General features: G+C 34.0%; 2 protein-coding genes across 2 annotated transcripts; both read right to left on the minus strand.

The window, feature by feature from the left end:
- Positions 1 to 42,066: 42,066 nt before the first annotated feature.
- On the minus strand, positions 42,067 to 43,940 carry LOC139842708 (uncharacterized). Its single transcript, XM_071832822.1, has 4 exons — positions 43,745 to 43,940; positions 43,061 to 43,702; positions 42,543 to 42,848; positions 42,067 to 42,212 (listed from the first exon to the last, which is right to left on the minus strand). The coding sequence occupies exons 1-4, from the start codon at positions 43,938 to 43,940 to the stop codon at positions 42,067 to 42,069; spliced, it is 1,290 nt and encodes a 429-aa protein (XP_071688923.1).
- A 1,328-nt stretch (positions 43,941 to 45,268) lies between these two features.
- LOC139842709 (uncharacterized) lies at positions 45,269 to 45,997 on the minus strand. The gene is made up of 2 exons (XM_071832823.1): positions 45,512 to 45,997; positions 45,269 to 45,421 (listed from the first exon to the last, which is right to left on the minus strand). Exons 1-2 carry the CDS (start codon positions 45,995 to 45,997, stop codon positions 45,269 to 45,271), a joined length of 639 nt encoding a protein of 212 aa, XP_071688924.1.
- Positions 45,998 to 72,089: the final 26,092 nt, after the last annotated feature.

Here is a 72,089-nt window from a genome sequence, read left to right on the forward strand (position 1 = left end):
ATATATATATATATATATATATATATATATATATATATATATATATATATATATATATATATATATATATATATATAATATACATATAATTTTTTCAGAGGGAGTGAGTTAATACTTCATAACTCGTTGATACAATATACGCGTTATTGATTCGTAATGATGTCCACAGTGATTCTTGAACTGACGGAGTTTGTGATGTTATAGGTGCTGCTGATTCTGATGACACTGACGGCACTGACTGTGATGGTGATGCTACGGTACTGTTGATGTTGTTGGTAAAACAAGTCTAGCTTATAAATCACGCATCATTCTTGTCAGGGTTTCTACTCTTCCTTCTATCATTTCGATTCACTCATCTAATTTATGGTTAGGGTTAGAATAGATAATCTCTAAGACTTTAGAGATTACATAATCGCCGCGAAGTGTTTCTCCAATGAAGTTATGAATCAACACATCATCTTTTGTTGTTGTTGGTATTCCTTGGTATCTACAGGGCGTATGACATTGGTGCTCGTGGGATAGATTGTAAAGTTGAGGTTTACGACGCGGTTGTGGTTGGGGGTGGTAATGGTACTGTTGGAGTTGATGATGGTAGTACTGGTTATGCTGCTGGTGCTGCTGCTGGTGTTTGTAACATTTGCACCATATTCTCCAAAGCCACTACCCGAGCGCGAAGCTCGTTGACTTCTTCTATTACACCGGGGTGATTGTCGGTTCGGACGAGCGGATAAATAAAATCTAGAATTTGATGTAGTATATAATCGTGACGAGATATTCTGGAAATGAGAGAGAAAATGGTGTTTCGGACAGGTTCGCCGGTAAGTGCTTCAGGTTCTTTGCCAAGAGGGTAATGTGGTAGATGAAAATGATCGCCTTCTTCTTATCTCCAATGATTGAGGAGGATACGAACCCATCCCCAATTCATCCAAAATAGATGATGGCTGATTGGTTGATCCATTCCAGTCACACTGCTTTCGGAGCTTGAGTGGGATTCCATATCGGAATTCGAGGGACGTGAACTAATGACGAATTTCATTTCGTTCGATTGAATAAAGGATTTTTCGATATGAAATGATTTTCCTGCTATCGGGTGGTATTCTAATTACATAGAATATCTATATATATAGCGCAAAAGATTTCGTAGATTACGGAGGAATTTACGGGATATGTTAGGCAAAATTTACAGTAACATATACGCTAAGATATGAATTTTGTCTATACACTATTCATGCAATCAATGCAATAGGACGTGTCTAGACTAAGAATGATAAGCAGACAATTTCTGACAAAAATGATAGGCAAAACTTTTGAAATGTAGACACGGTCGAAGTCCAGACTCACTAATGTATCCTAACGACTATCAGTTAGACACACTAATGCAGACCTGGTTCGCTAAGACCACCGCTCTGATACCAACTGAAAGGACCCGTTCATATACATTATAAATGATTCACAATAGTTGATTACATCGCGAGGTATTTGACCTCTATATGATACATTTTACAAACATTGCATTCGTTTTTAAAAGACAAACTTTCTTTACATCTAAAGTTGACAGCATGCATACCATTTCATAATACATCCAACTATAATTGACTTAATAATAATCTTGATGAACTCAATGACTCGAATGCAACGTCTTTCGAAATATGCCATGAATGACTCCAAGTAATATCCTTAAAATGAGCTAATGAACAACAGAAGATTTCTTTAATACCTGAGAATAAACATGCTTTAAAGTATCAACCAAAAGGTTGGTGAGTTCATTAGTTTATCATAATCCATCAATTCCATAATTTTAATAGACCACAAGATTTAAATTCCATCTTTCATAAACATAATCTCGTATCAGGCATTTCGCACGGCTTAGAGATAAAAGTCATTCATACGAACTACAAACACCTGGTAATCGACCTTAACAAAATGCATCTAGAATATCCCCCGCATACCGGCATTTCGCACGGTCATGCAAAAAGCATACAATCAGGCCACTCTTTTAAATATGATGGTTGTGTACACCTCACAAACAGATCATATCTTTTAAAGCTGGCGGTTGTATACCTATTTCGAAGTACAAAAGTTGTTCAAATTCTCTGACTGGGGCTTGTTAGTGCCCATAGATCTATCTTTAGGATTCGCGTCAATTTGGGGCTCGGTTCCCAAATTCTCAGATTACCAGACTAAAAGGGGTGATATCCGGTGTACTCATAACTCATTCGTAGAAAGTTTTTAAGTACTTGTGTCTATTTTGTCAAACATTTATAAAAGCAATTCATGTATTCACAGTTCAAAATATATTTCAAAAGCATTTAATAAAGCAGTTATAAAAACAGCGCATGTATTCTCAGTCCTGAAAATGTAAAGAGTAAAAGAGAGCAAATGAAACTCACAATACTGTATTTTGTAGTAAAAATACATATGACGTCATTGAACAAGTGCAAGGTTGGCCTTGGATTCACGAACCTATATTAATTATATATATTTATATGTTTGATCAATATCTGTCTAACAATTTAGGTCAAGTCGTAGTGTATCACAATCCTAATGCTCGAGACTAAATATGCAAAAGTCAACAAAAGTCATATTGACCAAAATGTCTTTCAAAATTTATACATGATTATTATATAGTTTAAATATAGTAATTTTATATATTTAAATATTTTTAACAGATTTTATTAAAGTAAATAATATAGTTCTTTTATTAATAAATAAAATTTTATATTAAAATTTATATAATAAAAATATACTTTTATGTATCTTAAGTAATAAAATTTATAAAGTTCATTTAATATCATAAAAATAATATGATAGGTATTATTAATGTAATTATATTATACGTAGTAAAATATCTTTGTACTGTGATGACCCGAAAATTTCTGACCAAATTTAAACTTAATCTTAATATGAATTCGACACGATAAGCAATGTCTGTAATGTTGAGTCTCAAAATTTTTAGACTGTTTCATATATATTCAATTGACCTTCGACTGCTCTCGACGATTCACGAATAATTAATTGTAAATAGATATGTGTGTATGTATATATAAATAATAATTTGAAATATAAAATTGAAGTATTATATGTTATTGTTATTAAAAAAATTAATAAAATAAAAATAGGATATTATAATAATTATTATTTAAAATATATCTCTATATATAAATAAAGTATATTAAAATTAAATATTAAATGATTGTATTACTCATTTGATGTCCTGATTGATATTAAGTAAGTTAAATTCAAACTTATATTATTTTAAAATAAACGGTGATTCGAAAATGAGATCTATAAATTTTAGGCTTACTAAAAATGTATTTAGGACCTATTTGTTAAGTTTTAACACTTTTTATATTTTACCCATAAATGAGAGGGACAGTTGATATAATTTTTTATTTAATAAATTAATGATCGAATTTTATATCATAATGACCAAAATAAATAAATATAATTAATTTAAAAATATGGAATTTTTTCAAAGACTTTTTATCCGCCACTGATTCACAACGGGCACAATATACTCTTCGTGTTAAAACCGTCGGTAGAAGGAGACAAGTTAAATGGCTGCTTACTGTTGTTTCACACGTTTTCTGAAATCATAGATATTATTAAAGTTTTGCATGGTCCACTTCAAATATTATAACTTTGTCTTTGTTGTTCACTGCATTCATTTAGATACAAAATATATAGATATGTATCTTCTTCAATTACAAACCCACAACCTTATAACACCACATTCCATCGCCAACACTCTTTCTTGTTTTCTTTTCCTTCTTGGTGACAACCTCCGGCACCACCTTATAACCCACCACCTTGATCCACCACTCATCACCACAACTTCACTTTGATCATCATCACCTCCTACAACCATCGATCACACACTACCTCCAATTACCATCGAACAATCATGATCACCATCTACCACTACACCCTTCCTGCTACTAGTTTCTAGTTCCCTCATCATTTTGAAAACAATCATCAAAACCCATTTACTACTGTCCAATTCTGTTTGAGATCGAAAATCAAGCAAGTCACCACCACCAACACATCATCATCAACACCCATTTAATTTTTTTTTGTCCTTTCTATTTTCCTGCCATATGTGTTACTATTTTTTTTACTTTATACATTGATGAACCCATTTACACACATACATCTTTGAAGTTTGATGGTGCATTGAACGTAGACGTGACCGAATTCCAAACCAATCAGTTTCATTTTTCCTGTTTACCCACTATCCATTATTCTTGTTCAGCTTTCTCCTTAATATCTATTTTCTTCTTCTCTTTGTACCATCGATCACCAACCGAGCTACTTGTGCTACTCACTTCTGGATTTTGTTCAAACAAGGTCAAGTGAAACCCATTTGTGTTTACTAATACAGTTTCTACTCGTCACCACTTTCGTTGAAACACCACCACTTCCATCACAACCGAGAATCACCATTCACCGTCTCGTTATTTTTCTATCTATTTCCTGTTTTCCTCTATTTTCTTATTCTTGATTTTTACTCAACTAAATCGATTATATCCATCTATCTAATGCAACATATCTTGAGATACATATACATACTTATACATAAACACAAACCAAAAACACGACACCAAAATCTTACAACTTTCTGTAACTATTTTTCTGTCTTTTCGAGATCATCACCAACTTAAAGTCGGATGTTACAACTTCCTTCTTGCTCAAACAGTACCCAAAACCAAAACCCTACTTCACGACTCCCTTTTGTAGTGACCCGAACTTTTCCATGTTTATATATATATTAAATGAAATTATTATTTACATGATTAAGTGTTTCCAACATGTTAAGCAATCAAACTTGTTAAGACTTGATTAATTGAAATAGGTTTCATATAGACAATTGACCACCCAAGTTGATCGGTGATTCACGAATGTTAAAACTTGTAAAAACTATATGATGACATATATATGGATTTATATATAGTTAACATGATATTATGATAAGTAAACATATCATTAAGTATATTAACAATGAACTACATATGTAAAAACAAGACTGCTAACTTAATGATTTTGAAACGAGACATATATGTAACGATTATCGTTGTAACGACATTTAATGTATATATATCATATTAAGAGATATTCATACATCATAATATCATGATAATATAATAATTTAAAATCTCATTTGATATTATAAACATTGGGTTAACAACATTTAACAAGATCGTTAACCTAAAGGTTTCAAAACAACACTTACATGTAACGACTAACGATGACTTAACGACTCAGTTAAAATGTATATACATGTAGTGTTTTAATATGTATTCATACACTTTTTAAAGACTTCATGACACTTATCAAAATACTTCTACTTAACAAAAATGCTTACAATTACATCGTCATTCAGTTTCATCAACAATTCTACTCGTATGCACCCGTATTCGTACTCGTACAATACACAGCTTTTAGATGTATGTACTATTGGTATATACACTCTAATGATCAGCAGCCCATGTGAGTCACCTAACACATGTGGGAACCATCATTTGGCAACTAGCATGAAATATCTCATAAAATTACAAAAATATGAGTAATCATTCATGACTTATTTACATGAAAACAAAATTACATATCCTTTATATCTAATCCATACACCAAAGACCAAACACACCTACAAACACTTTCATTCTTCAATTTTCTTCATCTAATTAATCTCTCTCAAGTTCTATCTTCAAGTTCTAAGTGTTCTTCATAAATTCTACAAGTTCTAGTTTCATAAAATCAAGAATACTTCCAAGTTTGCTAGCTTACTTCCAATCTTGTAGAGTGATCATCCACCCTCAATAAATCTTTCTTATTTACAGTAAGATATCTTTCTAATACAAGGTAATACTCATATTCAAACTTTGATTCAATTTCTATAACTATAACAATCTTATTTCGAGTGGAAATCTTACTTGAACTTGTTTTCGTGTCATGATTCTGCTTCAATAACTTTCAAGCCATCCAAGGATCCTTTGAAGCTAGATCCATTTTTCTCATTTCCAGTAGCTTTATCCAGAAAACTTGAGGTAGTAATGATGTTCATAACATCATTCGATTCATACATATAAAGCTATCTTATTCGAAGGTTTAAACTTGTAATCACTAGAACATAGTTTAGTTAATTCTAAACTTGTTCGCAAACAAAAGTTAATCCTTCTAACTTGAATTTTAAAATTAACTAAACACATGTTCTATATCTATATGATATGCTAACTTAATGATTTAAAATCTGGAAACATGAAGAACACTGTAAAACCGGACATACGTCGTCGTAGTAACACCGCGGGCTGTTTTGGGTTAGTTAATTAAAAACTATGATAAACTTTGATTTAAAAGTTGTTCTTCTGGGAAAATGATTTTTCTTATGAACATGAAACTATATCCAAAAATCATGATTAAACTCAAAGTGGAAGTATGTTTTCTAAAATGGTCATCTAGACGTCGTTCTTTCGACTGAAATGACTACCTTTACAAAAATGACTTGTAACTTATATTTCCGACAATAAACCTATACTTTTTCTGTTTAGATTCATAAAATAGAGTTCAATATGAAACCATAGCAATTTGATTAACTTAAAACGGATTTAAAATGAAGAAGTTATGGGTAAAACAAGATTGGATAATTTTTCTTGTTGTAGCAACGTGAAAATTGGTAACAAATCTATATTAATCATATCCTAGCTAACTTATATTGTATTATACATGTATTCTAATATATTATGTAATCTTGGGATACCATAGACACGTATGCAAATGTTTTGACATATCATATCGACCCATGTGTATATATTATTTGGAACAACCATAGACACTCTATATGCAGTAATGTGGGAGTTAGCTATACAGAGTTGAGGTTGATTTCAAAAATATATATACTTTGAGTTGTGATCTAGCCTGAGACGTGTATACACTGGGTCGTGGATTGATTCAATATAATATATATCAATTTTTTTCTGTACATCTAACGTTGGACAACTAGTTGTAGGTTACTAACGAGGACAGCTGACTTAATAAACTTAAAACATCAAAATGTATTAAAAGTGTTGTAAATATATTTTGAATATACTTTGATATATATGTACATATTTGTTATAGGTTCGTGAATCGATCAGTGGTCAAGTCTTACTTCCCGACGAAGTAAAAATATGTGAAAGTGAGTTATAGTCCCACTTTTAAAATCTAATATTTTTGGGATGAGAATACATGCAGGTTTTATAAATGATTTACAAAATAGACACAAGTACGTGAAACTACATTCTATGGTTGAATTATCGAAATCGAATATGCCCCTTTTTATTAAGTCTGGTAATCTAAGAATTAGGGAACAGACACCCTAATTGACGCAAATCCTAAAGATAGATCTATTGGGCCTAACAAACCCCATCCAAAGTACCGGATGCTTTAGTACTTCGAAATTTATATCATATCCGAAGGGTGTCCCGGAATGATGGGGATATTCTTATATATGCATCTTGTTAATGTCGGTTACCAGGTGTTCACCATATGAATGATTTTTATCTCTATGTATGGGATGTGTATTGAAATATGAAATCTTATGGTTTATTGTTACGATTTGATATATATATATATAGGTTAAACCTATAACTCACCAACATTTTTGTTGACGTTTAAAGCATGTTTATTATCAGGTGAATACTAAGAGTTTCCGCTGTTGCATACTAAAATAAGGACAAGATTTGGAGTCCATGTTTGTATGATATTGTGTAAAAACTGCATTTAAGAAACATATGTCGATGTAATATATTTCTATTGTAAACCATTATGTAATGGTCGTGTGTAAACATTATATTTTAGATCATCATTATTTGATAATCTACATAATGCTTTTGAAACCTTTATTGATAAAATAAAGGTTATGGTTGTTTTAAAAATGAATGCAGTCTTTGAAAAACGTCTCATATAGAGGTCAAAACCTCGCAACAAAATCAATTAATATGGAACGTTTATAATCAATATGAACGGGACATTTTAGTTGGTATCCGAGTGTTGGTCTTAGAGAACCAGAATTTTGCATTAGTGTGTCTTATCGAGTTTGTTAGGATGCATTAGTGAGTCTGGACTTCAACCGTGTTTATTTGAAAAATGATTGCTTAACAAATTTTGTTGGAAACTATATATTTTTAACATGTGAATATTATGTGATATATTAATCTCTTAACGCGTTTGATATTATGTGATAGATGTCTACCTCTAGAACAGGTCCCATTGACTCACCTAATAATAATGAAGAGTTAAATGTAAATTGGAATGATTCGTGGACTGATTCACAAGTTCCCGAAGAGGAACCGGAAGAAGAGTCGGAATCGGAAGAAGAATCGGAACCGGAAGAAGAATCGGAACCGGAAGAAGAAATAGAACCAGTGGGGGAAATAATAAAACGGTTAAGTAGAAGAAAATCCTCAACCAACCGACCAAAGTTAATTATGGTCAATGGTGTTTCCGCCAAGGAAGCAAAGTATTGGGAGGATTACCAATTCTCCGATGAATCGGAACCCAACAAGGATTCCGATGATGTTATAGAAATTACCCCAACACAATTTAATAAGGCAAAAGAGAACAATAAGGGAAAGGGCATAAAAATAGAGAAATTTGATTCCAAACCCGATGAACTTTATATGTATCGTCAACACCCGTATTTCTTAAGTTGTGACAATAACCCGGGAACCTCTAAACCACCAGGTTTTTCTAAACCAATGTGGAAAACGACGACTCGTATTAGGAGAACATCATATATCCCTAGAAACTTGGCAAAACGAACCAAAACCGAAGAAGAAGAAACGAGCGAGTCGGAATAAGATAGTTGTATTCGTGTGGTGTAATATATGTAATATAGTGTGCTTATGCTTTATGATATATGTAAAAATTGCTTGTATTAATAAGTATTTTTTTATGAATCTAACTCTTGTCTATTTTACAGTTTAAAAACACAAAATGGATAGACAACCCAATATTTTAAGAGACCTACCCGGAGACATGATTGATGAAATCTTGTCTAGAGTCGGTCAGAATTCCTCGGCACAACTATTTAAGGCGAGATCAGTTTGTAAGACATTCGAAGAACGTTCCAAGAATGCCTTGGTTTATAAAAGGCTTTCGTTCGAAAGATGGGGGATATCACATTGGGAAATCCATAAGTTACGATATGTTTACTTTGACGCATATATTGCGGGGAACCCAAATGCTATTTTACGCAACGGGTTAAGAAATTATTTTGAATCAATATATCCGAATATAGGACTTCGTGATTTAGAAAAAGCGGCTAACATGCAACATAAAGAAGCATGTTATGCTTACGGGTTAGTAATGTTCGCTTCTCACCAAAGTGAGAACAAGAACATCGGGCTACAACTATTAAACAAAACGTTCCCACAAGTGACTGAGTCGGTAATTGGGGTAAGAAATGAGGTTTTTAGATTGTTACGGGACTGTTGGACATTACGTAACCCTCATCCCTTTGACGACGTTACAACACGCTGTCTTATCAACGGCCATAATGGTTATGTTCCACAAGACCAAGGATGGGAAGTAGTCCTAGTAAAACCAGAATGCATGACTTATTTCTGGACGTATGAATTACGTGTCTTTATTGCCTTTACTGAACGACTTGTGTACTAGCTAGAATTATCTTCACAACTATCTTGTATCAAAGTTATTGTGTGCTATATTTCATGCTATATGTAAAATAAGCGGTATTGTAAGTTTGTGAAATATTGTGTAAAAGTTTGAACGCGAAATATTATTATAATCAGTTTTTCATATAGAATTGTAGTAGTTGAATTGTATATTAGCTACTAAGTATGAACTTAACGGGTAGGTACTACCCGAATTTAAACTTATAAAACGCTAATATGAAGAAAAAGGTTTTATAAATGAGTTCATATTATGCTACGAGATACTATTGACTACTCTTAATATTCTGTATGATTAACTTGTTTCATTTGACTATTTGAAGGAAATGGCACCGACTACTTGACAAACCATGAATATGAGCAAAGAGGAATTTCGTACCTTTCTTGCTGCAAACATAGCCGCAGTACAGGCTGCGCTACATACCAACAATAACCTTGGATCTAGCAGTACAGGAAATCGTGTAGGATGCACCTACAAAGAATTCACTGCCTGCAAACCTTTGGAATTTGATGGAACCGAAGGACCAATCGGATTGAAACGGTGGACCGAGAAGGTCGAATCGGTGTTTGCCATAAGTAAGTGTATTGAAGAGGACAAAGTGAAGTAGGCTACGCATACCTTCACATATTCTGCGTTAACATGGTGGAATACCTATCTAGAGCAAGTGGGACAAGATGATGCTTACGCACTACCGTGGTCAGCATTCAAACACTTGATGAATGAGAAGTACCGTCCCAGAACCAAGGTCAATAAGCTCAAGACAGAACTTAGAGGGTTACGAACCCAAGGATTTGATATTACCACATACGAAAGACGATTCACAGAATTATGCCTATTGTGTCCGGGAGCGTTCGAAGATGAGGAAGAGAAGATCGACGCGTTTATGAAAGGATTACCGGAAAGAATCCAAGAAGATATAAGTTCACACGAGCCCGCTTCCATACAACATGCATGTAGAATGGCTCACAAACTAGTGAACCAAATTGAAGAAAGAATTAAAGAACAGACTGCTGAAGAGGCCAATGTGAAGCAAGTCAAAAGAAAGTGGGAGGAAAACGGTGATAAGAATCACCAATACAACAACAACAACAATTACAACAATAATCGCAACAACTATCCCAACGATCGCAACATAAATCGCAACTACAACAAACGGCCCAACAACAACAACAATAATAACAACAACAGCAACTACAACAATCATTCCAACAACAATAATAATCGCAACAACAACAATAATCAGAAGCAGCTATGCCAAAGGTGTGAAAAGTATCACTCGGGGTTCTGCACCAAATTTTGCAACAAGTGTAAAAGAAATGGTCATAGCGCGGCGAAGTGTGAGGTCTACGGACCAGGGGTTAACAGAACGAAAGGAACAAATGGTGTCGGAACGAGTAATGGCGGAGCAAGTAGTGTCGGAGAAAGTTATGCCAATGTAGTTTGTTATAAATGTGGAAAACCTTGCCACATTATTAGAAATTGCCCGAACCAGGAGAACACGAATGGATAAGGCCGCGGAAGAGTTTTCAATATTAATGCGGCAGAGGCACATGAAGACCCGGAGCTTGTTACGGGTACGTTTCTTATTGATAATAAATCTGCTTACGTTTTATTTGATTCGGGTGCGGATAGAAGCTATATGAGTAGAGATTTTTGTGCTAAATTAAGTTGTCCATTGACGCCGTTGGATAGTAAATTTTTACTGAAATTAGCAAATGGTAAATTAATTTCAGCAAATAATATATGTCGGAATCGAGAAATTAAACTGGTTAGCGAAACATTTAAGATTGACTTGATACCAGTAGAGTTAGGAAGTTTTGATGTGATAATCGGTATGGACTGGTTGAAAGAAGTGAAAGCAGAGATCGTTTGTTACAAAAATGCAATTCACATTATACGAGAAAAAGAAAAACCCTTAATGGTGTACGGAGAAAAGGGCAACACGAAGCTACATCTTATTAGTAATTTGAAGGCACAAAAACTAATAAGAAAAGGTTGCTATGCTGTTCTAGCACACGTCGAGAAAGTTCAAACTGAAGAAAAGAGCATCAATGATGTTCCCGTCGCAAAAGAATTTCCCGATGTATTTCCGAAAGAATTACCGGGATTACCCCCACATCGATCCGTTGAATTTCAAATAGATCTTGTACCAGGAGCTGCACCAATAGCTCGTGCTCCTTACAGACTCGCACCCAGCGAGATGAAAGAACTGCAAAGCCAATTACAAGAACTTTTAGAGCGTGGTTTCATTCGACCAAGCACATCACCGTGGGGAGCTCCTGTTTTGTTTGTCAAGAAGAAAGATGGTACATTCAGGTTGTGTATCGACTACCGAGAGTTGAACAAACTTACCATCAAGAACCGCTACCCACTACCGAGAATCGATGACTTATTTGATCAACTACAAGGCTCGTCTGTTTATTCAAAGATTGACTTACATTCCGGTTATCATCAAATGCGGGTGAAAGAAGATGATATTCCAAAGACTGCTTCAGAACATGTTACGGTCATTATGAGTTTATGGTCATGCCGTTTGGTTTAACTAATGCACCAGCTGTGTTCATGGACCTTATGAACCGAGTGTGTGGACCATACCTTGACAAGTTTGTCATTGTTTTCATTGATGACATACTTATTTACTCAAAGAATGACCAAGAACACGGTGAACATTTGAGAAAGGTGTTAGAAGTATTGAGGAAGGAAGAATTGTACGCTAAGTTTTCAAAGTGTGCATTTTGGTTGGAAGAAGTTCAATTCCTCGGTCACATAGTGAACAAAGAAGGTATTAAGGTGGATCCGGCAAAGATAGAAACTGTTGAAAAGTGGGAAACCCTGAAAACTCCGAAACACATATACCAATTTTTAGGACTAGCTGGTTACTACAGAAGGTTCATCCAAGACTTTTCCAGAATAGAAAAACCCTTGACTGCATTAACGCATAAAGGGAAGAAATTTGAATGGAAGGATGAACAAGAGAAAGCGTTTCAGTTATTGAAGAAAAAGATAACTACGGCACCTATATTGTCATTGCCTGAAGGGAATGATGATTTTGTGATTTATTGTGATGCATCAAAGCAAGGTCTCAGTTGTGTATTAATGCAACGAACGAAGGTGATTGCTTATGCGTCTATACAATTGAAGATTCACGATCAAAATTATACGACGCATGATTTGGAATTAGGTGCGGTTGTTTTTGCATTAAAGACTTGGAGGCACTACTTATATGGGGTCAAAAGTATTATATATACCGATCACAAAAGTCTTCAACACATATTTAATCAGAAACAACTGAATATGAGGCAGCGTAGGTGGATTGAATTGTTGAATGATTACGACTTTGAGATTCGTTACCACCCGGGGAAGGCAAATGTGGTAGCCGACGCCTTGAGCAGGAAGGACAGAGAACCCATTCGAGTAAAATCTATGAATATAATGATTCACAATAACCTTACTACTCAAATAAAGGAGGCGCAACAAGGAGTTTTAAAAGAGGGAAATTTAAAAGATGAAATACCCAAAGGATCGGAGAAGCATCTTAATATTCGGGAAGACGGAACCCGGTATAGGGCTGAAAGGATTTGGGTACCAAAATTTGGAGATATGAGAGAAATGGTACTTAGAGAAGCTCATAAAACCAGATACTCAATACATCCTGGAACGGGGAAGATGTACAAGGATCTCAAGAAACATTTTTGGTGGCCGGGTATGAAAGCCAATGTTGCTAAATACGTAGGAGAATATTTGACGTGTTCTAAGGTCAAAGCTGAGCATCAGAAACCATCAGGTCTACTTCAATAACCCGAAATCCCGGAATGGAAATGGGAAAACATTACCATGGATTTCATCACTAAATTGCCAAGGACTGCAAGTGGTTTTGATACTATTTGGGTAATAGTTGATCGTCTCACCAAATTAGCACACTTCCTGCCAATAAGAGAAGATGACAAGATGGAGAAGTTAGCACGAATGTATTTGAAAGAAGTCGTCTCCAGACATGAAATACCAATCTCTATTATCTCTGATAGGGATGGCAGATTTATTTCAAGATTCTGGCAGACATTACAGCAAGCATTAGGAACTCGTCTAGACATGAGTACTGCCTATCATCCACAAACTGATGGGCAGAGCGAAAGGACGATACAAACGCTTGAAGACATGCTACGAGCATGTGTTATTGATTTCGAAAACAGTTGGGATCGACATTTACCGTTAGCAGAATTTTCCTACAACAACAGCTACCATTCAAGCATTGAGATGGCGCCGTTTGAAGAACTTTATGGTAGAAAGTGCAGGTCTCCGATTTGTTGGAGTGAAGTGGGGGATAGACAGATTACGTGTCCGGAGATAATACAAGAAACTACCGAGAAGATCATCCAAATTCAACAACGGTTGAAAACCGCCCAAAGTCGACAAAAGAGCTACGCTGACATTAAAAGAAAAGATATAGAATTTGAAATTAGAGAGATGGTTATGCTTAAAGTTGCACCTTGGAAATGCGTTGTTCGATTTGGTAAACAAGGAAAATTAAATCCAAGGTATATCGGACCATTTAAGATTATTGATCGTGTCGGACCAGTAGCTTATCGACTTGAGTTACCTCAACAACTCGCGGCTGTACATAACACTTTCCACGTATCGAATTTGAAGAAATGTTTTGCTAAAGAAGATCTCACTATTCCGTTAGATGAAATCCAAATCAACGAAAAACTTCAATTCATCGAAGAACCCGTTGAAATAATGGATCGTGAGGTTAAAAGACTTAAGCAAAACAAGATACCAATTGTTAAGGTTCGATGGAATGCTCGTAGAGGACCCGAGTTCACCTGGGAACGAGAAGATCATATGAAGAAGAAATACCCGCATTTATTTCCAGAAGAAACGTCAACACCTCCAACTGCTTAAAATTTCGGGACGAAATTTATTTAACGGGTAGGTACTGTAGTGACCCGAACTTTTCCATGTTACATATATATTAAATGAAATTATTATTTACATGATTAAGTGTTTCCAACATGTTATGCAATCAAACTTGTTAAGACTTGATTAATTGAAATAGGTTTCATATAGACAATTGACCACCCAAGTTGACCGGTGATTCACGAATGTTAAAACTTGTAAAAACTATATGATGACATATATATGGATATATATATAGTTAACATGATATTATGATAAGTAAATATATCATTAAGTATATTAACAATGAACTACATATGTAAAAACAAGACTACTAACTTAATGATTTTGAAACGAGACATATATGTAACGATTATCGTTGTAACGACATTTAATGTATATATATCATATTAAGAGATATTCATACATCATAATATCATGATAATATAATAATTTAAAATCTCATTTGATATTATAAACATTGGGTTAACAACATTTAACAAGATCGTTAACCTAAAGGTTTCAAAACAACACTTACATGTAACGACTAACGATGACTTAACGACTCAGTTAAAATGTATATACATGTAGTGTTTTAATATGTATTCATACACTTTTGAAAGAATTCATGACACTTATCAAAATACTTCTACTTAACAAAAATGCTTACTATTACATCCTCGTTCAGTTTCATCAACAATTCTACTCGTATGCACCCGTATTCGTACTCGTACAATACACAACCTTTAGATGTATGTACTATTGGTATATACACCACAATGATCAGCTCTTAGCAGCCCATGTGAGTCACCTAACACATGTGGGAACCATCATTTGGCAACTAGCATGAAATATCTCATAAAATTACAAAAATATGAGTAATCATTCATGACTTATTTACATGAAAACAAAATTACATATCCTTTATATCTAATCCATACACCAACGACCAAAAACACCTACAAACACTTTTATTCTTCAATTTTATTCATCTAATTGATCTCCCTCAAGTTCTATCTTCAAGTTCTAAGTGTTCTTCATAAATTCTACAAGTTCTAGTTTCATAAAATCAAGAATACTTCCAAGTTTGCTAGCTTACTTCCAATCTTGTAGAGTGATCATCCACCCTCATGAAATCTTTCTTATTTACAGTAAGATATCTTTCTAATACAAGGTAATACTCATATTCAAACTTTGATTCAATTTCTATAACTATAACAATCTTATTTCGAGTGGAAATCTTACTTGAACTTATTTTCGTGTCATGATTCTGCTTCAATAACTTTCAAGCCATCCAAGGAACCTTTGAAGCTAGATCCATTTTTCTCATTTCCAGTAGCTTTATCCAGAAAACTTGAGGTAGTAATGATGTTCATAACATCATTCGATTCATACATATAAAGCTATCTTATTCGAAGGTTTAAACTTGTAATCACTAGAACATAGTTTAGTTAATTCTAAACTTGTTCGCAAATAAAAGCTAATCCTTCTAACTTGACTTTTAAAATCAACTAAACACATGTTCTATATCTATATGATATGCTAACTTAATGATTTAAAACCTGGAAACACGAAGAACACTGTAAAACCGGACATACGCCGTCGTAGTAACACCGCGGGCTGTTTTGGGTTAGTTAATTAAAAACTATGATAAACTTTGATTTAAAAGTTGTTCTTCTGGGAAAATGATTTTTCTTATGAACATGAAACTATATCCAAAAATCATGATTAAACTCAAAGTGAAAGTATGTTTTCTAAAATGGTCATCTAGACGTCGTTCTTTCGACTGAAATGACTACCTTTACAAAAATGACTTGTAACTTATATTTCCGACTATAAACCTATACTTTTTCTGTTTAGATTCATAAAATAGAGTTCAATATGAAGCCATATCAATTTGATTCACTCAAAACGGATTTAAAATGAAGAAGTTATGGGTAAAATAAGATTGGATAATTTTTCTTGTTGTAGCAACGTGAAAATTGGTAACAAATCTATATTAATCATATCCTAGCTAACTTATATTGTATTATACATGTATTCTAATATATTATGTAATCTTGGGATACCATAGACACGTATGCAAATGTTTTGACATATCATATCGACCCATGTGTATATATTATTTGGAACAACCATAGACACTCTATATGCAGTAATGTGGGAGTTAGCTATACAGGGTTGAGGTTGATTCCAAAAATATATATACTTCGAGTTGTGATCAAGCCTAAGACGTGTATACACTGGGTCGTGGATTGATTCAAGATAATATATATCAATTTTTTTTCTGTACATCTAACGTTGGACAACTAGTTGTAGGTTACTAACGAGGACAGCTGACTTAATAAACTTAAAACATCAAAATATATTAAAAGTGTTGTAAATATATTTTGAATATACTTTGATATATATGTACATATTTGTTATAGGTTCGTGAATCGACCAGTGGTCAAGTCTTACTATTCGACGAAGTAAAAATCTGTGAAAGTGAGTTATAGTCCCACTTTTAAAATCTAATATTTTCGGGATGAGAATACATGCAGGTTTTATAAATGATTTACAAAATAGACACAAGTACGTGAAACTACATTCTATGGTTGAATTATCGAAATCGAATATGCCCCTTTTTATTAAGTCTGGTAATCTAAGAATTAGGGAACAGACATCCTAATTGACGCGAATCCTAAAGATAGATCTGGGCCTAATAAACCCCATCCAAAGTACCAGATGCTTTAGTACTTCGAAATTTATATCATATCTGAAGGGTGTCCCGGAATGATAGGGATATTCTTATATATGCATCTTGTTAATGTCGGTTACCAGGTGTTCACCATATGAATGATTTTTATCTCTATGTATGGGATGTGTATTGAAATATGAAATCTTGTGGTCTATTGTTACGATTTGATATATATATATATATATATATATATATATATATATATATATATATATATATATATATATATAGGTTAAACCTATAACTCACCAACATTTTTGTTGACGTTTAAAGCATGTTTATTCTCAGGTGAATACTAAGAGTTTCCGCTGTTGCATACTAAAATAAGGACAAGATTTGGAGTCCATGTTTGTATGATATTGTGTAAAAACTGCATTTAAGAAACATATGTCGATGTAATATATTTCTATTGTAAACCATTATGTAATGGCCATGTGTAAACAGTATATTTTAGATCATCATTATTTGATAATCTACGTAATGCTTTTGAAACCTTTATTGATAAAATAAAGGTTATGGTTATTTTAAAAATGAATGCAGTCTTTGAAAAACGTCTCATATAGAGGTCAAAACCTCGCAACGAAATCAATTAATATGGAACGCTTATAATAATATGAACGGGACATTTCACATTTCTTCTTCGATTCATGACTACCATCTGCAACCATCAAGACCACCACAAAACCACCACTTCAATATCTCAAACAAATGCCACCTGCAACTCCTTCTGCTACTGCAACTATCGCCGTTTCTTGTTTCTATTTCCTGTCAAAATTAACACCATAGATCATCGTGAATTACTATCACACAGAACCATCACCTTATGATTATTTCTTTTCAGTTTTATAATCCATCGAACCTACTACAATATATTTATTATCGATTTAAACTACTAATGGGTACCTTTTTCTTTTTGGCCGACACCCTCTAAACAAATTAACCCACTTGTGCAACGTATGATTAAAAATTACGTCGGCATTAGTTCCTAGTATTATTCAACTCATTTAAACTTTGTCTGTGGGCCGAGATGACCCAATTTTTTATTATTGGGTCGAAGAGTTGATGATGATATTAAATATATTGTGATGATGGTGATATTTTTTAAAAGGATGATATCGTGATGATGATGCGACAGAGATGATGATGCGTATGATTGTGTTTCTGGTCGAACCACATAACCACACCACAAATCCACCGATTGGTTTATTTAAAAAATGTATTGGGCTAACTTATGGATTTAATTAAACATGAAAATGGGCTTGTACCTTGGTCTCTAAGTGTCATAGTAATGGACTCTCAAAATCCATTAAGTATATTGTTGATGATGATAAGCATGATCGAGATGATCACGAGATAATGGTGTGATTTATAGATGATAAAGGATTCGATGATGAGTAAAGAAAATGATGATGATGATAAATGATATAGGATGATGATGACGAAGGTGTTAAGTGGGTTTGGTTTTAAGAAAATGAAGGAAACAGACTATTAAGGGTTAAAAGGATTTAATGGGCGGATTAGTTCAGAAAGAAACAGATGGAGGTGTGGTTTGGAGTGTTTGATGGGAACGAGAGGTCCTGGGTTCGAGCCTGGCTTGTGACAACTATTTTTTTAGCACTTTTAGAGGTAGTTTTCAAAATCAAAAATCATTATTATTATTATTATTGTTATTACTACTTGAATATTAATTATATTGTAATTATTATTATGATTTTGAGATTATTATTATTTATAGTATTATTATTATTATTATTATTATTATTATTATTATTATTGTTATTATTATTATTATTATTATTATTATTATTATTATTATTATTATTATTAGTATTCTAATTATTATTAGTGTTAAGATTATTATTATAAGTATCATAATTGTTATTATTATTGTTATCATAATTATACGTATTATAACTTATAATTATAAATATTATTATGATATTATTATTAATTTTATAACTTTCATATTATTATCATTAAGATAAGATGAATATATTTAGTATTATTATTATGAAAATAATACAAATTATTATAAACTTCGTAAATGTTAGTATTAGTATCTTTTTATAAATAATAGAATTATTCATATTAACATAATTATTATTATTAATATTATCATGAGTATTATTAATATATAATTATTAAAATCATTATCATAACTGTCATTAACAGTAAAATTAATATTTTTACAATTATTATTATTTGTAACATTAATATTATCACTAATAGAATTATTAATAGTATTATTTTTATCAGTAATATTAAGTATTATCAATATTATCATTTTTACCATTACAAATATTATTTTTATTATTATTATAATTACTAATTTTTAACAAACAAATGATAATCATATAAAAGTATGTATATATATATATATATATATATATATATATATATATATATATATATATATTTTAAATATACAAAATGAATACATTTATGAAATATATAACTTATTAATATAAAAAAAATTATATCACTAATAATATTATAAATATTTGTTCGATTACGTTTATATATTAATAGATATACAAATGATATAGGTTCGTGAATCCGAAGTCAACCCTACACATGTTCAGTACTGTCATATGTATTTTTACTACAAAATACAGTATTGTGAGTTTCATTACTCCCTTTTTAAATGCTTTTGCAATATATATTTTTAGGACTGAGAATACATGCGCTTTTATAAATATTTTACGAAATAGACACAAGTAATCGAAACTACATTATATGGTTGAATGATCGAAGCCGAATATGCCCCTTTTGCTTGGTAGCCTAAGAATTAGTAAACCGATCTACTAATTGACGCGAATCCTAAAGATAGATCTATTGGGCCTAACAAACCCCATCCAAAGTACCGGATGCTTTAGTACTTCGAATTTGTTTTTATCATGTTCGATGGATTTGATATTCTTATATGCATCTTGTTAATGTCGGTTACCATGTGTTCAATCCATATGAATAATTTTTGTCTCTATGCATGGGACGTATGTTTATGAGAAATGGAAATATGAAATCTTGTGATCTATTAAAAATTATGAAATGATTATTTATGATAAACTAATGAACTCACCAACCTTTTTGGTTGACACTTGAAAGCATGTTTATTCTCAGGTACGAAAGAAATCTTCTGCTGTGCATTTGTTCATTTTAGAGATATTACTTGGAGTCATTCATGGCATATTTTAAAAGACGTTGCATTCGAATCATCGAGTTCATCAAGAATATTATCAAGTCATTTATAGCTTAGATATATTATGAAATGGTATGCATGCCTGTCAACTTTCGATGAAATGAAAGTTTGTCTTTTAAAAACGAATGCAATGTTTGTAAAAAGTATCATATAGAGGTCAAGTACCTCGCGATGTAACCAAATGTAATGTATTCGTCCAGATGGATTAGGACGGGTCCTTTCATGTATCACATATTTATTTGATAAAATAATATTGATAATAATAATAAGTAAAAGTTGTATTATTTTGTAATAATTATTATTATTCTACTAATAAAAATAACAATAATTATATTTTCTAAAAATGATAAAATGATAATTTTTATTAATAATAGTACTAAAATGATAATAATAATGATGTTTCATATTAACAATGATATTTTTATTAAAAATAATAATTTTAGTAAAAATGATAGTTTTAATATTAATAATAGTTTTAATAATAATAATAGTAAAATAATGAAAACGATATTTTTTCTTTAAATCAATATCTTACAATATCTTAATTTCATCATGATACTCATACTCATTATCACCTAATCATTTCGTTTAATAGCTTTTAGTCATCTTTTATATCGCATTCATATTAATAATAATAATAGTAATCATAATAATTAGATGTTACTAATATTAGTTTTAATTATAATAATACTAATAATAATATTAATGATAATAATAATAACTATTTGAAAGATAATAATAATAATAATAGTAATAATAATACTAATTATAACCTTAACGATAATAACGATAATAATAATAATAATAAAAATAACAATAATATCTTTTATTAATAACGACAATGATAATAATAATAATAATAATAATAATAATAATAATAATAATAATAATAATAATAATAATAATAATAATAATAATAATAATAATAATAATAATTAGATTATAACGACGATAATAATAATCATTTTTATAAAAATTCAATTGACTATAACTTCTAAACCGTTCATCGAAACCATTCAATATCTAAATGAAAAGTTCTCAATTTTTCGCTAGCTTTCCAACGACATGCATATCATATACCTTATCTTAATAGCATATGTATTTAATTCAAGATTTGACATAACCTATCTAATGATAATAATGAACGTATAAGCATGCATATTCCTATATACTCGAGCACTAGTCAGGGATACACTAATAATATATAAAAGTTAAGTTATGAGGGCTCACGTATCAATATTGAGATTCAATATTGCAGGAAAAGTACGTAGACGCAACGGGGATGATAAACACTAGTTTGACTCACGAGCAATACTCCCGAACCATACCCATAACCTCCATAGTTATAACCTATAATTTCCGTAGCTCTATCCCGCTCGAAAAACAATTTCGAAATCACTCGGACAGCACTCCATCGTAATATTTTATGTATACTAATAATATCTTAAAATAATACGGAGTAAATATATATATGTAAATCGATTGAGAGAGTTTAGAGAAAAATATTTTCAAGTTTCTATGAAATAATGAAACCTATTGAATTCTATTTATAATAGATTTTTGAATTATTAAAGTGAATTATTAAAGTATAAATTATTAAAGTGAATTATTAAAGTATGAGTTATTAGAGTGAATTATTAAAGTATGAATTATTAAAGTGAATTATTAAGTATGAATTATTAAAGTGAATTATTAAAGTTAAAGTAAAGTAAAAATAAAGTAAAGGTAAAGTTTAAGTATAGTAAAAGTATAAAACTATGTACGTATAATACGCGTATAAATATATATAATATTAATTTAAATCGATATATATATTTAATAAAATAAAATATAAATATCGTTATCTTTATCATACTGGTTAAGTAATGAGTTATCAAAAGTGGTTCTAGATATTTATAAAAGTTATATACATTTTAATAATAAAATTCTTTTTAAACTGAAAAACGTTTTTTTTTATGTTTGAAACTAAATCAAATAAATATGATAATTTTGTTTTCCAAAACTAAATATATTTAAGAATCATTTTGTTTAAAGGTTAAAATAATGGAAATCGTTATATCATAAAATGTTTTAGAAAAGTAGAATCATATATATTCATAATAGGTTTCAAGTTTTTAAATTACAGTTTGTTGGTGAAGCATGGGATAAAGTCCAAAGGTTAAATAAACGTATGAAATCATCTTAATGAAAAATGTCGAGTTACTTAACTTGTCGATATCCAACATCTAAGTTATTTACACTCTACGTTCTTACTTATAAATCACTTTACCATTTTCCGAATGTTGTCAAAAAGAATAGATTTCTTAAATCACAGTGGACCTCATAACATGGACCCATAATCATATCACAATGTATCTGATAAATCAATCATTTGTTATTATCTTCTAATTCCATCGATAAACATATTGAAACAAATACGTTCGTGTAAATTATTATACATTTAATACTTTATTAATATTCTCAAGTTATAATATATATATATATATATATATATATATATATATATATATATACATATACATATATATGTACATATCTATTTATATATAATGGTTCGTGAATCGTCTGAATTTGGTCGAGGTTATAATGAATGTATGAACACAGTTTAAAATTCTTGAGATTTAACTTAACAAACTTTGCTTATCGTGTCGGAATAATATAAAGATAAAGTTTAAATTTGGTTGGAAATTTCTAGGTTGTCACAGTATCGCATACCCGAACTTAAAACCCACCCATCACGTGAAATGTGGTATCGCATACCCGAACTTTAAAACCCACACTTCACGCCCGCGCACACACACACACGATGGTGATGAGGTATAGCATACCCGAACTTTAAACCCTCATCCCATGCCAACACGATGTTGTATCTGTGACGACCCGAAAATTTCCGACCAAATTTAAACTTAATCTTTATATGGTTTTGGCACGATAAGCAAAGTCTATAATATTGAGTCTCGAAAAATTTTGGAACTATGTTCATGTATTCCATTACCTTCGACCATTCCCGACGATTCACGAACAATTAATAACTATGTGTGTATATATATATAAATAATAATTCGAAATATAATTTGAAGTATTATATGTTGTTGTTAGTAAAATTAATAAAATAAAAATAAGATATTATAATAATTATTATTTAAAATATATCTCTATATATAAATAAAGTATATTAAAAATAAATATTAAATGATTGTAATACTCGTTTGATGTTTCGATTGATATTAAGCAAGATAAATTCAAACTTATGTAATTTTAAAATAAACGGTGATTCGAAAATGAGTTATATAAATTATAGGCTTATTAAAAATGTATTTAGAAACTATTTGTTAAATTTTAGAAATTTGTATATTTTACCCAGGATCGAGCGCGGACAGTTGATATAATTTTTAATGACCAATTTTTATACAATATTGACTAAGATAAATAAATATATTTAATGTAAAAACATGAGATTTTTCGGAAGACTTTTATCTACCACTGATTAGCAACGGAAAACGAAATAATACCCGAGCCATAAGTGTCGACAGTTTAATAGTGTAATTACCCGTGATACTTTAAATTATGAATTGAGTTTACTGTTTCTTACTTTAAAAATTTTGTTTCCTTGTTTTTCGTAACCCCACCCCAACTTAACTTGTTATGTGATTGCTTTTCTTGAGAACAGTCATATCATGCTTATTACTGTTTTTAATTTCAATCATCGGTGAAATTATCTAAAGAGTACTATTGAACACTGTATCTAATTGAATGTAATTGATTATTGGTTGGTGATTAATATCTATCTATCCTAATATCTATCTATCCCCTATTATCCATGTATATCTGTATACGCAGAACACCCATTTCAAAAAGATAAACCAAATATCATTCTTCCTCTTCTTTCTACAACCACTACCACTTGTACATATGTTTCTACTGTTGATTATTTCACGAGAACATCACGCTTATGTTTGATAAAAACCACCAAGACAATCACACACACACCAAATACACAATCATAATCCTTCTCCTTCAACCCTCATCAACCGTCCCTGCTACGCGTAATTACCTGTTTCTGTTTCAGCTTAAAGACAATTCAAAAACCACCATCCTCTAACACCCACTGCCACAACCAAAGGAACCATTATACACCACCTTTGGGTCTTTTCTTTTTGTTTGAAAACTGCCCTAGGACCATGTAACGACCCACCAAAATCGCTATTGACGCAGTACATTATTCACCGGCATCATTGCGAGGTATTGACCTCTATATGATGCGTTTTGTAAACATTGCATTCTTTTGAAAAGGCACACCATAAATGAATATCTAAATCCAAGGTTTTTGACATCTGATGATTTCTACATATAGACAATCAATGTAAATAATAGTTTACAATAATACATCCGTTAACAATGCAGTCAAAATAAGATACATGGTGATGATTATGTGAATGCAAAGTTTTCTCTAATAAAGCATGTATGACTCCATGCACATAGCTTGTATTATGTATAAGCAAACAGCGGAAGACTTCTAGGGACCTGAGAATAAACATGCTAAAAGTGTCAACACAAAGGTTGGTGAGTTCATAATTTTAATATTGCGCATAATCTGTATATAAAGGTGGACCACAAGATTTCAGTTGTTTCATCCAGAAATGTTTATCAAAATATTCTACAAAATTGAGCACCCTGGTAACTAAACTTTAACGTTATAATAAGTACCCCTGTTTTAAAATACATTCAACCAACATGTACAATACACGCAATCTAACGTGTACTAAACTCAAATAGTATACATCTGTTTTATAGTTCAGGCTAGGGTTTCTATACCTGGAACAGACGGGGATGTCAAGCCCTATGGATCCATATATAACTACTCGCGCCCACCAGTTCTTATAACCGGCAGTTACTAGTTACCAAAGTTAAGGGATTTTCGGTTCAAACTCGGTGTAGAATTTAGTATGTACTTGTATCCATTGTGTTTAAAATAAAATGCATGTATTCTCAACCCAAAAATATAGATTGCAAAAGCAATTAAAAAGGGATCTATAAACTCACCTTGGTACGGGTGATGCAAGCTAACGTGTAAATGAGATATCAACCCAAAATGAATTGTCCCAAAAAAAATTGATGTATTGAATTTGGACTGAAACTATACAAATAGACACCTCTTGTTTGCGTACAACACTAGCCTGTCATGTTTTATTCTTTTAGTGGTTATGAACTAAATATATGGTATGTTGAGTAGGTGAAGGAGAAATGGTTTATATAACTTAGAATGAAACTTAGTTCATCTGTAACACCATGACATATATAGAAGGTGTGGATGATCAAATAATGTAATAGACAATAATTAAAATTTTCTGCACATATATTACTTTTCAATTTGTCATTATATAAATTGAAGGTCCACATGAGACTTTAGTTTTACTCATTTTGATTTCTTTTGATTCTGTTTGCCGACATGCAAAATTTATATTATATTATTCTTCAATTTAAGATAGTGTTGTTATTATTATTATTATTATTATTATTATTATTATTATTATTATTATTATTATTATTATTATTATTATTATTATTATTATTATTATTATTATTATTATTATTATTATTATTATTTCTATAGTTATCTTTCAATACACAAAGTTTTCACCTGATTGGACCATGTGACACAAAATATTAGATACCACACCCATCATCGTGTTCTATTTTTTTCTTCATCAATTTCATTCCTTTTAGTCAATCAAGATAAAGTAGTAGGACCTCCCCATCATTCTAATTTATTACTTGCCAATTCTCACTTTTAATATCTATCTATCAATGCTATATAAACATAAACCTACATATGTATTAATTTAATATATTAATATAAAAATACTATGTCAACATAGTAAAAATCATTATGAGTATATGATAGCCAATGACCATCGTTGCATTTACTTAGTTGTTAGATTACGTAAATATATTCTTAACTTATAAATCTATGTATGTTATGTAATGTAAGTTGTACTAAGACTTTCTAGCATAATTTCTCCGAATTCGACATATATTTCAATCTCTAAAATCAAAAATCAATAGATTTAGTTCTATTACTTTATGTTTCATGTGATTTTAATAAAAACAAATGAGTTACTTTTTAATGAAGAATACTTAGCATGTCATAAATACTATAATTAGAGTGTTGGAATCAAATATGGATTGGAATTTTGGAGGGTTGTAACAGACCACCATCAAACACTGGTTAGTATCATCAATTCTGTTTTGGTTTCTTTTTCCTTCTGTTCAGTCGATACCCAAACAACTTTATTTTTTTGTTAAACTGCTACTGTTGCTGTCTTGATATTTTACCACCAAACTAAATCATCACTATTGCAGTTTAAATGGAACCAAGACCCAAAAACATTACCTCCAAGAACACCACAAAAATCGCTACCATCACCTTCATATAACACCACCACCAACGAATATTATCATCGGCAATACCTGCACCTTATTTGACCATCAAAACCCATAAGAAGATGCAGCCCCATCATGACCTGTTGAAGATGCACCAACACAACCGTTTACTATTCCTACTATTATATCGACCACTATAACCAAGAACAACTCATTTAAATCAAACACACCTTTATCAAATCCACCATGTCCACCATCGAACTAAACCACCATCATCTCAATATAATTGCTACGATATATATTCTGTTTCCAAATTCTTTTGAACAAACCCATACAAACATCATTGTTAATTGCTGCTTCCTTTATATTTTTTTTTTTGATCTTACGCCACAAACAACCACCACCAACACCATCACCGAAATTAAACTGTTGCTGCACTAATTTTTTTTTGTTTCTATCCGGAAATCAAACCCACAAACCCACTCAAAGAACACATGCACTTAATTGTTTACCGTTGCCACTTGTTATGGTTGAAAGTGATTGTTCTTGTTACTTTATGAAAGTTGTAGCCGACACCCACTAGTCCCTTTTAATTATAAAGCCTACAATGATGTTAATGGAAAATGAGGTAATTATGATGACATGATGAGGGATGAGTACGTTATATATTTTTTTTTATTAATTTCGGTCAAACTCAGGAGGGGATTCAAAACAGGCCACAGCCTATTATTTGGGCCGTGTAATTCAGTTTTTAGGATTAGGTCGAGTGATTTTCTTTTGGACTAGTGCAATCGTTTGGATTAATTAACTTGGGCCATTTACTAATACTTAGACTTCCTTTTGGACTTAATACAAAACTGGCCACGACTTGCAGACTCATGGGATTCTATTTTCTGGTTCGATGTAAACACAAACACACACTTGTTTCAAAATTTGGATGATGATGATTAGGTAATGATGATGACAATTGTTATGAGGTTAGTGATGGTGATTATGCTTAATGATATTAGATTTCGATGATGATGTTGATTATACTATCATGATGATGATGTTACGGTGTGATGAAGTTGATGATGATTATAAGGACCATGATTATGATGATGGTCATATGATCACGATTATGATTATATTATGATTATGACGATAACGATGATAAGGATTATGTGATTATGATAGTAATGATAATATGAACGATGGTGAGGATTCTAATAATAATTAGATGAAGATTAAGTTATGATTATGATAATTGATTATGATTATGTGATAATAATAATGAGATCAATAATGATTATTAGTGTGATGATAATGATCATGATGATAACGTTATGATGTGGTGATCAAGAGTTTAAGGATATTAAATGATACATGAAATCATAACGGTGATGATAAACGAATACATGATGATGACGAGTGTTGATTATGATTATGATTACGTTGATGATGATTATGAAGAAGATGATAACGAATAACAAATTAAATATAATGATACACAAAATAATAACACGATGTAGCATGGTGATGATTATGGTTCGTCAAGGTTATGTGAAATAACGATAATAATAAATATGGTTAAGGATGTTATCGGGTTAGCGGGACGTTCCGGGTTCAAACCCAGACTTGGGCATTTTTTAGGACTACTTCTTTGAGGTAGTTTACTTACTACTCATTATTATTATTATTATTATTATTATTATTATTATTATTATTATTATTATTATTATTATTATTATTATTATTATTATTATTATTATTACTATCATTATTATTATTTTCATTAACATGATTTTTATATATAATTTTATTTACATTATTTTATTATCACTATTATTATCATTAGTATTATTATTATTATTACAGTATTATTATTTTTATTATAAACATAATAACATTATTATATAAATAGAACATATAACAAATTACTGATTTCTGATATAATACCAACTACAAATATATATTGTAATATAACTATATATATGAATATTGGGTATTTACAAAATAACTATTTATAAAATATAACTGACGATATAAAATATAAACAAAGTGTATATATATTTATATAACTACAACACTTAATATATAAATATTATGTAGGAGGAATTATGTGATTATATGTGTTAATATATATACTTGATATAGGTTCGTGAATCCGAGGCCAACCTTGCATTGTTCAGTTCCGTCGTATGCATATTTTTACTACAAAATATCGTATTGTGAGTTTCATTACTCCCTTTTTAAATGCTTTTGCAATATATATTTTTGAGACTGAGAATACATGCGATGTTTTTATAAATGTTTGACGAAATAGACACAAGTAATTGAAACTACATTCTATGGTTGAATGATCGAAGCCGAATATGCCCCTTTTTGCTTCGTAGCCTAAGAATTAGTAAACCGATCTACTAATTGACGTGAATCTTAAAGATAGATCTATTGGGCCTAACAAACCCTATCCATTGTAGCGGATGCTTTAGTACTTCGAGTTTTTTTATCATGTCCGATGGATGTCCCGGAATGATGGGGATATTCTTATATGCATCTTGTTAATGTCGGTTACCAGGTGTTCAATCCATATGAATGATTTTTGCATGCACGATATTTATGAGAAATGAAAATGAAATTCTTGTGGTCTATTAAAAAGATGGAAATGTATGATTATGATAAACTAATGAACTCACCAACCTTTTGGTTGACACTTTTAAGCATGTTTATTCTCAGGTATGAAAGAAATCTTCCGCTGTGCATTTGCTCATTTTAAGAATATTGCTTGGAGTCATTCATGGCATATTTCGAAAGACGTTGCATTCGAGTCATTGAGTTCATCAAGATTATTATTAAGTCAATTATAGTTGAATAGTGGATATTATGAAATGGTATGCATGCCTGTCAATGTTGGATGTAAAGAAAGTTTGTCTTTTAAAAACGAATGCAATGTTTGTAAAATGTATCATATAGAGGTCAAATACCTCGCGATGTAATCATATGTTATTGTATTCGTTCTTATGGATTAATACGGGTCTTTACATGTGGTATCAGAGCTGTTTTAACACCGTTGGTGCGGGTTAGTCGTAAAGGAGGTTCTCACAGTGTGACCTGTGGCGAAGCATTGGCTCTTACTACTTGCGATCCCTTAAGAGGGTTGGCAGTAGCCGAGAGGCAGGCCCTAAAATCAGTATCTGAGGTACACTCAGTGGTCGTCGGATAGTTAAGGCACTGGGTGGGACGGTGGTTGTCCCCACTGTATTTACATGTAGTATCAGAGCGGTGGTCTTAGAGAACCAGGTCTTGCATTAGTGTGTCTAACTGATAGTTGCTTAGGTGCATTAGTGAGTCTGGACTTCGACCGTGTCTGCATGTTAAAAGTTTTGCTTATCATTTCGTGTCAAAAATTTCCTACTTATCATCCTTAGGAAATTACCTGTTTATCATTCTTAGTCTAGACACATCTTACTACAGTGATTGCATGAATAGTGTATAGACAAAATTCATATCTTAGCGTATCTGCTAATCCATATCTTAGCGTATCTGTTACTATAAACTTTGCCTGACATATTCCTTAAATCCCTCCATAATCTACGAAATCCTTTGTTCTATATGTGATTAGAATACCATCCGATAGCCGGAAATCATTTCATAACAAAAAATCCTTTATTCAATCGTACGAAATGGAACTCGTCACTAGTTCAAGTTCCTCGAATTCCGACAGCTATTCTAATATGGAGTTTCACTCGAGCTCCGACAGCAGTGTGACCGGAATGGATCAACCAATTAGACACCATCTATTCTGAATGAATTAGGGATTGGTTCGTAGTCGACTTAATCAATGGAGATGAGAAGAAGGCGATCCTTTCCACCAACCGAATTCACCTCTTTGTGAAGGACCTGAATCACTTACCGATGAACCTGTCCGAAACACCATTTTCTCTCTCATTTCCAAGAGTATCTCGTCACGATTATATACTATCTCAGATTCTAGATCTTATTCATCCGCTCGTTCGAACTGACAATCATTCCAATGTAACAGAAGAAGTCAACAAGCTTCGCGCTCGAGTAATCAAATTGGAGAATATGGTGCAAAACTTACAAGCTTCAACAACAACACCGGCACAAACAATATCACCAGCATCAGCACCAGTTCCACCAACAACACAAGCCTCAACATCACACGCCTCAACCTCACAATCTGTATCTCGAGCATAATCATCGTTCTACAGGACGTTCTACATCATTTATCTTCATTTTACATATTCGTTCTACATCGAATATCTTCACTCTATGTATCGTTCTACATTAAAGATTCTTATGTACAAACTGTTAATGGTAATAATATTTTAACGGGTAGGTAATACCCGAGGAATATTTAGATTTCACATTAACATGTTATACTGTACATTCTTCAAATCCGATTCAACAAGTCATTTATTATCCTACCTACATCCACAGATATATGTATTCGTTCACCGAAGAACAACCATTTTAATTCAAATTCAATTTCATATACGAATTTTTACCGATCAGAATCCAAGTCAAGATTTGACAAGTGGCATAATGAAGAAAAATAATGAATAAAATGAAATTGATTAGTAACCAATTAATTAACTACGTAAAAATTTCTTCATCATCTTCTAATTTTAAATATTTTAAATTCTAAGATTATATATTGGGCTATGGGACTATTGGACTACTAACATTGGACTACTAACCTTGAATAATTAAAAAGTATTAAAAGAGTGGAAAATATAAATTATAACACATTTTGGTTTAAAATATCGTTAATAAATTACACCTTCTACAGTTAAACATTCCTTCAAGTTTGCCACTTGATTTCATCTTAAACCTCATTCTTATCTTGACGATTCCAATCTGCGTTCAAACCTTTCATAATTCTTGAAAACACCTCAATCGAGAGAAGGAACCAACTGCATCTCATCTACGGAAGGAAATATTTATGTATATAGTTATGCACCTGAAAAACTCTTGAAACTTGAGTAAACGTTTAACACGTATCTGTGCTAGCTCCTTTGGCATTGTTATTACAGAAAATAACATTGCAATTCTTTTTCACAATAGTCAGTTTTGTCACAGCTCCAGCAAGTCAACTTCGACTTTTCGTTCGAATCAACCTTATTATAACCTTGATATATACGTTGTCTTTTCGCCTTCGTTACCGGGAAACCGTTTATATCCCATCGCATTATTAGTAAACTTACCAACAACTTTATTGATCTTGACTTTCTGAAAAATCATTATTTTTTTATCGAAACCCCATCATATACTTATCCGCATCTGGTAACGAGAATTGCCATACCAATTACTGAGAATTAGAAAATAGTATTTTGAATCTCGCAGCATTTCTACGTCAACAGTTATATGTATACATATAACATCTATCTCCTAGAATTATGATCTTCAATTATGAAATTTTGTAAAGCACCCAGCCTACGAATTAATACATTGAACTTTGAAAAAGCTGAATGAAGCAGCAAAAACTGTAGACAACTAAAATAGTCAAAAGTTTGATGATAAAAGATAGTGTGTTGGCAAAGCTCAGAAAAAGTTTGAAACTGAAAAATGGATTGAGCAAACTATGAAGGAGTCTTTGAACAAATCACAAGGACTAAACTTGTACATAAAGAATCCTGATGATTCTGTTTCTGATGAAATCTTTAGCGAATACCTTGCTCCTTATTCGCTCTAAATCATCGTGAATGAATTTCTTCATCACAATTTGATTCTAAAATTCTAAGATATTATCGTATCTTTCATTATTAATATCCTCAATATTTCTGAAGATATCTTCATAAATATTCTTATCCGATATTAATTATCTCTCTGCTCTATCTGTGTTATATCATAAAAGAAAACTGTTTTAGTTTCTAAAATCTGAAAAATTTGAATTTAAAATATAAATGTTTTTGAAGTAGTGTTGGAAACAGAAGTATGAGTTAGTATAATATAATGACACTTGATCAATGTGATTATATTACAGTAAGTCATGCCGAGTTTCTAATAGAACATGATGATTCACAGATCATAACGTCATCATGTGCCGTGTTACACGACTCTTACATTCAATTAAATCTATAAACATATCAAGAACATACCTTCTTGATAATTATATCTTTTCTCTTGAATTTTGGTAATTTAACAAATCAAGATCGTACTATTACAATCTCTCTTTTAGAACATTAGTCATGTTCATTCGAAACTCTATATCTATGAATTCTGGACCATTATTCACTTGACTTAAAGTCGAGAAGAGAAAACAAAAGTATGGAACTCCAAAAATATAAAGGAAATGAAGAGGGTGGATTTCTAGTAAAATATCCGACAGAGCAATCGAAACAGATTATAACAACTGATCAAAGAAGATTCTAATTTCCTTAATTACCAGAGAACCAAATCTTAATACGAAGATTTCCTCTAAATCCCTTAAATTCCAAAAATCAACCGTGACTACGTCACCGGTTAAGACGAACTTGAATTTACTCATTTCATTCTTTTGTGATAGCTTCACTCGTACTCTTCGAATACTCGAATTATTTTATCCATATTACTCTATGGTAATAAAATTCTATTTTATCAACTCATATTCGTCATGAAGACATTCTTATTGTTAGCCATGACGACTTCGAACAAATTTCAGGATGAAATTTCTTTAACGGGTAGGTACTGTGACGACCCGGAAATTTCCGACCAAATTTAAACTTAATCTTTATATGGTTTTGAAACGATAAGAAAAGTCTATAATATTGAGTCTCAAAAAATTTTGGAACTATGTTCATGTATTCCATTACCTTCGACCATTCCCGACGATTCACGAACAATTAATAACTATGTGTGTGTATATATATAAATAATAATTCAAAATATAATTTGAAGTATTATATGTTGTTGTTAGTAAAATTAATAAAAAAAAATAAGATATTATAATAATTATTATTTAAAATATATCTATATATATATAAATAAAGTATATTAAAAATAAATATTAAATGATTGTAATACTCGTTTGATGTTTCGATTGATATTAAGCAAGATAAATTCAAACTTATGTAATTTTAAAATAAACGGTGATTGAAAATGAGTTATATAAATTATAGGCTTATTAAAAATGTATTTAGGAACTATTTGTTAAATTTTAGAAATTTGTATATTTTACCCAGGATCGAGCGCGGACAGTTGATTTAATTTTTAATGACCAATTTTTATACAATATTGACTAAGATAAATAAATATATTTAATGTAAAAACATGAGATTTTTCGAAAGACTTTTATCTACCACTGATTAGCAACGGAAAACGAAATAATACCCGAGCCATAAGTGTCGACAGTTTAATAGTGTAATTACCCGTGATACTTTGAATTATGAATTGAGTTTACTGTTTCTTACTTTAAAAATTTTGTTTCCTTGTTTTCCGTAACCCCACCCCAACTTAACTTGTTATGTGATTGCTTTTCTTGAGAACAATCATATCATGCTTATTACTGTTTTTAATTTCAATCATCGGTGAAATTATCTAAAGAGTACTATTGAACACTGTATCTAATTGAATGTAATTGATTATTGGTTGGTGATTAATATCTATCTATCCTAATATCTATCTATCCCCTATTATCCATGTATATCTGCATACGCAGAACACCCATTTCAAAAAGATAAACCAAATATCATTCTTCCTCTTCTTTCTACAACCACTACCACTTGTACATATGTTTCTACTGTTGATTATTTCACGAGAACATCACGCTTATGTTTGATAAAAACCACCAAGACAATCACACACACACCACATACACGATCATAATCCTTCTCCTCCAACCCTCATCAACCGTCCCTGCTACGCATAATTACCTGTTTCTGTTTCAGCTGAAAGTTAATTCAAAAACCACCATCCTCCAACACCCACTGCCACAACCAAAGGAACCACTATACACCACCTTTGGGTCCTTTCTTTTTGTTCGAAAACTGCCCTAGGACCACCATCAAACACTGGTTAGTATCATCAATTCTGTTTTGGTTTCTTTTTCCTTCTGTTCAGTCGATACCCAAACAACTTTATTTTTTTGTTAAACTGCTACTGTTGCTGTCTTGATATTCGACCACCAAACTAAATCATCACTATTGCAGTTTAAATGGAACCAAGACCCAAAAACATTACCTCTAAGAACACCACAAAAATCGCTACCATCACCTTCATATAACACCACCACCAACGAATATTATCATCGGCAATACCTGCACCTTATTCGACCATCAAAACCCACAAGAAGATGCAGCCCCATCATGACCTGTTGAAGATACACCAACACAACCGTTCACTATTCCTAATATTATATAGACCACTATAACCAAGAACAACTCATTTAAATCAAACACACCTTTATCAAATCCACCATGACCACCATCGAACTAAACCACCATCATCTCAATATAATTGCTACGATATATATTCTGTTTCCAAATTCTTTTGAACAAACCCATACAAACATCATTGTTAACTGCTGCTTCCTTTATATTTTTTTTGTTTTGATCTTATGCCACAAACAACCACCACCAACACCATCGCCGAAATTAAACTGTTGCTGCACTAATTTTTTTTTGTTTCTATCCGGAAATCAAACCCACAAACCCACTCAAAGACCACATGCACTTAATTGTTTACCGTTGCCACTTGTTATGGTTGAAAGTGATTGTTCTTGTTACTTTATGAAAGTTGTAGCCGACACCCACTAGTCCCTTTTAATTATAAAGCCTACAATGATGTTAATGGAAAATGAGGTAATTATGATGACATGATGAGGGATGAGTACGTTATATATTTTTTTTATTAATTCCGGTCAAACTCAGGAGGGGATTCAAAACAGGCCACAGCCTATTATTTGGGCCGTGTAATTCAGTTTTTAGGATTGGGTCGAGTGAGTTTCTTTTAGACTAGTGAAATCTTTTGGATTAATTAACTTGGGCCATTAACTAATACTTAGACTTCTTTTTGGACTTAATACAAAACTGGCCACGACTTGCAGACTCGTGGGATTCTGTTTTCTGGTTCGATGTAAACACAAACACATACTTGTTTCAAAATTTGGATGATGATGATTAGGTAATGATGATGATAATTGTTATGAGGTTAGTGATGGTGATTATGCTTAATGATATTAGATTTCGATGATGATGTTGATTATACTATCATGATGATGATGTTACGGTGTGATGAAGTTGATGATGATTATGAGGACCATGATTATGATGATGGTCATATGATCACGATTATGATTATATTATGATTATGACGATAACGATGATAAGGATTATGTGATTATGATAGTAATGATAATATGAACGATGGTGAGGATTCTAATAATAATTAGATGAAGATTAAGTTATGATTATGATAATTGATTATGATTCTGTGATAATAATAATGAGATCAATAATGATTATTAGTGTGATGATAATGATCATGATGATAATGTTATGATGTGGTGATCATGAGTTTAAGGATATTAAATGATACATGAAATCATAACGGTGATGACAAACGAATACATGATGATGACGAGTGTTGATTATGATTATGATTACGTTGATGATGATTATGAAGAAGATGATAACGAATAACAAATTAAATATAATGATACACAAAATAATAAGACGATGTAGCATGGTGATGATTATGGTTCGTCAAGGATATGTGAAATAACGATAATAATAAATATGGTTAAGGATGTTATCGGGTTAGCGGGACGTTGCGGGTTCAAACCCGGACTTGGGTATTTTTTAGGACTACTTCTTTGAGGTAATTTACTTATTACTCATTATTATTATTACTATTAATAATAATAATAATAATAATATTATTATTATTATTATTATTATTATTATTATTATTATTATTATTATTATTATTATTATTATTATTATTATTATTATTATTATTATTACTACTATCATTATTATTATTTTCATTAACATGATTTTTATATATAATTTTATTTACATTATTTTATTATCACTATTATTATCATTAGTATTATTATTATTACAGTATTATTATTTTTATTATAAACATAATAACATTATTATATAAATAGAACATATAACAAATTACAGATTTTTGATATAATACCAACTACAAATATATATATTGTAATATAACTATATATATGAATATTGGGTATTTACAAAATAACTATATATAAAATATAACTGAAGATATAAAATATAAACAAAGTGTATATATATTTATATAACTACAACACTTAATATATAAATATTATGTAGGAGGAATTATGTGATTATATGTGTTAATATATATACTTGATATAGGTTCGTGAATCCGAGGCCAACCTTGCATTGTTCAGTTCCGTCGTATGCATATTTTTACTACAAAATATCGTATTGTGAGTTTCATTACTCTCTTTTTAAATGCTTTTGCAATATATATTTTTGGGACTGAGAATACATGCGATGTTTTTATAAATGTTTGACGAAATAGACACAAGTAATTGAAACTACATTCTATGGTTGAATGATCGAAGCCGAATATGCCCCTTTTTGCTTGGTAGCCTAAGAATTAGTAAACCGATCTACTAATTGACGCGAATCCTAAAGATAGATTTATTGGGCCTAACAAACCCCATCCGTTGTAGCGGATGCTTTAGTACTTCGAGTTTTTTTTATCATGTCCGATGGATGTTCCGGAATGATGGGGATATATGCATCTTGTTAATGTCGGTTACCGGGTGTTCAATCTATATGAATGATTTTTGCATGCACGATATTTATGAGAAATGGAAATGAAATTCTTGTGGTCCATTAAAAATATGGAAATGTATGATTATGATAAACTAATGAACTCACTAACCTTTTGGTTGACACTTTTAAGCATGTTTATTCTCAGGTATGAAAGAAATCTTTCGCTGTGCATTTGCTCATTTTAAGAATATTGCTTGGAGTCATTCATGGCATATTTCGAAAGATGTTGCATTCGAGTCATTGAGTTCATCAAGATTATTATTAAGTCAATTATAGTTGTATAGTGGATATTATGAAATGGTATGCATGCCTGTCAATGTTGGATGTATAGAAAGTTTGTATTTTAAAAACGAATGCAATGTTTGTAAAATGTATCATATAGAGGTCAAATACCTCGCGATGTAATCATATATTATTGTATTCGTTCTTATGGATTAAGACGGGTCTTTACAGTATCGCATACCCGAACTTTAAACCCTCATCCCATGCCAATACGATGTGGTATCGCATACCCGAACTTAAAACCCACATCGCATTTCACACAAGTAAATACATTACATACACACATGTATAATTATTCCACTCACCTCGAAATGCCCGCACAAGTCATGTATGTAAATCGCCTCCAAACGCAACTGGTGTTATGCGAGGTGTATATAAAATAGCTTTAAATTTTAGCAGGAAATACTATTAAATACGATACAATTTTACACAAGATATTTATTTATTTATAGAATGGATATACTTAAACCTTGCTACAACACTTATAGGCAGTGTACCTAATCGTACAGTAGTGTATTTTTTAGTAAGTCCGGTTCGTTCCACAGGGAAAATCTTTAAACAAAGCTTAACGCTATATTAGTTTACTTTTATAAAAATACAAATATATATATAAGTAATATTATTATTATAAAGGGGGGTTTTTACCGTTTAATGACCGGTTTGTCGATTTTAAAACTTTAGTCGCAGTTAAAACCAAATGTAAAATATTAAATACAAATACAAGACTTAAATTAAAGCGTAAAGTAAATAACGATAATGAAATTGCGATAAATAAAAGTGCAATTAAATATAAAATAAAGGAAATAAAATATGAAATAAAAGAATTATGCTTATTTAAACTTCCGTAATCATGATGTTTGACGTGTTGATTTTAGTTTTATGCCCATGGGTTAATTGTCCTTTGTCCTGGATTATTTAATATGTCCGTCTAGTTTTTGTCCATAACAGTCCATCAATCATAAATATAAAGTGCAAGTGTCCTCGTCAAATTATTCTTATACCCGAAGTTAAATATTCTAACTAATTGGGGACTTAAACTGTAACAAGATTTTAATACTTTGTTTAATAATTACACCAGGATGTCGACTGAGTGTAACCCAAGGTTTTAATATTTTATTATCAATTATACCAAGTGTCCTTGTACATAATTTCACCCCTGTTTTAATTATTCTAGTGGCTATTAATCCATTCCCGTGTCCGGTTAAATGAACGATTATTCGTACATATAAATACCCCGCCCATCGTGTCTGATCGAGTGTATATGGTAATTTATAGGGACGCCCAATTGTAAATCTTTATATTAACATTAACAAACTATCATTTAGTTAAACAAATATAAAGCCCATTAATAGCCCATAGTCTAATTTCCACAAGTGTCGTTCTTTTGTCCAAACTCCAATTATGGTACAAAGCCCAATTACCCAATTTTAGTAATTAGCCCAACATCATGATTACTTCGAATTAAATAAGCATAATAATAACTTAGCTACGAGACATTAATGTAAAAAGGTTGAACATAACTTACAATGATTAAAAATAGCGTAGCGTTACACGGACAGAATTTCGACTTACACCCTTACAACATTCGCTAACATACCCTTATTATTAGGATTAAAATTAAAATTAAAATTAAAATATAAATTATAAATAAATATTACGTATATAGATAGAGAGATTGATATATTATGGATTTTTTACGATCAGAATGCGCGAGCTTTATAGGCAGTTTCAATATTTGGGGCTCCGCGACTCGCGGCCTTTTTGCTCTTCAAACTCCGCGAGTCGCGGAGTTTGTAATTACAGCTCACTCCATTTTGGCTCTTTGTTTACCGACGGTTTATTATATAAATATAATATATATATAATTTATACAATTAATTATATATTATATTATATTTATATACATAGTTAACTTGTAATTTTTAGTCCGTTGCGTCGAGCGTTGAGAGTTGACTCTGGTCCCGATTCTGGATTTTCGAACGTCCTTGCGTACAATTTAATATCTTGTACTTTGCGTTTTGAATCTTGTACTCTTGTAATTTCGAGACGTTTCTTATCAATAATTGGAACTTCTTTGATTGTATTTTGTACTTTTGAGCTTTTTGGTCGTTTGCGTCTTCAATTCGTCGAATCTGTCTTTTGTCTTCACCTTTTATTATTTAAACGAATATCACTTTTAAATAGAACAATTGCAACTAAAAGCTTGTCTTTCTTGAGGAATAATGCTATGAAATATATGTTCGTTTTTAGCATTATCAGCAACCTAGCAAACCTTTACCTATAATACGCATATAGGTATACAAACAATCAACATACATTCTCTACGAGAGAATTTGACTCCAACACCCTTAACCAAGGGTTTATACCGACCTCCACAAACCTCCCATTTAGACACCTAAAGGGGACTTCACCAATTACCACTACGGGTGGTAATTTTGACCCATCAAACAAGTACAATTTAACCTAAATTATACTTGGCACCATTTAAACCAACCTAGGTCTTAACACGAAATTACTACTTAGGTAGTAATCATTTCAAACGCCATTAACCACTTAACAAAAGTGCTTATCATCCAATTAATCCAAAATTAGTGTCATTACCAAATTTGACCCAATTCAATTCACCCATTTGACATAAGTCCCGAAAACATCCTTAGTCACTAACGGCTAGTGATTAACTTTTCAAAACACCATTTAACGCATGAACCAAGCATTTACATACTTGATTCTTCAAATCTTGACTCAAAACTTAGTTTGACACGAAATCAAGGTTAACACCCATTTTGTCATACAAACATGTTCTTATGAACATCTAAACACTAACACACTTACAAGCTAGTGATTTAACACCCAAACCATGAACAAATTTGTCCTCAAACCCTAAACCCACAATAAACGGGTTTACTTACACAATACATACAACAAAACCCCCAATTTCATGAGAAATGGGGTTTAGAACCCCAACAAACTCAAACCATAAACATGAAAAAGAATCTTAACAATTGAATTCGAAGTTAAAGCTTATCAACACTACCAAAACGTAGCCAAGAACGAGATGAACAGCTTTAACACTCGAGCTTTTGATCGATTCAAGCTTCTTCTTCTCCAAAACTCCAAATCACTCTCTAGAACTCTCTCTCTCTCTCTCTCTCTCTCTCTCCAAGAATGGATGAGAGTGTTTAGTGGATGTGAAAATGATCCAAAACTAGATCCAATTCTGGTGTTAAGGCTACATATCTGACCCCAAGTGAAAAGACACAATTGCCCTTCATTTAACTCTAATTAACAGAAAAAGAAAACTGTCGCCAGGTGTAGTGCGCGGCGCGCACCTCTAGCCATGTGCGGCGCGCACGATGGTCCAAACAGTCTGTGTACAATAATGTGCACCATTTTTACTCTATGTACAATAATTATTTGGGTCTTACATGCTACTGCGAAAGAAAACATAGCGGATATTCCAATCCCAAAAATCACAGCGATAAGCTAGCATGATGATGCTACTGTAGATGACATCATCGAGATCGATTTATCTAAGCCATGATTATATTGTAAAATTTAGCACGCAGCTATCTCTGCGCCATTATTAATAAAATTTTCGCATTTCCATATATATATTTGCAAGTACTTTTATTTATATAGCGCTTTCATCGATAATATTCATAACACGAACTTGTCCTTTACAATTTCAAACTTTTATTATCGTGCACATAATAAGTATGTACTTTTGCGAAACAATCTGTATGCGTGTATATTTATATATTATGAATCTTCTAAGTCAGCCAAAACGATCCTTAGGCAATCAATTAGCATCGCGAAGCATCTATGTATGGCAAAATTAAATACTTAGGATTTTAAGTTCCTTTCGCAATAGTTATTTTCTGCAAAAGTGAGCAATTTCATCACTTCGCCACTTAAACGTCGCGAAACACCTCAACACAATGAAACAAAATACAAAATATTTCATAAACTTTTGGCATTTTACAAACAAACTTTTTTGCATATTCTTACAAGTGTCTACTTTTTATATTCTTACAAGTGTGATCAAGACTTGCAAAAATCAAAAATAAAAACACACAGAAAGAATATCAAGTATAGGCCTTGCAACTAATTTCGCACTTTATACATATGCATTTTGGCCTTCATGTTATTCGCCCTTCTATATCTGCGAGCTTATATGAACCTGCTGCATTAATTTTCACAACTTGATAAGGACCCTCACAATTAGGTCCTAATTTGCCAAGTTTTTCTGCTCTACTTGCATCATTATTCCGCAGTACGCATCTGCCTATATCAAAAGATAAAGCACACACTCTTTTGTTATAATACTTGTCAATTTGTTGTTTATTATTTGCCTCTCTGATAGCAGCCATCAACCGTCACTCTTCAATGTAATTCAGATTTTCGCCCAATGCATCATCATTTGCTTCTTCCTCGAAGTTAGCGACTCTATGTGTTGGCACAAGAATTTCAGCGGGTATTACTGCCTCGGAGCCATATACCAAACTAAAAGGTGTTTCCCCTGTGCTTTTCTTGAAAGTAGTGCGATGTGCCCACAACACATTAGGCAATTCATCTACCCAACCAGTTCGCTTTTCGCATAACCTCTTTTTAATACCGCTTACAATATTGCGGTTGGTTACTTCGCATAAGCCATTAGCCTGTGGATGCGTCACTAATGTAAACTTTTGGATTATATTTAAATTAGTGCACCATGTTTTAAAAGGATCTTTCGCTATTTGGGCACCATTATCACTAACCAATTCACGTGGAATACCAAATCTGCAAACAATATACTCCCACATAAAATTGCGCACCTGTACTCCAGTGATAGTGCGAACCGCCTTAGCTTCCACCCATTTTATAAAATAATCAATTGCCACAATCAGGAATTTGACATTGCCAGGCCCTGCGGGAAATGGTCCTACAATGTCAAATGCCCACTTGTGAAATGGCCATGGCGATTAACAGGAATCATATCATGCCTTGGCATCCGATTCTGCGGAGCATGCCTTTGGCAGCTTTTACAACGCTTAACAATCTTTGCAACATCGCGATATAGGGATGGCCAAAAGTAACCCATCCGCATAATTTTCGCCGCAATAGTTTTGTAGCCTGAATGCAATGCACAAGAACCATTATGCACTTCATCAATAGTCATTTCTGCTTCAATTGGGCCCACACACAGCATCATTGGACCGCAAAATGATTTACGATACAAGATGTCATTTTGAATGATATACATTGGTGCTCGCTCTCTTACTAAGCGAGCTTCACGCTTATCACTTGGCAAAATATCATTGTGGATGTATTGCAAGATTGGTTCCATCCAATTTAGCTGTTCTTCTACAACAAACGCAACTATTAAGTCATTATCTATTGATTTGCTTGGCAATTCCTCGACCCAAACTTGTTTTCGAAAGTGCGAAAACGTTAGAGCGGCTAACTTACTCAAAGTATCCGCCTTCTTATTTTGACTTCTTGGCACTTGCGCGAGTTCAAAATGCTCGAACCGCACTGCCAATTCTTTCAACAACTGTAAATATTTCTGCATTGAGGAATCATGTGCCTCAAAAGAGCCATTAAACTGATTTGCCACTAATTGCGAATCTGTAAATGCTCGCAATTTAGTGATTTTCATTTTTCGCACAATATTTAAACCAGCAAGCAAGGCTTCATATTCCGCTTCATTATTTGTCACATCAAAATTAAAACGTAACGCGTACGTATGCTCCTCACCACTTGGGCTTGCCAACACCAAACCCACACCAGCGCCTTCTGCACATGAAGCTTCATCAGTAAATAAATCTCATGTTTCACCAACTACTGGTTTTAATTCTGTTCGCTCATTAATCACCTCCAACTCCCCAGTCATTTCGGCGAGATAATCTGCCAAAACTTGGCCCTTTACAGCATTGCACGGAAGGTAAGAGATTTGATAAGCACCTAACTCTACTGCCCACAACGCAAGTCTACCAGATATCTCTAGTTTTGTTAAGACTTGCTTGACCGGCATGTTAGTTAACACATGCACTGGATGCCCTTGAAAATATCTTCTTAACCTTCGCGATGTTAATATGAGCGCATACACAATATTTTCAATCGGCGCATAGTTTATCTCACTTCCTGTGAGAGCTTTACTGACGACGACGTCGAGTTGACGGCAGAGAAAGACTGGGCATTCAGGCGAGCCGCCCGGTGGTGTGGTAAGAAATAGCTCGACTGTTAAGGAGAGGAAGCACTCCCTCCACTACCCTACAAATCTAATGATGGACATGCAAGCAGTCCCGCTTATGTGAAGGCTTAGCCAAGTTTGAAGCCTCTCGAATGACTCAGCTAGTTTGCTAGACCCTCTATCTGACCCCCTATCAAGTAAGGAGAGCTAGGTTATATGACTTCCTGCCAGTATTTGAAGCTATTAACTAATCTCTAGGGCAAGTAATCCCTTTCCGCAACTAGAACTGAGCCAAAAGCTTCATTTGCTACCGATATATAAAGGTAAAGAGTTTCGCCATCAATTGGCGCTGTTAACGTAGGCAAAGTTTTTAATAACTTCTTCATTTCCTGAAACGCGGTTTCAGCTTCACTTGTCCAAACAAAGCTCTTTTGTTTCAAGCAGCTTTTTAAAGTTTTGAAAAACGGTAATTGTCTTTCAGCGGCCTTAGACAATAAACGCGTTAATGCGGCTAATTTTCCTGTCAGACTTTGCACTTCTTTGACCGTCTTTGGTGCCGTCATATTTTCAATAGCCGCAATTTTCTTTGGATTAGCTTGAATACCTTGCTCAGTAACAAGATATCCCAAAAACTTTCCTTCAGTTTCGCCAAAACTACACTTTAGCGGATTAAGCTTCATGTTTATCCTGCGCAATGTATCAAATGTTTCCCGCATATCGTCAATAATGTGTTCTTGCATTGTGCTTTTAATTACTAAATCATCTACATAAGCCTCAAGATTATGCCCAATTTGCTTTTCGAACGCAGTGTCAATTAAGCGTTGATATGTGGCACCCGCATTGATTAAACCAAAAGGCATCATTATATAAGAGAATATGCCTTTACCTGTATGAAAAGCGGTTTTATCTGCGTCTTCTTTGGCCATTGGGATATGATGATATCCCCTTGCCGCATCCAAAAAACATTTATATGGAAAAGCATGTAAAGGTTCCACTTTCAAATCAATTTATGGAAGTGGATAATTATCTTTAGGGCACGCTTTATTTAAATCCTTGAAATCAATACACATTCTCCACGAGCCATCAGGCTTTTTTACCAACACTGGATTCGCAATCTATGATTGGTATTGAACTTCACGTAAAATTCCAGCTCTCACCAATTTTATTACCTATTCGCACAGCCACTTAGCGCGATCGGGGGCCATGCCTCTACGCTTCTGCACTACAGGTTTTAAAGCTGGATTTACATTAAGTATTTGTTCCGCAATATGACGCGGAACGCCAGTCATATCATTTTCACACCAAGCAAAAATATCCATGTACTGCACAAGTAACTGCACAATTTGTTTCTTGGTATCCGCACTAACATTGCCTCCCACTTTAATTTTTTGATCGGGTTATGCAGGATTAACCACTATCATGTTGTCCGCGGCATCAGCGGTTTCTTGAACTGCGCTTTTTACATTAACAGCCGCACAAATGGGCATGATGCTTGCTGAACTTATTATCGCAACACCTTTATGCGTTGCGAATTTAATCATGCCATGAATTGTAGATGGAACAATTCCGAATTTACCTAAGGCAGTTCTGCCTAACAACATGTTATAGCGAGATGAAGTCCGCATAACATAGAAATCTAACCGCGCTCGCCGCACTAAACTATCATCATTTTCATCGAAAAGCTCAACATCTAAAGACAATACGCCCATAGGCAATGAGAATTCTCCAGCAAAACCTGTTAGCGAGGCTGCGGTTGGTTGTAAATTTGCTCTAATATTCTCTGGCAGTTGAACAAAACATTGCACATAAACAATGTCAACACTGCTGCCATTATCAACATGAACTTTCATGATTGTGATTCCAGTTTCCGCTACCTTGCACGATACTATTATAGGCATTTAGGAGAAATCATCACTTTGCATTTTTGGAGAAATAATTGGCGCAGACTGCCAATTTTGATACATATTTATTAACTTTCGCTTTCTTCCTCTTTTTTGAGCATTTGCGTGCACAGCGACAGCAATACCACGATCAATTCCAATATTGCTCATTACTTTAATTAAACAAGAAATTTACCGCCAATTACAAACGTATTCACCTATGAATCATCAAAATAACGCACAATTAGAATTAAACAAGGTAATTGATTGTTTGATAGCACAAAACAAAAAAATTCAAGTTTAATTCTTAAAACGCGTCCCACGGATGGCGCCAATTGATCAATCCATAATTAATGTGTTACTTAATTAAGGATTGAGTGCAATAAGATTAAGATGGAGGATGAGATGTTTGATGATTATTTTGGGCCCTGATGATCGTCTTTCACTTTAACTATCAAGTGATCAACCACCCCGACCCGGTCTTGATTGTTAATTAGCATGATTCACCTTAAAAACAATGTAAAGTTCCCTGGGCAAGATCACAAGAGAAAATTACAAAGGTTCAGGAAAATGGCAGAGAATCAACAACCTATAAATGAGAGGCCATGCTCCCTATTTATAGTATTTGAAATATTCGCGGTCTGCGGATTGCTTAACTATCCGCGGAAACTTAGCGAAATGATCCGCAGTCTTTTATCAGCGCGAAAACTTATCTGCTATCTTTATTTTCAGCGGATATCTCAAGCCTTTTGCTTATAATTCGCGTAACTTCTGTTTTAACCTTTAGCAAACAAAATATACATATACAATGCTATGTATATGATCAAACAACACATCATAGTTGTAGACATTTATTCACGGAACTTAGGTTGCTTGCTAACTATCCTAGAGGCGGAATTCACTAGAATAGGGTTAAACCGAGATATGGGTCGTATCGGGATCGAATAGATCAAACCTAGGACAAGAACTAGATTAGATCGACGCCTAAACGATATATTTCAGTGGTATATGGTGTTAGGGTTCTCTGGAGATGAAAACCAGCCGACTAGGGTAAGTGGGATGATTAACCTCAACCAAGAAGTCTCGACCCGTATATATACTGCAGGTCAGACACACTCGGTCGAGTGTGTCTCTCAGTCGGTCGACTGAGTAACACAGTCGGTCGAGTGTGTACACACACTCGGTCGACTGTGTGTGCAGTTTAACATATTGATTATTTAACAAATTAAGTACTCACAATCATAAACACAATCAATAGTCACAAGTAAACATTATTACATAACCGAATGTGTTAAACGTAAAGATAAACTACGGCTGGGGATTCATGCACCAACAAACTCCCCCTAAGACCTAGCCGTAGAGCATAAAGATTCAGTTATCAATCAGTAAACGGATCTGTCACCCAGTTCCTCAGATGGCAAAGTTTCACAACTCTGCAGTACTGTTCAGCCTGCACATGATTTTCTGGACGATACAGCATCCGGTTGTAGTATAAGGTGAACATATATTTCTCACAGTAGTTCCTCAACCAAACTGGATCCAAAACCCTTATACTATCATTTTCATCCCCTCCATCTTTGTCTAACACAATAACCGCTTCCTCCGAGCGTTCATCATAATACCACCAACGAAAACGAGAGCTGAAGTGTTGCGGCATCTTTCGCAAAGGAACCTTTCGCATATACTTCACTGGTTGATATTTTACTATATTCCTCCTTACCCCTATTTTCCTGTTCATCCTGTAAGAGATCTTTGGAAATTGTGGTCGAAAGCCGACAAAATTAGGTGACCGAAATGATCTTCTTATCTTACGAACCAAAATATTAGGAATTCCACAATAATCCTGATATAACATCTTGAGCCTTGCAATCTGCATAAATTTAAAATATGGTAACGATTTGAATTCATATGCATACTTGATATAATCCACTCCGTGTTCTTTCTTGATCGCATATATATCAAATTCTTTAATATAAGCCCAGGCTATTATCTTTCCCTTAGCACGTAAACTTTCACAGTGCTCGATAAACTTTAAAAACTGCGGCTCCACCTTAGGCTTCATAACATACTGCCTAATTCGCATCAAAATCTTCCATTCTTCTTCCAAAACTTCAACCTTTTCTTTGTTGATTTTCACCGGCAAAAACCCTTCCGGAAACACACTTTCATGTTCTTTCTGTTCTTTTTCCTTGCACTTTCTATCCAAAAGTTCATCATTCATTTGAAAGTAATCAGAAAAAGTTGGAAGATCATTATCAAAACCTTCATAACGTGGATATGGCTCTGTCGGCTCATCCTCAATAAAAACTTCATTAAAACTATTATCACTTTCATCAACAACTTCTGTATCACTCAACTTGTCATCAAAATTATGAACCCGTGAAGTCAAGGCAGTCGAGGTCTTTGATGCACCATCAGCAGATTCCTTAGCTTGTCGCTCTAGACGCTCCAACAATTCCTGTTCAGTCTCGGTGAGATCCGGAGGGATCTCCCCTTCTTCTAAATCAGTGTAAACAGTAGAGTGATTAAGTCGATCCTGTATAGCTAAAAATTCAGAAACTGTTATTACTTGAAGTGAAGTTACGTACAATGGATGATCCTCAGTGTAACCTTTAGCAATCTCAACTGTCATGTCCTCCTCTTCTTCTTCACCAACAGTACCAAAAGGATCTGGTTCTCCATCCTCCTCTTCTATCACAATCTTCTTCTCCCATTCGTTCAATCTCTCAGTCAATTCTTGATTCTGAGTCTGAAGAGTCAAAATTTCTCCAGCCTGACTTCTAACATTTCTCTCAAGTTCCTCAATTTTCAACTGTTTTCGATCAACTAACTCCCTCAACGCAGACATTTCTGTTTGCGTCTTCTTCTTGTCTTCATCAGCAGCCTTTTGGAATTTAGCAAAATCAGCAGTCAACTGAATCAATCGCTGATTAACTATTCCTGTTAGATCACCGGAAACAACTTCAGAACGTTGAGAAGTCTGAACTTATTGAATAGATGGAATTTGTTGTTGTTGAGTGGGTGGCACTTGTGTAGAACCACCAGCATCACCAGTAGCTTGAACAGTCGGAGCGACCTTCGGTTGTGATTTTGTTGTAGAAGATGAACTTCCGTCCTTAACCAAGATCTTCAAACGCTTCTGTCTCTGTCTGGTTGACACCTTAAGAGCTTCAGCTAACTTTCTTTTAACCAAATCAACTTGACTGTCATCAAGCGCAGTCACATCCTCTTCATCAACTAATCGAGGACCAGTGTGCTTCGGTGGAGGCTGATTTACCACTTCCTCTCCTTCGATAGTAATATCAGTCTCGTCTCCAGAATTACTATTCTCATGTCGGCAGCGTAAACCTTCCGGACACACATACTTCTCATTAGCCAGATGGCCAATCAACCCCTTCTCCGGAACCTCAACTCTGTTCTGAAGAAACCTATTAAAGGACTGATCATTCAAATGATTCTGTTTCAGCTCATCCTGAGGAATTTTCACTAACCCTTGAACCTGCTTCTCAAGCATAATCTGAAGAAACCTCGAAAACACCAGATGTACCTTCTTCTTCACATTCAGAACCATCCCATCAAATATAACTTGAGAGAAGTTAAAATCAGCATTCAAAACCAACGCGACAAACATAGAACTATACTTCACGGTCATCTCATCGAAACCATCCTGCATCGGGCTCAAGCATCTCAAAAGAACGTATGCAAAGTATCTGTACTGCCTTGGGAGCTTAGTACATTTCACAGCTTTGGTTACATCACCAGCATAACCACATCTCTTCAAACATCTCCTTACCTTCAGAATTGGTAAAGAAGTTGGCATATCATCATTATCTGGGAACCCCAAATCTTTCCTGATAGTCTGAGCAGAGATCTGAACGATGGTATTGTTGACTGAGTTTAGAATCACCTGCTTGTTGTTCTCAATAACAATGCTAGCAACTTCCCAAAACCTTCTCTGATGTGAGTAATATGGAGTGCACTCAGCGGTGATAGCCTTGAAAATTCTAGATCGCTTCAGAAATGCTATAATCGGACCAAAGCCTCCTCTTTGAGCTTCAGTCCATGTTTCATCAACACAAGCAAGCACGTTTGTATCTTCACGTCCAATTAAACCTGGTAACTCTGAAGATAATCGGATCTGTGGTTCATTCACTTCATCTGACATCTGCTGATGTTCTTGAGACATACTGAATAACTGAAAAACACTCAAAATAATGTAACTAATAAGCATTTACCTCCATGTATCATGGGGTATCAAATTAATCATATGTATCAGTAAATAAATAATCATGACAAATATATCAACTGATAAACACACAACTACATTGTTTAGAGATCACTGTTTATTACACACCATTGATTCAAGGCTAACAGACTAGCCTTATCAAATTACACATTAAACGTAACTAAACATAAACACACGAAATCACAAGCATTAGAATTATCCTTCAATAACATCCTCTGGGACAGACTTTAATCTGTAATTTGTGTCCTCAAACAGATCAAGCTCATCGAACAAATGATTTAAAAGAACGGCATAGGGAAATGGTTTTTCTTCATCATCCATGATGTCTTTCATGATGTTAATGACAATCTGACAAAAATTCACATTGATACGTTCCATGAGACAATACAACAGAACAGCCTCAGTACCAGATAGCAAATCGTCATTTGGATCCCTAAACACCACGTTTCTTTTAATAATCCTCATGTTAGGTACCAAGTCATCCCTAACATCACTATCTCTGATCTCAATTCTATTTGAACCAATTACATACCCTGGCTTAGTGATGTGAGAAGCCACCCCACCAACGTCAAATTTGCTAGAAATCTTTCTAAGATCTTTACTCGGGCAATAAATCTTGGCTCCCCAGTAAGGCAATAGTAAGTGATCAGCAAACTCATCTATGGTCCACTTATAAGCATTACCAAAGAAACTAGCATGAACATGCTTCTTTTTACCTTCCTCTAAAGCCACAATAGTATAGAACTCCTGGATAAGCTTAGGACAGTAATGGTCCCCTATCTGAAGGAATGTTAAGCAATCTAAACCTTTCCACTGATCTTGAGTGGTGTCTGTGTTGCAACAACTTTGGACTCTACTTGGATAGGCATGTGTTTGGCCAAAGCTTTCCTACGTTCAAGATCATATCTCCAAGTTCCACTTAACATACTACTTGGACCTGACATTCTTAGAGCAAAACTATACAAATATTCAGTATAATATGTCATGAATTCAAAAAAATAACCAAAAAATAGCAAAAATCAAAAATTAGGGTTTCAGTTCACTCGGTCGAGCGTGTATACACACACGGTCGTGTGTGTAGACAAACGGCCGAGTGTGTGAACTCACTCGATCGAGTGTGTCACACACTCGGTCGAGCGTGTTCATCCAGATCTGTTTTCTCCCAATTTCACAAATCGCTCAAATCTGTTGTTTTGATTCAAGATCTGGTCATATTAGCCTCTAAACAGGCCGGTTAACATAATCACACAATCAATTTTAACAAAACAAGTCTAAAAAGCATATGATTAGAGTTTTAAGTTTCAGACCTAAAATCATCGATTAAAAACAAATGAGAACGAGTTAAGTTACCTCGATAATGGCGCTGTGATCACAAAGAGATATTGTATGTAAAAATGTATGTAAAAAGCACAATCAAAAACTCGTTCTATAACTTCGAAAAATCTGGGTAAAATACTCTCTAAAAATCACCAAGTGTTTTGAGCCGTTCGACGTTCAACACCTTTTATACCCACAGACACACTTGGTCGAGTGTGTCACTCACTCGGCCGTGAGAGTGTGCATACTCGGCCGAGTGTGTTATGAACACATCTCATTATTTCACAAAGTCAGTCGGCCGTGTGAGTAAGTCACACGGTCGTGTGTGTACACTCACTCGGTCGACTGTCTTTAGGGTTTAAAACTTAGGAAATTTTGATTTCAATTCCATAAACCCTTCCTTGTCCACTCCCCCTGGGACTGATCTCCACAGTATAAAAACAAACACACTTTGTTCCTTTAATCTCTAAACAACTTATTTTCAAATTTAACGTAAAGCATAGGATTCCTCTCACAGTGAACCTTTCCGAGAACTGAGTTGCTAAGCTTAATAAACAGAACAGAAATTCACATGCAACTAACTTATGAATGCAAATATTTTTAATTTTTCAGATATGTATGCACATGCAAATTTACAAAGCGAACAACTGTACAAGATCCAGCGTGTCATGATCAACAGTATTAAGACAGACATAGCAAATAACATTTAACCTTACAGGTATGTAAAAATCCACCTTCTAACATCAATACATTACACGATAGCATAAGCAGATAAATGATGTTATTAGCATGGAAACAAGTGATACAGCTTATCATGAATCACACTAAGAAGAGCATAACACATATTTTTGTGAGTTGACATATCAAATTGATTTAATCTTATGATTCGGGGATCAGAACTGAACTACGTTGACATGATTCACTCATTTTATAGCATAAACAGAATAACTTTCAAATATATCAATAATTCACCAACTTTCACTCTAGACTTTGATGATCATGTTAGATTAATTACTGTAAATTATGGACCATTATAAGTGGAACTTACTCGCAAGATGTAACATCCCGCCTTTTTCTGTTTACTTTTCCGTTTAACTATTTAAGTTCCGTTATATGTTTATAACACATCCCGTTAATATGCGTTGAATTATCTCGTTTAGGTAATTCCCGCACCCGGTTTAAAGTTGAGGGACCAAACTTGCCAAAGGTTGAAACATTTGACTAGGTCAAAGAGTCAACCCTTATTCTCATCCATTCATTCATCTCTTTCATTTTACTACTTCACCTTTTTTCTCTCAAAACCCTCAAACCCTCAATCATCATCCAAATTCGTTCAAGAAGGATTCGATCAAAACAAATTGCATATTTGAACTCCTCGTGATCTCCTCTTCGTTTCCATACCGATTTCATCAAATTTGGGTAACTTTCTAAAATCACTAATTTTATGTGTTCTTGAGTTTTTGAGTTAAAAAGGTTGTTAATTAGTGTCTATGGCTCAAGTCTAGTATGATTATGTGTTTTGTATGCTTGTTCTTGCTATTTTGGTGTAACTAGCTCATATTGAAAGAATGCTTGTTTAATCTTGAGTTTTAGGTGTACATATGTTGGTTGATGATGAAAGTTCATGTTTTAATTGTGTTCCTAACATCACTAGCTTCAAATTGGTATGTAGGTTGACATGGATTAGTTTCATAAGCAAGATTGTTGATTTTATGATTTTGGGTTAGGGTTTGATAAAAGTAAATTGAATATTTGATGCATTAAATGCTTAGCAATGTTAATTGTAAGTGTCTAGTTGTGTTGTATGCTTGATTATCTTCAAAACGGCGTATTACACATGTGCATAAATTTACCGAATCATAATATGGCATTTATGAACTTGGAGTAATAAATGATGAGCATAAATGGTGATTTTGATATAAGTTGTTTGGTTTTGATTGAGTAAATGCGTTTAGTTATTCTCCTTGTCAAATTACCTTTCTCATGATATATGATATGCGTTTTAAGTGTTTTCGGTGCATGAAATATGTTAAAATGAGTTTTGGTTCGTTACTTAAGTTATTTTTCTGCAATCAGCAATTCCCCAGGTTATGCGCGCCGCGCGTGCACCTGCGCACCGCGCAAATCAGAAAAACCAAATAAATGGTTCCCTTGGTCGAGTTCTGACCTGGTATTGCACATGGGTGCGCGCCGCGCAACCCATTGCGCACCGCGCAAATGGCCCAGGCCAACTTTCTTGTCTTTAAACGCTCCCAAAATGTTTCCCGCTTAACCGTAACTCCGATTAACATGAAACTTGACTATTATGCTCGTATATGACTTCTCATCATGAGAAAATTGTCGGACACCCGACCCGACCCCGTTGACTTTGACTTTGACCAAGTTTGACTTTTAGTCAAACTTAACCAAACGATTATACAATCGTTCTAACATGCTTAACTACTTGTATCGTGCATGAAACTTGACAAATTGATTCACATGATATATTAATCGAGTCGTAACGAGCCATAGGACTAATTGAACATCTTTGACCCTTCGTGACTATCGTTATTGATACAACCTATTTGTTTAGGTCGAGACTAGCATTGTTCCTTGCACGTTTACTTGTTGAAGTACTTTTACACTCTTGCAATCAAAGGTGAGATCATAGTCCCACTTTTACTCTTTTTGAACTTACTTTTGGGATGAGAAAACATAAACGTTCTTTTAAACTACGTGAACACAAGTACAGGGAAAACAAACATTCTACATACGAGTTTGAACACAAATCCTCAATTCGATTATCATTAGTTACATCAGATGGTGTAAGCGAGAACTTATGTTATATGGCCATATGGGTTTGACAAACCCTCACTTCGGACGGTTCGCTACCGTCTACGGGTGAAATATATTTTCGGGAAACAGTGTATGTTCTAACACTATTATTACGGGGTTCAACGGACGGAATGTTAAGCTTTGATAATTGAGTGCTCGTGAATATTAACTTTTAGAATGTACTATGACTTTATCGATGTTGCAAATCTTGTGGTTCAACTTACTTTTACTCACTTACTTATTTAAACCTATGATTTCACCAACGTTTTCGTTGACAGATTCTCTATGTTTTTCTCAGGTCCTTGAACTTAGGTGATACATGCTTCCGCTCATACTTTTTGATACTTGCATTGGATGTCGAGTATACTTGCATATGTGGAGCGTCTTTTTGACTACTTTTAATCATGTCGCACGTGTTTCATACAAACTTTAAACATTGTTATGTACTTGTTATGGAAACTACGTTTGTAAACTTTGAAACATCTTTATTTTGAAATGAAGGCGACATATTTTGGTCAAACTTTGTCTTAAAGACTTATGACCATGCAATGGGACCTACGTAGACGACGCCGTCACTTGACGATTTGTCGGGGTCGCTACAAGTGGTATCAGAGCCTTGGTTGTAGGGATTTAGAGTTCATTGGTGTCGACCCCGAGTCATAGGGTACATTGGTGAGTCTAGACTACAACCGGCATATAGACTTGACATAGGAATTACTTGGCAAATTGTGCATTTATACTCTAACTCTTCTACTCATATCTACTCTTATTCTATCTAAATCTTGTGTTGTATAATTTAATTGACACGCCACCTTGACTATATGATGTAATGTCGAATGCACATATGAATTAGGGTAATATAATTTCCGGAAATTATATTACGGTGACTCATATGAACATACCGACATTATGCCATAAAGAATTTAAGGCGAGTCAAGGATAATTTTCTCTCTATCTTTATTCTATATCACGGTTAGTATTATTTAGAATACTAACCAACGGTATTCTTTTGTTTTGAAGGAACAATGCCTCCTCGCCGTGTACGACGCAATGAAACTCCCAAACAAGCCTTACAACGCATGATAGCCACCAACGTGGATGCGGCCATGGCCGGTCACTCGTCTAACAACAACAATAACACCAACCACAACAACAATAACCAAGGAGCCGGTAACTCTAGCGAAGGGTGCTCCTACAAAGCTTTCATGGGGTGCAAACCTCACACTTATGATGGAACCGGGGGACCGGTTGTGCTTACTCGTTGGTTCGAACAAACCGAGGCCGTCTTTAGCATAAGCGGTTGTCGGGATCAAGACAAGGTCAAATACTCCACCCACACTTTCTCCGGAATTGCTCTAACATGGTGGAACACCTATGTTCAATCGGTGGGTACCGATGAAGCTCATGCCCTCTCTTGGGCCGATCTAAGGGAAAAGATGATTGTTGAATATTTTCCGCGCGAAGAAACCCGAAAGCTTGAGGAAGAACTAAGAGCTTTGAAAGCGGTCGGAAACGATCTTAAAGCTTATAATCAACGCTTCGCCGAACTATCCTTGATGTGTCCTAATCTTGTTAACCCCGAATCTCAAAGGATTGAGCTCTACATGCTCGGTCTTCCAAAAAGCATCAAACAAGGGGTGATGTCATCCAAACCCGCTACTCATCAAGCCGCTATGAACATGGCCCGTCAATTAATCGAAACGGTTGACGAAATCGTAGTGCCGGCTCCTAAGGCCGAGGACAAGTCGGGTGGCAACAAAAGGAAATGGGAAGCCACTCCATCAACCAACTACAACAACAACACCTTCACCAAAAAGCCTTTCAACAACGACGGCAAGAAGGGTTATGTCGGAAACTTACCTTTTTGTAACAAATGCCACAAGCATCATCACGGCGAATGTAACAAACTAGTTTGTCACCGTTGCCAAGGTGTTGGTCATAGGGCCAACAATTGAACAAGCGCCGCCCCCGTTGCTCGAAAGGGGCCCAATCCTCCAAAAACGGTCACTTGTTACGAATGTGGCCAAACGGGCCATTATAAGAACGAATGCCTGAAAAAGAAAGCCAACCCCAACAACCGAGGTCGAGCCTTTAACATCAACACCGAGGAAGCCCGAGATGACAATGAACTAGTCACTGGTACGTTTCTTCTCAACAACTCTTATGTTACTTGCTTATTCGATTCGGGTGCCGATAAATGTTTTGTGTCTAAGACTTTGGCTCCTACCCTTTGCACTCCACCACACCCTTTAGATACTACTTATTCCATCGAAGTGGCCGACGGAAAACTCTTAAGTGCCGACACATATTACCGGGGGTGTACTTTGAACATTTTGGGTAAGGAATTTGAAATTGACTTGATACCCATGGAATTAGGGAGTTTTGATGTAATAATCGGTATGAATTGGATGGTCAAAAATAAATCTCACATTCTTTGCGATCTTCATGCAATCCGAATTTCTATCGAGAATGGTGAACCATTGATTGTCTATGGCGACAAAAATTGCACCGGACTCAATCTCGTTTCGTGCCTTAAAGTTCGAAAGCTACTTCGCAAGGGTTGTTTCGCGATTCTTGCTCACGTTAAGAAAGTCGAGGCCGACGAAAAGCGCATCGAAGATGTGCCAATTGTTAGTGACTTTTCCGATGTATTTCCCGACGAATTACCAGGTCTTCCACCTCATCGACCGGTTGAATTTCAAATCGATCTTATTCCAGGAGCCGCACCCGTAGCGCGTGCACCGTATAGACTCGCTCCATCCGAATTGCAAGAATTACAAAGTCAAATCCAAGAGTTACTTGACCGTGGTTTCATTCAACGTAGCCATTCACCATGGGGCGCTCCGATTTTATTCATCAAGAAGAAAGACGGATCCCTACGAATGTGCATTGATTATCGTGAACTAAACAAATTGACGGTTAAGAACCGATATCCCCTTCCTCGCATCGATGATCTCTTTGATCAACTACAAGGTTCTCGTGTATATTCAAAAATCGATCTCCGTTCGGGTTATCATCAACTAAGGGTTAAGGGGGAAGATATCTCCAAAACCGCTTTCCGGACTCGTTATGGTAGTTTTGAATTCCTTGTCATGCCTTTCGGTCTCACTAACGCACCGGCGGTGTTCATGGATCTCATGAACCGCGTGTGCAAACCTTACCTCGACAAATTCGTTATCGTGTTCATCGATGATATTTTGGTCTATTCTAAAAACGAAGAGGAACACAAAGAACATCTCCGACTCGTGCTTGAACTCTTGAGAAAAGAACAACTCTATGCCAAGTTCTCCAAGTGTGAATTTTGGTTGAAGGAAGTTCAATTCCTCGGTCATGTTGTAAGTGATCAAGGCATTAAAGTCGATCCCGCGAAAATCGAAGCCATTAGTAAATGGGAGACTCCTACTACTCCTACTCAAATTCGTCAATTCTTGGGTCTCGCCGGATACTATCGTAAATTCATCAAGGACTTTTCCTTAATCGCTCGCCCTTTAACCGCGTTAACTCACAAGGACCGAAAATTCGTTTGGACATCCGAACAAGAAACCGCTTTCCAAATCTTGAAAACTAAACTAACCACCGCTCCTATCTTGTCACTTCCCGAAGGTAATGATGATTTTGTTGTATATTGTGATGCCTCGAAAAACGGTTATGGGTGTGTACTAATGCAACGAAAGAAAGTCATTGCTTATGCCTCTCGACAACTCAAGGTTCACGAACGAAACTACACGACACATGATCTTGAACTCGGTGCCGTCATCTTTGCACTTAAGCTATGGAGACATCATCTTCTTGGTACCAAGAGTACTATCTTTACCGATCACAAAAGTCTCCAACATATCTTCGATCAAAAGCAACTAAACATGAGACAACGAAGGTGGATTGAGACCTTGAACGATTACAATTGTGAACTTCGTTACCACCCCGGAAAGGCTAATGTAGTGGCCGATGCCTTAAGTCGAAAGGAAAGAGCGGTGCCTCTTCGTGTCCGAGCTTTGAATATCACCATCCACTCCAACCTTAATAGCCAAATTCGGGTAGCCCAAGATGAAGCTCTTAAGGACAACAACATCGCACGCGAACTTTTAAACATTCTCGTCTCCCGATTCGAAGTTAAGGAGACCGGACTTCGATATTACGCCGGAAAAATTTGGGTGCCTAGACATGGCGATCTACGAAACCTCATCCTAGACGAAGCCCACAAATCACGATACTCGATTCATCCCGGCGCCAATAAGATGTACCATGACCTTAAAGAACAATATTGGTGGCCGAACATCAAAAAGGAGGTTGCTAGATACGTCGCCAATTGTTTGACTTGCGCTAAAGTCAAAGCCGAACACCAAAGACCGTCCGGGTTACTTCAACAACCCGAGATCCCGCAATGGAAGTGGGAAAGGATCACGATGGATTTTATCACCAAACTACCGAAAACGTCGGGCGGTTATGATACAATTTGGGTCATTGTTGACCGTCTCACCAAATCCGCGCACTTTCTCGCCATGAAAGAAACCGACAAAATGGAGAAACTTGCACGACTTTACATTAAAGAGATTGTAGCCCGACACGGAGTACCGTTATCGATTATCTCCGACCGAGATGGTCGTTTCGTTTCTAGATTTTGGCGTACGTTACAAGAAGCGTTGGGAACGCGTTTGGACATGAGCACCGCATATCATCCCCAAACCGATGGGGAAAGTGAACGTACAATACAAACCTTAGAGGATATGTTACGAGCCTGCGTTTTTGATTTTGGAAAAGCTTGGGACAATCACTTACCTCTCGCCGAATTCTCTTACAACAATAGTTATCACGCGAGTATTAAGGCCGCACCTTTTGAAGCGTTATATGGTCGAAAATGTCGCTCTCCTCTTTGTTGGGCCGAAGTGGGTGACGTGCAAATTTCCGGGCCCGAACTCATTCACGAAACAACCGAAAAGATTCTTCAAATCCGAGATAGGCTTCGGACGGCCCGGAGTCGTCAAAAATGCTATACCGACAAAAGACGCAAAGACCTCGAATTTCAAGTCGGTGACCGCGTCATGTTAAAAGTCGCACCTTGGAAAGGTGTCATCCGTTTTGGGAAACGTGGGAAACTAAATCCGCGGTACGTTGGTCCTTTCGAAATCTTAGAGCGTATTGGAACCGTTGCTTATCGTTTAAACCTTCCGCCTCAACTAAGCTCCGTCCATCCTACTTTTCATGTATCTAACTTGAAGAAGTGTCTCGCCGAGCCCGATATCGTCGTCCCTCTCGAGGAACTTACTATTAATGACAAACTCCATTTTGTGGAGGAACCGGTTGAAATTGTGGACTACGTCGAGAAGGAATTAAAACAAAGCCGGATCCCGATTGTTAAGGTCCGTTGGAACGCCAAAAGGGGACCCGAGTTTACTTGGGAAAGAGAAGATCAAATGCGAAAGAAACACCCTCATCTATTCCCAGTCCCGAAAACGTCAGATTCCGAGGAAGAAACAACGACTACTACGCCTACCTAAATTTCGGGACGAAATTTCTTTTAAGGTGTAGGTAATGTAACATCCCGCCTTTTTCCGTTTACTTTTCCGTTTAACTATTTAAGTTCCGTTATATGTTTATAACACATCCCGTTAATATGCGTTGAATTATCTCGTTTAGGTAATTCCCGCACCCGGTTTAAAGTTGAGGGACCAAACTTGCCAAAGGTTGAAACATTTGACTAGGTCAAAGAGTCAACCCTTATTCTCATCCATTCATTCATCTCTTTCATTTTACTACTTCACCTTTTTTCTCTCAAAACCCTCAAACCCTCAATCATCATCCAAATTCGTTCAAGAAGGATTCGATCAAAACAAATTGCATATTTGAACTCCTCGTGATCTCCTCTTCGTTTCCATACCGATTTCATCAAATTTGGGTAACTTTCTAAAATCACTAATTTTATGTGTTCTTGAGTTTTTGAGTTAAAAAGGTTGTTAATTAGTGTCTATGGCTCAAGTCTAGTATGATTATGTGTTTTGTATGCTTGTTCTTGCTATTTTGGTGTAACTAGCTCATATTGAAAGAATGCTTGTTTAATCTTGAGTTTTAGGTGTACATATGTTGGTTGATGATGAAAGTTCATGTTTTAATTGTGTTCCTAACATCACTAGCTTCAAATTGGTATGTAGGTTGACATGGATTAGTTTCATAAGCAAGATTGTTGATTTTATGATTTTGGGTTAGGGTTTGATAAAAGTAAATTGAATATTTGATGCATTAAATGCTTAGCAATGTTAATTGTAAGTGTCTAGTTGTGTTGTATGCTTGATTATCTTCAAAACGGCGTATTACACATGTGCATAAATTTACCGAATCATAATATGGCATTTATGAACTTGGAGTAATAAATGATGAGCATAAATGGTGATTTTGATATAAGTTGTTTGGTTTTGATTGAGTAAATGCGTTTAGTTATTCTCCTTGTCAAATTACCTTTCTCATGATATATGATATGCGTTTTAAGTGTTTTCGGTGCATGAAATATGTTAAAATGAGTTTTGGTTCGTTACTTAAGTTATTTTTCTGCAATCAGCAATTCCCCAGGTTATGCGCGCCGCGCGTGCACCTGCGCACCGCGCAAATCAGAAAAACCAAATAAATGGTTCCCTTGGTCGAGTTCTGACCTGGTATTGCACATGGGTGCGCGCCGCGCAACCCATTGCGCACCGCGCAAATGGCCCAAGCCAACTTTCTTGTCTTTAAACGCTCCCAAAATGTTTCCCGCTTAACCGTAACTCCGATTAACATGAAACTTGACTATTATGCTCGTATATGACTTCTCATCATGAGAAAATTGTCGAACACCCGACCCGACCCCGTTGACTTTGACTTTGACCAAGTTTGACTTTTAGTCAAACTTAACCAAACGATTATACAATCGTTCTAACATGCTTAACTACTTGTATCGTGCATGAAACTTGACAAATTGATTCACATGATATATTAATCGAGTCGTAACGAGCCATAGGACTAATTGAACATCTTTGACCCTTTGTGACTATCGTTATTGATACAACCTATTTGTTTAGGTCGAGACTAGCATTGTTCCTTGTACGTTTACTTGTTGAAGTACTTTTACACTCTTGCAATCAAAGGTGAGATCATAGTCCCACTTTTACTCTTTTTGAACTTACTTTTGGGATGAGAAAACATAAACGTTCTTTTAAACTACGTGAACACAAGTACAGGGAAAACAAACATTCTACATACGAGTTTGAACACAAATCCTCAATTCGATTATCATTAGTTACATCAGATGGTGTAAGCGAGAACTTATGTTATATGGCTATATGGGTTTGACAAACCCTCACTTCGGACGGTTCGCTACCGTCTACGGGTGAAATATATTTTCGGGAAATAGTGTATGTTCTAACACTATTATTACGGGGTTCAACGGACGGAATGTTAAGCTTTGATAATTGAGTGCTCGTGAATATTAACTTTTAGAATGTACTATGACTTTATCGATGTTGCAAATCTTGTGGTTCAACTTACTTTTACTCACTTACTTATTTAAACCTATGATTTCACCAACGTTTTCGTTGACAGATTCTCTATGTTTTTCTCAGGTCCTTGAACTTAGGTGATACATGCTTCCGCTCATACTTTTTGATACTTGCATTGGATGTCGAGTATACTTGCATATGTGGAGCGTCTTTTTGACTACTTTTAATCGTGTCGCACGTGTTTCATACAAACTTTAAACATTGTTATGTACTTGTTATGGAAACTACGTTTGTAAACTTTGAAACATCTTTATTTTGAAATGAAGGCGACATATTTTGGTCAAACTTTGTCTTAAAGACTTATGACCATGAAATGGGACCTACGTAGACGACGCCGTCACTTGACGATTTGTCGGGGTCGCTACACAAGAAGAAGAAACGAAAGGACAAAGCTCCAAAACAGAAATTGGGGTATGAATCGCAGCAAATAAAAGAAAGCATTAAATGGGGATGACAATGATTATAGAAGATAGAAGCAGGGACATCGAAGTATAAGGGAAAATATAAAACCCAACAACAATGTAGAAATTACAAACCATATATATCGATGCAAATAGCAATATAAAGACACGAGAGAACTAAAAACACTATAAACCCAAGGGTATAGTAAAAGTAAATAGATTCTTTCGGCGGCAGATGAAAAAGAAGAATGACAGATATGAAGGTAAGGAGTATATCAAGAATCAGAACTGGATGGAGCATATTAACAAATACTTTAAAGTATGAGTTGAGAGAGAAAGAAGAGAAGGTGTGAGTTGTAAGGAAACGAAGAGAGTGGATTTATAGTAAAATATCCGACAGAGCAATCAAAATGGATGATCGCATTTAAAGCGGATCCTAAATTTCCTTAATCAAATCCTATTACGAAGATTTTCTCCAAATCTCTTGAACTTGGAAATCAATCCTATCTACGTCAAAAGATATAACGAATCTATACCTACACATTTCACTCTTTTGATAATAGCTTCACTCGTACTCTTCACAAAATCAAATGATTTTATCCATATTACTCAATGATGATAAAGCCCTAATCTTCAGCTTATATGCGTCATGAAAACATACTTATTGTCAGCCATGACCATCCTAATCAAATTTCAGGACGAAATTTCTTTAACGGATAGGTACTGTGACAACCCGGAAATTTCCGACCAAATTTAAACTTTAATCTTTATATATTCCCGACACGATAAGCAAAGTTTGTAAGTTGAATCTCAAGAGTTTTAAACTGTATTCATACATTCAATTAACCTCGACCAAGTTTCGACGATTCACGAACCAATACATAAATGGATATGATTATATATATACATATATATATATATATATATATATATATATATATATATATATATATATATATATATATATATATATATATATATATATATATATATATATATATATTATAACTTAAAAACATTAACAAAGTATTAGACGTATAATACTTTACATGAACGTATTTGTTTTAAAATATATCTAAAATAATTATCGACGAGATTAAAAGATAATATCATAATATCATACGATTGAATTATCAGATACATTGAATTATGATTACGAGTCTCTGTTATGAGGTCCACTTTGAATTAGGAAACCCTTACTTTTTAACGGTATTCGGAATAATTGGTAAAGTGATTTACAAATGAGAACAAGGTGTCACTTATCGAGAGTTAGACAAAAGTTAGTGGAGAATTGAATTTCATAATACTTGATTGATCTATTTTCAAATGTGCGAAAACGTTTTTCGATATAATAGAACTTGTTTATTAAAATGTCTTTGTTAAATAACGTAAGTTGAAATATTGGTTGTTAGATATATATATAACTTGCAACGTGTATTTCAAAAGTGTTTATGTATATTAAATATATATGATTTCAAATTAGTTAAGTAAACGATTGTAACACTTGTTTTTTTGATTCGATTGATATTATGATGTATTATTTAGAAAGTTTAAGGAAATTAAAATAAACGTTGGCGCATAAAGGAATTATATTTAATTAAGTTTTAAAGCGTAAACGTTATATAATATAATATTTTCGATTATGTAAATGATCTTAAATTATACTTTGAAATATATTAGTATTTGAAAAACTAAATATTATATTTATATAAATTTATATTCTAAATGAATATTTATATATTTATATATTTTACAAAATGATAAAATATAATATTAACCTTAATATAAAACGTTTTGATTTAAACTAATATTATTAAATACACTTTGATAAATAACGAGAATATGATTTATAGAAGTAAATGACCAAAACACTCAAAAGATTAGGTTACACTTTGAGTGGGTTAGTTTTTCATTAATTTAAGTCTAATTATTAATAAAGGTATACGTCGCGTAACATAAAGTGTTAGTTTTCTAAGCGTACGAGAATGCGTTCGAGAAACCGGAACCAGGACATAAGTCGAGTAACAATGTACGAATCGTTGGAACTAAATTTACAAGTCAACTATGCATGTAAATATAATATAATATATAATTAATTACATAAATTATATATATATATATATATATATATATATATATATATATATATATTAATTAATTAAATAAAACCGTTGGCAGCCATCAAATAATTGAGAGTGAGCTGGATTTCAGTGCTCCGCACTCGCGGAGTTTTCTGCCTTTGAACCATCGCACTCACGGAGCTAGGGGGCCCAGATTTGATCTATAAAGCTCGAACGCGTTTTTGATTCAATTCATAAATTCCTATATCGATCTATCTCTGATCTATATTACTTCATAAATATTTATTTTTATTTTATTATTATTATTTATTATTATTATTAATATTATTATTATTAATCTTATTATTATTATTATTAGTATTATTATTAGTATTATTATACATAAAATACTACGACGAGGTTCTGCTCGCGTGTTTTCAAAATGGATTTTATGAGCGAGATAGAGCTAATGAAATTATGGGTTATAGCTATGAAGGTTATGGGTGTGGTTCATTGGTGTTGTTCGTGAGGTCAACCTAGTGTCTATCATCTTCGTTGCGTCTACGTACCTTTCCTGCAATATTGAATCTCAATATTGATACGTGAGCACTCGTAACTTAACTTTTATATATTGATAGTGTATCCCTGACTAGTGCTCGAATATTTAGGATTATGCATGCTTGTATGCTTATTATTGTCGTTAAATACTTTATGATAGATCATGGATTAATTACATATGCGATTGAGATAAGGTATATGATATGCATGTCGTTGGAAAGCTGGCGAAAAACTATAAACTTTTCATTTAGATATCGTATGGTTTTGATGAACGGATTAAAAGATATCGTCAATTGAATTATCTATAATTTTAAAGTATTATTGTTAAAATGATTATCGTTATTGTTATCGTTATCATTATCGTTATCGTTATCGTTAATCGTTATCGTTATCGTTATCGTTATAGTTATTATCATTATCGTTATCGTCGTTATTATCATTATTATTATTATTATTATTATTATTATTATTATTATTATTATTATTATTATTATTATTATTATTATTATTATTTAATAATCAATATTATTATTATTATTATTATTATTATTATTATTATTATAATTATTATTATTATTAATATTATTAAAATAATTAACATTTTTATGAAAACTAACAAATTGTTATTTTTATCGTTATTATTATTAAAAGCATTATTTATATTAAAACTATCATTAAAATTATCATTTTGATAAAATATCATTACTGTTATAAAATATCATTATTATTATCATTTTAATATTATTATTATTATTAAAAATTATCATTTCGAATAGAATTATCAGTCTCATATAAAACATTGTTATTTATTGTTATTATCATTAACATGAATATAATATTTCTTTTATCATAAATATTATTATCATTATAACATTTGTATTATTACAAAAGATTATTATTATTATTATCATTAGGAAATATAAATATTGTTATTATTATTATTATTGTATAATTAATATTATTATTATAAATACAACCTTACTTATTATTATTATCAATATTATTTTATCAAATGAATATGAGATACAAAGATATTTCTAGCATATGTAATATAATTACATTAATAATACATGCCACTATCCTTTATAATATTAAGTGAACTTTATAAATTTTATTACTTAAGATATATAAAAGTATATTTCTATCATATTTGAAATTTTAATATGAATTCTCATTATTAAGAAAGGACTTGTATTATTTACTCTGATAAAATCTGTTAAATATATTTAAATATATAAAACGACTATATTTAAATTATATATTAAACATGTATAGATTCTAAAAATCATTTTTTGGATTATATGACTCTTTGCTAGCGTTTGCATGATAATCTCGAGCATTAGGATTGTGATACACTACGACTTGACCTAAATTGTTAGACAGATATTGACCAACATATAAATATATATAATTAATTTAGGTTCGTGAATCCGAGGCCAACCTTGCACTTGTTCAATGACGTTATATGTATTTTTACTACGAAATACAATAGGTGAGTTTCATTTGCCTTTTTATCCTTTATATTTTTGGGCTGAGAATACATGCGCAATTTTTATAAATGTTTTAAGAAATAGACACAAGTAATTGAAACTACATTATATGGGTGAATGATCGAAGCCGAATATGCCCCGTTTTAGCTTGGTAGCCTAAGAATTTGGGAATAGACCCCCAAATTGACGCGAATCCTAAAGATAGATCTATTGGGCCCAACAAGCCCCATTCTGGAATTTGGAATGCTTTAGTACTTCGATTTTATCATGTCCGATGGGTGTCCCGGAATGATGGGGATATTCTATATGCATCTTGTTAATGTCGGTTACCAGGTGTTTACCATATGAATGATTTTTGTCTCTATGCATGGGACGTATATTTTGAGAACTGGAAATGAAATTCTTGTGGTCTATTAAAATGATGAAAATGATCGTTTATGATAAACTAATGAACTCACTAACCTTTTGGTTGACACTTTAAAGCATGTTTATTCTCAGGTGTTAAAGAAATCTTCCGCTGTGCATTTGCTCATTTTAAAGATATTACTTGGAGTCATTCATGGCATATTTCAAAAGACGTTGCATTCAAGTTGTTGAGTTCAGTAGAGATTATTATTAAGTAAACGACAGATTAGGTCATTGATAGTTGGACAATAAGAAATGGTATGCATGCCTGTTAATTTTCGATGTAAAGAGAGTTTATCTTTTAAAAACGAATGCAATGTCTGAATAATGTATCATATAGAGGTCAAATACCTCGCGATGTAATCAACTATTGAGAATCGTTTATAATGTATATGAACGGGTCCTTTCAGTTACCACATTCGCACTTTCAGATTCAACATTTTCTGCTGTCGATTGACTCTCAGTTACTTCAGGAACATCAGGTGTAGTAGGAACTTCAGACGTAGATGCTTCATTACTCTTGGCATGAGGAATCCTAATATGAGGTATGCCTCTTGTATCAACATAGTAGTCATCTAAACGTTTTGGAGGCATGATCACACAATTTGATCTACGTACTCCTCCTGCTTCAGTTGACTGTTCAAACTCTGTTACAGTAGGAGGTTGATTATAAAGAGGATTTAAGTTCTCTTCTGTCAACCGTGCTCGATTAACACCCTCATCTTCTTCTGAATCACTATCTTCATCTGTCTCATACACCATCTCCTCATTAGGATCAACATTAGAATTGTCACTCTGTGTACTTTGCCGCGGACTCTGAATCGGGCTCTGAAGAGAACTTTGAGTCTGGACTTGAGTCTGGCTAGGAATAAAGATAACATTCTCTGTAGAATTCTGAGAATCATACAGCATCTGAGTTAGGATCTCATCGTCTGTAGCCTCCGGTGGAAGATTGAAAGAATCAAATAATTTATCGTATTCAAACTGCCATGCGAACCCTTTACTAACACGAGGCGGAGCATTGCGCTGAATATTAACTTCATAACGTTCTTCCACATACTTTAACTCAGTGTTATACACTTTTTTGTTTGGATTCCCATATCCCAAGAAGATACCAGAGACAACCTTTGAATTAAATTTCCCTCCAGCGTCTCGTACCAGAATTGTACAAGGTGCACCAAAGGGTTTAAGATGTTTAATGTTAGGCTTTCTCTTGTGCAACAATTCATAACACGTCTTACCGTGTCTCTTCACCACTAGAACTCTGTTCATCACATAACAAGCTGTGCTCACGGCTTCTCCCCAGAAAACAATAGGTAAGCATGCATCAGCTAGCATAGTTCTTGCGGTTTCAATTAATGTCCTATTCTTTCTTTCAGCAACCCCATTTGACTGAGGTGTATAAGCAGGACTGAACTGTTGTTGTATCCCCTTTTCATTACAAAACAGCAGCATGTTGTTATTCTTGAACTCCGTACCATTGTCAGTACGAATCTTTCTAACTTTCAACTTATATAAACTTTCAAGCTTCAGAATCAAAACTTTAATGCGCTCGAAAGTATCTGATTTATGCTTCAGTGTCACAACCCAAGAGAAACGTGAATACTCATCTGTAACTACCAAGCAATATAATTCTCCTGTGATAGTCTTACAGTTAACTGGACCGAAGAGATCCATATGCAACAACTCCAAAGGAATATTAACAGAATGATGCTTCTTGGATGCATGAGATTTTCTTGTATGTTTCCCTTTCTTACACGGAAGACACCCTTCAGGAATATGAAAGCTCTTAAGATTAACACCATCAACTAGTCCATTGTAAACTAGATTATTCATCTTCCTTAGACTCAGATGACCCATACGCTTGTGCCAGATAATCGACTCCTGTTCAGTAGCCTTAGAAACGAAGGCCTGATGGCCTGTAGCTGCTTTAACATGAGCCTTACGCATATCAAGGATATAGAGATCCTTGCACCTAGGAGCAGTCATCAGAATCATATCTTCCAGAATAACGAATTCTTTTCTCAAGATATAACACAATTTATCATCAAAAGCAACTGTATACATTTTGTCAGCAACCTGTGAAACTGAAAGCAAATTGTTCGACATTTGCTCCACAAAATTAACTTTATCAAAGCTGACATTCTCATTAGCAATCACCCCTTGCGCAGTAATAAAACCTCCTTCACTACCTGCAAAAGAAATTGGTCCTCCATCCATTGTTTTCACATTAGAAAGTAAGGACAAGTTTCCTGTCATGTGCCTGGACGCCCCATTATCAACAATCCATGTATTGCAGCGAGGATTGTAGGCGACCTGCACACAAAAATAAGGAGATTAGTTAGAAAGGGTCACCCATGCTCAAATGACAGTGGGTTTCCCATCAACGCCAACCACTGGCAATTCCACCCATTGTCCCTTAGATCCAGAAGGACCTTCAGAATTTTGGACACCTTTCACTTCTGATTTACGTTTCCAAACAACATTCTTTGGTAATGGTTTCCTGTAATAGTCATTTGTTTGAAAAACTTTTGTTTCAGTTGGTTTGAGAGAGGTAGATTTAAACACAGGTGAAGATGATCTTCTATCAAAAGTACGTTTGGAACTAAGATCAATCTTCTTGTGTGGTGTCTGTCGAATGGGTTTGCAATTCATAGCCCTGTGTCCCAACATCCCACAATTGAAACAGTTAACATTATCAAAACCATTAGCATTAAATACTTGACTCCTAGAAGTTGAATACTGTCTCCTCGGGGGTTTATTCTGTTGCCTAGCTGGAGTGGGTGACGTGACTTGCTATTTAACAATCTGTCTACGATTAGGCGGAATATATTTCGTTACCCTTCCTAAATTTGAACCCTCACCTTTTGGTGGAAGTTCAGTTTTGGGATCAACAATATGAGAATTCACAGTACTACTATCCTTAACAAACCTAACAGGGGTGTGCTGAGTGTTTTTATTCCTAGAATGTTTTGGCTTACTAACACTCCTCTCCTCAGTCTTTTGACTTTCACTCCTATTCGCTTCATCATTTGGATTCTTCAAAATTGTAACTGGTTTAGTCACAACTACAAAGGGTTTCCCGTCCTTTTTGGTGTCGACATCAGTGTCGGACTCCGTCTCATAAACAACATCTAATGGCTTTTTACCCTCACCAGACTCACTTTTACTCTCTACAGAATTTTTCTCAGGCTTACCATACTTTGGTTCTACAACCGGATCCCTGTTCTTCTCAACAGGTTTATTGATAAACTCTCCTAAGAGCGGTGGGGCAACCTAATTGTAGCATATCCCTTAGTTTTTGGGATGTTTCAAGGTTTGTGTCACGTATGACATTCTCTGCCAATTATCAATCTTAGCCTTTTCTGACTCATATTTTAATTTGTATGAATTTTTTTCAGCCTTAAGTGCTTCTATCTGGCTCAAATACAGGTGAATCACTTTCTCATCATCTACAATAGTTGATTTTAAATGACCTACCTGATTCTCTAAGGACTTAATAACATCAACATACTCTTTCTGCTTATTAAGGTAGAAAAGAGCATCATCATAGTTCTTCCTATGTGTCTGATTTTCTAGACTCAAGTTCTTAAGTTCAAATCTAAGTTTCGGACAAGTTTCACAAGTAGCAGGTATCTCGTTAAGCTTAAAGACCACACATTCAAGTCTAGCTATTTCCTGTTCAAGATCAGTGCATTTTAAACATAAAGAATCTGAATCATTACATACCTTATCATTGCTGAATGTGTTAGCCATGAACGCGTAATCTTTTCTACCATCCTGCGAATCTGTATCTGATTTTGATTCTGACTCTGAACTTGTACTGTCTGAATAATCAACATCTTAACCTTATTTGCCCTCAACTTTAGCAGAATTATCCGAACTTGTCACCGTGACTACCTTCTCATCAGTACCTTCAACATCACCCTTGATCAAATGTGCAAGTTCTTTTCTAAACCAGGTTCCCGTATGACAACTCATTCCCGAGGATTCATCGTCATCTGAAGAGTCAGTTATGAATTCAAGATCAGACAGATCCCTGGCTTTGCGGAACTTATCATACAACCTGTCATTAATTCTCTTTCTAAGACACATCTTCATTATCGCTTCAACCCTTTTCATACGTGCATTACATTTGCAGACATAACATGTGAAAGTAGGATCATCTTTACCTATACAACCAGCATCTCTTCTGATAACCCTTTCTTCTTCTATTTCAGCTTCACTCTTACCAACAAAAACCACGTTAGCGTTTTCAGCATCCACTGAGATCAACCAATCACACACTTCATCAGCATATGTAGTAGTCAAAGCTTTGAATTGACCATTAGAAGTTGCTTCTTTGTTCACTGTCGGACCAGCATGTCCAGGAGTCACCTCAATTGAAGTGTTATGAAAAGAATTATGAAAACCAGGCTTAGGTGGTCTTGTGCATGTCCTCTTGAAATGACCAAGTTCATCACAATTATGGCATCTCACTTTGGACATATCAAAACCAAACTTAGTATTGCGGTTCAGACTCAAAGTACTCTGACCTGTTCTTTTCAAATACTTCCTAGCACGTCTCACCACACTTCCCATAGCAAAAAGGATGTCCATTCTCTCAATCTCATCCTCATCAATCTGATCATAATCCTCATTCTCCAGATGACCATTGATTATCTGCCCACTTATCATATCATTGTAAGAGTTAACAACGATGGCAGCTAGAGCCATATCCTCCTGAATCAATTCTAGAGGCCTTTTCTTGATATTTTCCGTCTTGATCACTGGTGATTGAGTCTGTTGTAGAATGCTTGAATCAATCAGTTTAGCAGTTAATTTCTGTGCTTGAGATTTGGCATTGAAATAACCAGAATCTGATACTGGAGTCGAGATCTGTGATGCATTGGTGGAAATGTAAGCTGTTTGCAAAGGAGCATGATTTCCCGAAGATGACCCAATAATGGACGAACCAGCTACAGTACCAAGTCTCTTTCTCTTTGCCTCAACCTGAATATCCTTTTCCATCAACTTGGAAGTAAAAGCTGTCAAGGTTAACTTACGACCTGATGCAATGTACCTATTCTGAATCTTTTCAATTTCATTGTCCCATTTCTCAGGAAGACCGTCTTTCAAAACTCTAACTGCTTTCTCATCAGATAAATCAATTCTATAATATGCCATTTCAGCAACCAGCAGACGATATCTCTCCAAAGTTTATCCAAGAGACTCGGAAGGTAAAGCAGCAAACACTCTCCATTCATCTTTGAGAACCTTACCCTTAGTGGCACGGTAAGTGGCTATTCCTTCTGTG

This window comes from Rutidosis leptorrhynchoides, chromosome 4, assembly GCF_046630445.1.
Source record: "Rutidosis leptorrhynchoides isolate AG116_Rl617_1_P2 chromosome 4, CSIRO_AGI_Rlap_v1, whole genome shotgun sequence".
Taxonomy (NCBI): Eukaryota; Viridiplantae; Streptophyta; class Magnoliopsida; order Asterales; family Asteraceae; genus Rutidosis; species Rutidosis leptorrhynchoides.

Bases quoted from the DNA above. Each gene is read 5' to 3' on its own strand.
- LOC139842708 (XM_071832822.1), bottom strand. From the start codon at position 43,940: ATGCCGGTCAAGCAAGTCTTAACAAAACTAGAGATATCTGGTAGACTT. The intron at 43,703-43,744 runs GTGAAACATGAG...CTTCATGTGCAG, and splicing joins AGAATTAAAACCAGTAGTTG to AAGGCGCTGGTGTGGGTTTG. The intron at 42,849-43,060 runs GTTCTTGTGCAT...TTGACATTGTAG, and splicing joins TATTGATGAAGTGCATAATG to GACCATTTCCCGCAGGGCCT.
- LOC139842709 (XM_071832823.1), bottom strand. From the start codon at position 45,997: ATGCCTATAATAGTATCGTGCAAGGTAGCGGAAACTGGAATCACAATC. The intron at 45,422-45,511 runs GTTAATCCTGCA...TTACTTGTGCAG, and splicing joins CCGCGGACAACATGATAGTG to TACATGGATATTTTTGCTTG.